We start from the raw sequence: 72,089 nt of genomic DNA on the forward strand, positions 1-72,089 counted from the left end.
TTTAGCTATGTGGTGCAAAATGGACCAGGAGAATACAATAGTATTAATCTGGATAGGCGTATCCTTAGGAAAGAACAATGAAGGGTATTGGAGACAAAGACATAATAATTATAAAATCGAAACTGTGATACATTCTGTTCTTTAAAGCTCCTGAGAGCATACCTGTTCTACTGTCAAAGCTAGGGACCCACCAGTTCAGTAGAATGGCTCAGTCTTGACAGAGATCCCAAAAGAGCATCACGGCCATTAACTAAAAGTTTACAAATGCACTCAATATATGCAGCTTCCCTTAATTATTCATTCTATATCTTACCTCGACATTTATCAAGAGCTTCCTCTTTCCGCCCATATCAACCATTGGAGTAATATGTTATCTTTTCAATATGTACTTAGAAAAGTACATATTTTATTTAATTCTTTCATGGATTAGCTCAAATTATAACAGGGAAAAGACTTTTATCAGTCTGTATTATTCATGATCTCTCTGATTATTCATAATCTCATGATTTCGCCACTGGATTTGAGAATCAATTATACCTACAAGTCCTACAGTTGTAGAAGGAATTTTGGGGAGAAAAGTTGACATTTACCTGTGATGGAGGGAGCAAGCTGGACATTCAGAGAACCCACACAGTATTTAAAGCCAGCTGGTTTTCTGAATGTGTGTAGATTGATGTTATAATTATATTTGCAAGTATGCATAATGCTTGCATATTGGAACATGAATAAATTATTGTAATGACTTAACTTATTATAGCCCCAAACAAAGAACTTATCATAATGATAACAGAGATCAGTTATCATCTTTCCAGAATGAAGAGCCCCCAGTTTAGTCTAATTATACATAGTAGTGCAAATTTTATCTGGCATCCCCCAAAATTGAAATATGACCACAGTTCCTCATTTTTAAGCACCTTTTGTACAAAACATGATATTAACATCATATTAGAGTGAGCACAGTGGCACATACCTATAATACAGCCAAAGCAGGAGGATCACAAGTTCTGGCCAGCCTCAGCAACTTAGCAAGACTTTGTCTCAAAATAAGAAATAATGACTGGGGATGTAGCTCAGTGGTAAGGCATTCCTGAGTTCAATCCCCAGAACCAAAATTTAAAAAAAAGAAAAAATTAGCTATTGGAAAGACACAGAAAAAAGAAGAATGCCCCTGCCCTTAAGAAACTCTTCATCATCAAATATACAGCCTAATGAACAAAGACAGAACCAGAGAAGGTAAGAAAGAGCAGGGGGAGAAACACAAGAAAAAAAGACAAGATTATCCCAACCTCATTGCTCACACTTAAATGGCAATTGAGATAAAACCAAAGAACCCAACATCAAAGAACTTGGAAGGCAGAAAGTCTAGACTTCAGAAATATTTAAATGAAATTCTTAAACCATTTTGTTTCTTAAGTAACAAAAATAATCTACTGACTTAAAAAGTAAAACATTGTGTTGAGTACTCAGTGTGCAAGTAGTATACAAAAACACATGTTCTATTTGGAAAATGCTGTTCAGAGCAACAGTGGCTCTAAAGGGCCACAGCCAATGCCCTTAACAAGCATGCTATCTCCAGAGGCATACAGCCACAGCTGAGAGCAGAAGCCAAGAGCAGGAATCTGAACAGACATAACCTCCCATGGGGCAGAACAGTTTTCTATAATCTTTCTAAAAAATCTTTAGACCAGCTTCTATGGACCCCTGAGGACCAGGACCCTAATAAAGTCTATAGCCTATGAAAGCTATTTATAAAACTTTTCTGAGAAGGTTACACAAATATATTGTCTCAGGCACTGTGTAACTAAAAGTTATAACCTATTCCTTAGGGAATATCTGAGTTTTAGCAGATCTTAAAACTATCTTTATGTAGAGTAGGGTTGTGTAAAGGAAAAGTAATCCAACTGCATTCTTTAAAATAATATATGTGTATATATAATATGTATTTAAATCTGCTGTGAAAATTCTCTATCATTGTAATAATAATCACCACTGTTTATGTTCCAGACACTGGAGTAAGCACTTTATATACACCGTCTCACTTAATTGTCACAAAAACATAAAGACAAGTATTATTCCTATTTTAGAGAAAAAGAATTGAGATTCACACAAGCTAAATCACTTCTCTGCTGCCTTCACAATAACCAAATGGCAAAGTCAGGATTTCCATCTAAGTCCCCTGAAGATTAAAGCAGTGTGTGTTCAACAAACACAATATAGATAGACACACAGAAGATAGAGTCATTGCACTGCCCTCTCCAAGTTACCACTTTTCAAATGGACTGATACGGATACCATAAGAACCTTTAGTAACCAGTGTGGTGCCCCGTGGTTAGCTCTACAAGTACACCAAAAATATGTCAAATATTCTACTTAAAGTTTTTAGTTTATCAAAAGAGATGGAAATTGTTACAGTGTCTGTGTTCACAATTATCAAAGAAAAAAAAAAGGTGTAATAGTTTTTAAGCTCAGATATGCGTTCCCCGCTATTTGTGGAGCCCAGAGTAAATCTCTGATTGCATTATGATTAAACATCCATGGTTTTCATTTATTCAAACTCACACTCAGCTCATTATTTCTGATATAGTAACCCTGCCAGTGATATAAGCTGCCAAATAGTATACTAAATTTCAGGTTCACCTTTGGGTCTCTGGTGAACCCATAAAAGCTATATTTATGTATTTGATAGCCTCAAATTTTAATGGAAAAAGAGTTAGCATATTAATAAAATGTTCTGTTTGGTACACACAAGTCAAATGTATGCCATTATAGAAAGGTTATTTCTCAAAATAGAATTTTAAGAAGCAATTATTACCCAAAGAAGATTATATTCAGACATGAGGAAATTAAAGCTCAAAGGTTAATTAAAATGATATACAGAAATCCATGGTTTAAAGGTAGGGTTCGGAGAAATATTGTCCAAATCAGACTTCTAAAAACACAGAATTTTAAAATGAAGACAAAGGTTGAAATGCAACTCTTCAATTCAAAATAACCCTTTGACTCCCTCATTAAGAAAAGGTAAACATAGGCATTAAAACCCCTTCTATTTAGGTCTTCATTTTCACCTCTTCTTAATTTTTATTTTCCAGGTACTCTTCTAATAGCTGGTTAAACATCCTGAAAAAAGGCTAAGAAAGATTATAAGTTTTCTGCAAATAAGAAATACATACATTTATTCATAGATATACTTTAAACGTATTTCAGAAAAAATATATCCAGTTTGCACATTACAGACCTGTGTTCCTTAGATGCTGCCTTTATAAGAAGAGGTACCAAATTGGATCCTACAAAGGAGCTGAAGTCTTGAAGCCTATGGCTTTACTAGTATATTCTTTTCTCTCCTGCATTGATAGTTGCAGCAAATGCCTACGAGTAGTTTATATTTATATATGTATTTTTATTGACATGAAATCCAGGTTCCTGTTTATTATTAATATCTACTTAGATATCTATGAAAAAAAACAAAGACAAGTGAGTAGTGTTCTTAAAAAAATTACTACTCCATAAAAAAAAAAGATTAAAAATCCTACAACTGTAAAACCAACCTCTTTGTTACACATGCACAGCTTTCTAAATCCCATAAAAATAGCAACATCTGACCCATTTCATTTTTACAGGGAAAGGACTATTACTCTGGAAATATGCGTAAAAATTTGCAGCATTCAGAGGCATTAGACAGTTTCACTTTGCATTTGTTTCCTGTGTACCGTACATAGGAAACACACATTCCTATGTCCACATACAGTAGCACCTGCTGCTACAACTCTGCTCTCCACCAGTTCCCAGTCTTCTCTTTTTTTAAAAAAGGGACTGAGTTGCGCCTCTTTCCTGAACTGCTGAAGTAATGCTGCCATCTCCTGTTCACTGCATAGAAGGTAATGAAATTACCCTCCAAGAAAATGGAAAGAAATTTTTTTTTAAAATTTATACAAAATGATAATGTCATAGTAATTTTTAAATTTAATAATTTTTAAATAGAAGTGGTTTTAGAGAAGTTTTAGAGTCTTAATATAAACACTAAATTGGTAGTTCTGATTTTTTTCTGAATATTGTTCTGCTATTACCTAAATTTCAATTAATGCATTACCTTTTACAATATAAACATAACGACAGTGTTAGCTTGTTTTTCAGGCACTAAAAAGTACTGGTGTATTTATAGCATATTTATAGTTTTCATCCCTGATATTCTTTACTGACATAAACATGAGTTGACAAAACATAAGCCTTCTACAATACAGAATATTATAATCTTCAACAAAATGACAAATCCTATAATCGGTCAGTATGCCCACTTGTTCAAAGACTTTTTGGGGAATGCCCTGAGACTTGGGCACAACCAATAGTGATAACAGAGGCAAGGTAGCTACTGACATTCAGGAAAGTAACTGACCGCAATTACCATTCATGTTTATGTTAGGTGACAATATTAAAGAATACCACTTATGTCATTATAAAGCATACTATTATAGTTTGCTTTAATTGCCTATATTTTAGATCATTTTGCAATAGCTAACTTCAAGAGGTAATTATGATAGGTACTATATATTTTTTTTTTCAAACACCACAAATGGTTAGTCTTTATTTTTTCAAGTACTGAAGATTAAACCCTTGGTGTTCTACTACTGTGCTACACCCCCAGCCCTTTTTATTTTTTATTTTGAGACAGTGTCTCACTTAATTACTGAGGCTGGCCTCAAACTTGCATTCCTCCTGCCTGAGCCCTCTGAGTATCTGGGATTACAGGCATGCACCACTGTGCCCCTATCTGGCACTTAAATGGTTAATTTTAAATGAAGCCCATAGTAACAAAATTCCCTTCTTAGTAAATTTTATTCAACACACTGAAATCAAACATGAAGCAATTTGGGAATTCCTAAGATAGCTAAATAAAATAATTAAAAAGTATCCTTTTTGGCATAACTACTTAACTCTTGTTATCAAGGCATCAAGACAGAAATGAAAGAATCAAGAATTCCAGAATCATTTAACAAGACTAAACTGAGAGTTTCAAAGTTATACCACTCAGTTCTATGGGAGTTTGTTTTTACTTAACGTTATTTCCATGTTAAAAGGATTTTTTCTTGATTGTTTTCCAACTTAGGTAAAGTAACATAAATATTAAACGTACCATCTTTCTTAATGTTTGCATTTCTCATCCAAACTAGCTTTTTAATTGACAAGCAATAATTATGTATGTTTATGAGATACAATGTGAAGTTTTGATCTATGTATACTTTATAGACTTAATCAAACTAATTATACCCATTACCTTACCCATTTCTCTCCATAATTTCCAAATCTGAGTGCCTTACCAGGAGTACAGAGTTAAAATGCACAGGTAGGATAACATATTTTATTCGGCTACCTCAAGAAAAATTTTTAGCACAATAAGTATAAATCTGTGGACTGGCAATTATTATAAGCATTTTTCACTTTGATAAAATGCCACTTAAGAATATCTGTGATCACCACAGAAAACAACTATTAGAGTTCTACTCAAAGCAGTAAAAGTAGAGGTCAGATAATATTTCATGTATTAATGCTTATTTTCAACTGAGTTACGATATCAATAGATGTCAGCATTTATCTTTTAAGAAAATAGAGTTCTGAATTCTGCTTTTATACTTTAATGTCTCATATTATCATTTTCATCGTTTATTTTACAGTACAATTTTCTAGCCTCTACTGACAAAAAATTAGAGCATATTTTTATTGAATGATTTCATTTCAAAATGCAACTTTGGGGGGGAGTAGAAAAGTCTTTAATTTCTTCTTAAACATTATATGAATATTCCCTCCTAAAATAATGGCCAAATGCATCACTTTATGGCTCAAGTGTGGCAAGTACCTCCCAGCAAGACACAACACACACCCATTTAGTAAAACATCTGCTGACCCCCAGAATTCACCAAGTTTATCCAACATCACATCTAAAAGAGAAGACAGGGTTTTACATTTATATCATTTTGTAGGTTAATATTTTATTTTCCCCTCATGGATCTCATATTTATTCATTTTTATGTGCATTTTGTTCCTTTTAATCTGGTGGCAGCACTGTGAAATATCACAGGCCTTTTACTCAGTATTTCTCTAACAAGCCAAGCAGGTACAAACAGGATTTTTATATCCGTTTGTAAATTTTAGTGAGGGGTGATTGAGTTGAGGAGAAGGACAATAAAAAGACAAATACTACAATTTGTGTAATGTTTAATTCACATCACTCGTACAATACTATGCTGTTGGCATATGTCTCAATAAATAGGCTTCAAAAAGGAATTATTGCAGTGTAAAAATAGTTTCCCTGAATTCACGTGCTTTTTACTATTCCCAGGTCTCAAAATGGCTTTTAAAATTATTTTTTCAGACTCTTAGAGTCATGTACCCCATATTGTGATAGGGTATGTTTCTCTGCCCTGCTCCCTAGAGTGGAGTTGCAGAGAAGTTGAGACAGCTTGGCACCATGCTAGTCTGAAAGAGGCCCAACCTAAAAGATTCACTTCTGTTGCCAGAGAAGGAACATGAGAAAATAAAAGGTCAAAAAGAGGCTGAGGAGTCTAAGCCTAAAAAACAAATAAACACGTCAAACATACTCATGTCATCAAAAAGACCAGAGCGCTGGTTCATCCAACACTGTTCTAGGCACTGGTGCTATGGCACAGAACAGAGTACATGCTGCCATGAAGCAACTACATTGAGATCACAACCTCCAAATACTGCTTGCCTTGATAGTACAAATTAGGCCCATTTTCCAGAATATTTCTCTGGAAGCTTTTCTTCGAATAGCACCAGGTATATTCTCAACAGTAAAAGAAAAAATCTTAACAAAAACATACAATCCACTATTACAGATCAAAACCTTTCCCTGTAGGAGTATGTTGTAGAGTTTCGATTTTCAGTTGAATATAAAATAAGTGTAGTAGGGGCTAGGGATGTAATTCAGTGGTACAGCATTTGCCTAGAATTTCCAGGAGGCCCAGTGTTCAATCCCTAGCACTATGAAAAATTTAAATAAATTCAGTAGTGGCACAGGGGGGCCAAGACAGGAGAATCTCAAGTTCATAGCCAGCCTCATGAGCCCTTTTGCATCTTAGCAAGACAGTCTCCCAAAAAAAAAAAAAAAAAAAAAAAAGTGGGGAATGGGAGTGGAATGGGGATGTGGCTCAGTGATCAACTGCCCCTGAGGTCGATTCCCTGGTACCAAAAAAATAATAAAAGAATTAAATCAGTAATCTCAGCTGACAATCTATAAAAGTATATTTAAAAAATGCTACTCTGCACTGACCTCACTGGCTATAAAGTGTATATTCTGTAATAAAGATTTTCGATCTGATTTGAAACCCTGGAATAAGTCTTCAAAACTCATGCTTCTTGCAGACAGAAGTTTAAATAGTCTAAAATGTGATTAAGAAGTACACACTTACAAGGAAAAACATCCATGATACAGTGTTAAATGAAAAATAGCAAGTTACAAGACACTACTGAAATATAATTTCACCCTTTTTTTTTTAAATGGTAAAACTTCATTGACCAAAACTACATACTATTTAGCCAATTAACATTTGCTAATGTTTTAAAATATGAATGTTGATCTTAAAGGATAAAAACTTTTACAAGATTAAATATGCTAGTTCACTGAAGAGATCTCACAATAAGGTCCACTTACTTCTGGCTTATGGTATACATCTATTGAAAATCAACTATTAAATTTCCAATTTCTGATGTGTATTTCATATAGATAATATTGCAAAGTAAAATTGGTGATCTTTGAAGAAAAAAGGTAATATCAGTCAGTGCTTTCTTGAATTCTGATTGCTAATTATTAATAAGAAACATTTTACTTATAAAATGTCTTTAAACTATTTCATATCATAATTAAAATAGACAATGGTGGGCTGGGGTTATGACTCAGTGGTAAAGTGCATACTTCACACATGAGGCACTAGGTTTGATCCTCAGCACCACATAAAATTAAATAAATAACAATAAAGATATTGTGTCCATCTACAACTTAAAATATTTTTTAAAAAAAGAAATAGACAATGCTGTGCAAATTAGGTAATTTCAATTCCTTAAATATTTAAATGTTTAAAATTGAGTCTAAAGGCAAGGCTAAAAGCAAGGCTAATCAGGTTTCTTCTTTTTTTTTTTTTTTTTTGGCAGTGGTGGAAATTGATCCAGAGCCATGTTTGAGTGTGGTAGGCAAGTTACACCACTGAGATACACCCCTAGCCCCTAATAAGGTCTATTTCAAGGTATAATTATTATTTTAGAAGCTTTTTATTCAATTCAAATGATTCCATTTATTAAAAAAAAAAAATGCCACCAAAAATACTAAATGAAAGCTCAACAATGGCCTGTGTTTTCTCATCCTATTGCCAGAATTCTGGAAATCTTCAAAATGAGAGAAGAATCTTCAAGGAAGAACTACTATGATCAGTACTCATTGGTTTTCAATGGTAGGTTCCACACCTGGGACCAGCCTCATACTGCCCTCTGCTGGTTTGGTATGAATTCAGCTTTTAAACTGTTCTGTTTCATACAAGTGCAATTTTATTAACAAGCAGATAAATTGATTCATAAAACATAAAATGTTTTAAAAATTATCATATTAATGGTACTTAAAATTAACCCCAATGACATATTGTACCATTACTTCATTAACTAAAAGTTGTATTACAAAAATCATAGATGTTGATTAGAGCAAAGAAAAATGAGAAAAAAATGAGAAAATGAAAACCCAAAATGCCCCTTTCCAGAAATAACACCTTGATTTATATATATATATATTCTCCCAACTTCTTTATATTCTGGCACTCACCTTTATATTCTTTCATCTCCTCTTTTTCTGTTTCTACAAAATGCTAATCTATTGCATGCCTGAATATTGTTTTAAAATATTCATATTAATAAATGGCCTTTCAGTTTCCAAAATTATAGCACCATAATATCCCAGCAATATTCAACTTCCTAATTCTCCTTCAACCAACAGAAGTATTACTAACAGCTGTGATCAACATGCTTAGAGCTATTCCTATAATTGGTCTAATAAATGTTATCTTAACTGAAGACATGCTGAATTGATACTTTATAATTTCTCTCTGTTTTATCAGCAAAGAATGAAAAGTTAACAGAACCTCATGGATTGGCAAGTCCATAGAAGGACTACAAGGATACTTCACATGTTTTAGCTCAGTTTGGCTAGTTCATAATTAAAAAAAAAAAAAAAAAAAAAAAAAAAAAAAAAAACTTGAAAGAGTATAAAACCACTTGTCTCTTCTCTGGCACATTTCATTTCCAAATTTGAAAAAAAATCAAATTAGAAATGTGATCATGAAGATGGTTACTGAACACGGAATAAAAATAAATAACCCTATAAGGGTATTTCATGCAAAGTAGGAGAGATCTTAGAAAACTGTCCTCTCAGTGGGTAATGAATCCTTAGGATTCATCCTCCTCCCTGCCTTTCTAAGCATTTCCAAGCTTAGAAACTAGATTGTAATGCCTTTTTTATTTTTTGTACTGGAGATTGAACTCAGGAGCACTGTACTACTAGGCTACATCTTCATTCACTTTTCTTAAATTTATTTTGAGACAGGGTCTGCTAAATTGCCCAGACCCCAGTAGCTGGGATTACAGGTGTGCACCATCATACTGTTTGTAATGCAACTTTAACTAACCAAGATTAGGCTATAGCAACAAAGCTGACAGGAACATCTCGTTCTCTTAATTTCATTATGCTAATGCTATTATCTGAACTGCAAGTCACAATGATTAAAAAGGACTTGTGATTTATTTTTACCTGGGGAGCCTCAGTCCCAATCTTCTGAACACTCTTGATGTGATGTGCTTGTACTTTTGAGCCCCAGACTCTAAATACTTACTCACCCTTCCACCTCAAGCACCCCTCCACCCAGAGGCACATGGCACCAGCAGTCAACTTCACCTAAGAAGACCCCTAGAGAAGGATGGGAGAACCTGCTTGCTTCTGTCCTGGGCACCTCCTTAGGTGCCTTAACAATCCAGTTAGACAAATTTGTTTTAAATATACATCACAATTTAGCCTTTTTACAAGTTCTACATGGAAGTCCTGACTCATTTTTAAAAGCATTTAAAGAAGCTCATCAGAAATACATAGAAATTTTAACAAGATCAGAACCAAACATTTAAAAACAAAGAAATGGAATACTAGGCTTGCAGAGCTTTTGTTGGTGATGGTACCAGGGATTGAACTCAGGAGCACCTAACCACTGAGCCAAATCCCAAGCACTTTTTGTTTTTGAGACAGGGTCTGGCTAAATTGTTGTCTCACTAAACTGCTGAGGCTGGAAATCCTCCTGAGCTGCTGGGATTACAGTTGTGCACTACCACACCCAGCTGACTTGGGAGGCCTGGTATAAACAGGGCTGTCCATTTGTGCATAAAAACATTACCAAGTACTTGCTAAGACATCTCACTCAGGGTACACAAGGGACGTCACTCAGCAAGATTGAGCACACACAGCAGTTTCATAAAAACTATTTTTACCTGATAAAAGGCAGACATCTGCTTCTGCCCTAGCACTAAGGCTTCTATGGGCTCCCTGGTGAATTGTTTCATACAGAAAAGTCAAAATTCTGGCTTGTCACATTTGGGCTGCAGTTTGGAGGATTAACAGGAGCTGTCCAGGGGGAAATAAGTACCTTCAGAAAGATAGTCATGAAGACATGGATATGATCACTTTTTAACTACAACTGAGCCTAGTCTGGATGAGTAACTGATGACTTCCAACATGAAAATCATCTGGAACTATTATCTGTAACTCACAGAAGCAGCTGAGGATGCTCCAGGCCTCTGGCTAGGTAATTTGCTTCCAATGACTGATAGAACACTAGGTAGAATGGCACATACTACATAGCTTTTCATTAAACAAAAAGTTTAAAAGGTGACAAAAGTTCACTTCTTTAAAGCACAAAAAATTTGAGGTATACATGGGCATTAATGTGTGGCTGATGCACAAGTCTAAGACTGAGCAGAGGGAAGATTTCAGAATCACAGGAACCTATGGATGTTACAGGCTGCAAAAACTGGGCCTGGTGGTACACACCTGTAATCAACTCAGGAGTCCAAGGCAGAGTAGATCAAAGCTAGCCTCAGCTATTTAGGAAACCATCTCAAACTACAAAAAGGGTTGGGGATTAACTCAGTGGTTAAGCACCCCCAGCTTGTTCCCACAAAAGTGCATCCGCATCTCAAACATTCCTAAGATTGCCAATGCTTGAACATGCATTTTTAGAAAAAAAACATGCCACACCTTAACACTGGTGGATTGGGTTATGCATGTATTATTCTGAAACTGCTCTCATAACATTTGGGACCATGTAACCATGAGTATCACATTCATGGAGGTCAGCGAGCTCTCAGCTACACTGGAGATCATACCAACACACATTCAATATCATCTTTGGCTCAAGTTTAAGGCCTTAAGTCAGACTCTTAATCAGAAATCTCATAAAAGCTTAAATATATTGGTCACCTTCTCTGAGACTAGGTTATGTTGAACCATCTCTTCAGTGATTTTGTAATTGCCCTGATTCTGCCAACCACTGTCCATATAGGATTTTAAACTGATACTACCCACTTTCCTAAATTCAGTCTTTTTCTCCAGGTTTTAAACTGGTCTTGTCTGTGATAAATGCCTACACCCAAGACACATTGTAAAGGATACCTTCTATCAGGCCTATTTCTGTTTAGACTGCTGAAGTTTAAACTTGCTCAAGTTAAACTCTATATCAAAGATTGATTTTTACCTAGGAAAAAAAGTTAAACATCAATTTGTCTTATAGCATGCTTCCAGAATTTGCTGATTTTATAATTAATTTCCCTTCACTAACAAGGATCTTAATTTACTGCCAAATAAAAAGCCAGAGGTGAGGAATATGAATGAAAACTTTTATTTGTTCATTTCTTGCATTTGAAGTACTCTTCGATGACATCCTTGGCCTGAGATTCTTTGCCATAGTCCTTAAAAATAAAAAATAGATCATATGCAATTTCTTATTAACACTTCAGTTTCACCCAAGTTCTAAGCACTAATTACATACTAAAGCCTTAAAAACTGAATGTCTTATGAAAAATGTTCCTCATCACTATTTGTAGCCATTTTCAGGGACCTTAATGACTTCGGTGTCCTTAAGGCTCGTAACATGGCATTATTATTGCCAGCTTTTCCTAAAATTTCTGCAAAAACACATGCAGGTAAGCAGAATCACTAGCTGGCTTTTAGAAAAAAATGTCTTATTTTTCTTTTCAAAAGATGCAAAAATATGTGTCAAAACTTGTTGAGAACCACATTATTTTCCTCTTAAAAGGTCCTCGAATTTATTTCAACACAAGGATATACACAGCACAACCTTCACCCCAGACACTGACTTACCTTAACCACTACACAACTGCAACCAACCACTTTGCGGGGTTTGCCTTCTCGGTCAATTTTACAAAGGCCTACCCATTCTCCTAGTTTCTTGTTATCATCAACCTATTGGGTAATTAGAAAAATGAAACTTTGTTATTAGCAGACATTAATGTTACTATCAGTATATTAAACCCCAAAGGTAGCTGCAGTCAGAAGGGTGACATGGCATTTTCCTCATGGCAATTCAGTAGAGGGAGCCAGTTGTCATCATGCACAGCACCAAGATCACTAATAAGCACTCTATATCATCTTTTCCTATGCCAACATCAAAATTATTTTTGCAGGTGTAAGATGTTTTGAAAATTGGCTTTAAAACATCAGTGTCAGTCCCATGAAATATACACTTGCAAAAAGCAAAATGTACCTGGATTATAAAGACACAGTACAAATAGCATGACAAACCCAATTATCACAGTGCAAATTAACGTACCTTAATAAGGTTGATTTGGTGCTCAGCACAAAGGGCCTCCACCAACTTGACATACATAGGCTCATTACAGTTGGATGCAAGTACACAAAGATGGGCCTGGCGCCTGAAATGCAAAGTGGAAACTAAAATGAAAACAAAACTCCAGGTCTAAATTCACTTCTTTTTGCACTAAGGGTTGTCTTTGCTTTGGCTACACTGGAAAAATATAATCAACACACTACACAGCACATCATATCTGCACAAAATTTGTTCTGACAAAACTTTAGTGCATGTATTTGTAATGTTACCCACAGGAACACTAAATACCAATCCTCAGTAAGTCTTTCCTCCGAATGTTGGGCTTGTAGAGGGGAATTTAAAAACTGGCCAACCAAACCATAACTTTCTCATACAAAACCTACTATGTAAAAATAAAAACTACTGCATAACAAGAATTGTTACTGGAAGAAAGTGATACTTAACAACATTGCCAAAGCGTAATTATTGTGTAAGACTGATACCAGGACTTCCATAAGATTCAACTGGTCAGCTTACTTCAGTGAACTGAGCTGACAATTTTTTCTGGCATGAAGTCCTTACAACACATTTAAGTTCAGCTCAAACAGTTACACAGTCCTAGAATATACACAAATTTACAACTCTAGATTCTGATAAAATTTCATTATACTTACACAATTGCTCTTAAAGACCAAATGCTTCTGCAACAAACATCAACTTCATATTCTACTAATTTAACATAATGCTTGATTAACTAACTCCTACAAATGAAACGAGGCTTAGGATCCTCAAGACAGAGTGACTAAAGCCACAGCGTACAGGTTTGTCAGACTTCTATGTTTCACTCATGAAAGGAGTGAAGGGGTATCCGACAATTTTAAGTCATCATTCAAACACTGTAGTTTTAAGAATCAACTGCTTGCCCCCATTCCAAACAGCAACCCACACATTAGTGGGCTATATAGATCTGAGTTCTGATACCTTTTCCTAGGTTTCCTGTAGAACGGATGCCATTCAGAACTTTTGTGCTAACACCATGAACTTCACGCTTTCTTCCCTCGGCTGCAGTTTTGTTCCGGCTGCAACAACCCACAGTATTGAGACTGATAAACGTACTTGTCTAAGGCTTTGGCAGCTTCGCGAATTCCACGTGCAAGGCCATCGTGGATGAGGGCGGTCTTCAGCACCTCTTGTAAAGCAGTATTGACGTCCATTACACCTCCAGCAGCAATGCTGAAACACGACAAATCAAAAACGTCAGCCAAAATTGGCCAACATTTAACTCCTCGGGACCCTACAAAGACGTAGGTGATATACGTCAGGCGCGCTATGGCGCCTCAGCGGACCCAGTGCGGCGCGGACGGCTCCGGGCCTATACCGTACCCGTACCCCAAACCCGGCCCCTCAGGCTCACCCTTCCTCGGCCATGGCGGTGGGTTACGGGTGAAGCCGAATCTTGAACGGACTGAAAAGCAAAAGCACTGATTAGAGGTTTGTGTTTAAATCGGATACTTATCACCCATCCATGACAAGTCACTGAGCCCCACTAAAACCACCGTCCCTAGACGTAACTCACCCCGAGCCTCCGCCTCCGCGCGACTCCGCGGTGGCAGGGAAAGAGGCCGCACGCGTCCGCATGACGGTATTTAAGGGTTTTGCCGGATTCCTCTGCGCATGTGTATTCCCGCCCACAAAAAAAGGTGGCTCTTGCGGTGCCGTACTTCTGAATTTTCTGTTTCCGGTTTGAGACCGTTGAAACGCAAGAACACAGCGAGATCCCCGTCTTTGCCCAAGTCTTTGCGCGCACAACAGGCACCACACGGGCAGCTTCACGCCGTCCTAACCTGCGGGGGGCGTGGCTTTCGGAGGACCAGAGAGCTCATCCTACGGAGCGCGCGAAGAACCAAACCTTCTTGTCGCGTGGTTCGATCTGGCCCTGGGCGCCTAGGCGCTCTGGGTCCCTGAGAACACCAGTTTTAACCCTTTCCACGCTACGTTGTAATTTCCTGCCGGTTTCACTAGACCTGGCTTTCCTGAGGGTCACGTTTTGCACTTTGGTTATTAAGTCACTCTGAGTATCCATGGATGTGTCATTCTGTGGGCTCGCCTCATCTTTGTTTCCCCTAAACGGGAGCCAACACGTTTTCGCTACGTCTAAGCACTTAGCAAACCCAGGCGGAATGTTAGTTGAGCTGAGCTCGTGGTCGGTTCCGTTTCAGTGTGGTGGGTACAGAGTCTTCTTGACCGCACGGTTGTACGGAGTTCCTCGTCCAAGCAGGGCAGGGCTCCTGTCTTCCCGCCCACTCTGTCATACCCGCGCGGCATCTGGTGCTATGGGAATGAAAAGCGTAGCGTTTGCAAAGTCCAGGACTCGGCGAGTTAGGGATGCAATTCGGCAAACTCGAAACCTCCGAAATTTTTCCCGTAAGAATGATGTTAAATTTTGAAGCGATTGGTCAGTTCCCCAATCCACTTCTAAAGCAAATACACGGAACAGCTGGATAGGATCTTATTTTTCTCGTAACAACTTCTGATAAGTTGGAAAAGCCAGCCAGTAATTTCTGAAGGTTTGTTATGGACCCGACCCGTACGTACAAAGCAACAGGAGGTTCAAGAGTGCTGTGAAGAAAACGAAAATGGTCCATGTGATAAGACTGTGGGAAGAATGCCTAAGGTCGGAGACGTCCTGGGATTTTAGGAAATCGGTGGAGTTCAGTTTTAGCTTTTCAGTTGCTTTGAGTTTCGTTTTAAAAGTGTTGGGTCCGATTCTTCTGTATCTTAAACAAATGTTTGTGAAGCTTTCACTTAAGAAACAAAAAGCCGGGAATGTACCCGCCGCTCCGCATTTTTAAAGTGGGATTAAGATTTGAGCCCAAGATTAGAATGCCTAAATGCCACCGGGGTGGAACAAGGTGGCCTGGGATTAGGGAGTGGGGTGATGTGGAGAAGAGGATTTCCAGTTTGTAGCAGCTTTTGAAAAGAGCTCCAATAAGGGATGGAATTCCAAACAGAAGTGGAGAAGAGAGTATTCTGAATGGAAGAGAGTAAGGGCAAGGCACAGATGCCTTCTTGACTTTTTTGACAGTTACCAGTAAAACATTTTTATATTTGAGAAAGAAGGTGGTTAGTAGTGTTTAAGCACCTTTTTCTTTAAAGTTTATTAATGTGTTAAGACCGAACAAATAAGTGATACAGGGATTGCTCAGCGTGTGAGGTCCTGGATCCCATACCTAGCACTTCAAAAAAAAAGGAAAGTTAATGTAAGAATAAGAAGAAGAAAAGTAAATGTGCTAAGCATATTATATGTCATCCCCCCCCCCCCCAAAAAAAAATCTTACAGAAGAAGCAGGCAATTTGGTAAAGACACAGGAAATGTAAATATGGAAAATAATTTGTCCTCAATGCATTTTCATGAAGGAAAAATAACTAAAGGCCTTTTAGGGTAGTGGCTTTTGTCCTGGGGTTCCCAGTTTAGTATACCGACTAATTCAGATTTGACTTTCCTCTTCTAACAGTTGCTAATCTGTTCTGTTGACTCAAATACATTGGACCTGTGCCCTCATATTTTACCCAATAAATGCCTTTTCTATCAGCCACAAACCTCCCTCCTTAGAACCAAACCCACATTTTTTTAAACATCCTTAGTTATATAACCAGTTCTAACCCTCAAAATAAAGTTAAAGGCCACACTCGCAATTTGAGGATTCTTCAATGTAGGTTCTCCAATTCACTTTTTAAAGTTTACCATCTTCAATTTTAGATATTGGCAAAGGTGAAAGAAAATATATATTGACAAGTTAGTAACTAATCACTCTTATACGAGCAGATTATCACATTTACATAATGTACACAAATATGAGTCTGAAATTGTACTTATAAAAAATAAGTACAGCCAGGCATAGTGGTGCCTGCCTATAATCCCAGGAATTGTGGAGGCCAAGGCAGGAGGCTCAAGCTCATGGCCAGCTCAGCAACTTAGTGAGCCCCTATCTCTAACAAAATATAAAAAAGGGATAGAGGGATGGGGATATGGCCAGTGGTTAAGCACCCCTGGGTTTAATCCCCCATACCAAATAAATAAATAAATAAGACTTGAGGATGTAGCTCAGTGGTAAAACTGGTTCAATCTCCAGTACCACAAAAAAGGAGGTGGGGGCGGGGCTTGGAAACTTGGAGTATAGCTCCATGGTAGAGTGCTAAATTCTTGCTGGGTCTTTTCTCCCTAGATTGTAATAAAGACTTTACGTGCTAATGCCTATATTAGCTCTCCTTAACAAGTAAAGAAACCAAGGCTTAAAGAGTTGTCCAAAGTCAGATAGCTAGTAAATGGAGAAATTGGTGTTCAAGACCATACTCCTAACCATTCAAGCCTTTTGAATGATTGCCCAAGTGTGGGAGGGAGATAACAGAATTCAAGAATGACTGTATCTCACATTCAGTTATGATACAACTGTGCTACAACATCTCACTGCACTAAAAAGTTGCATAGATGGAGAAAGAGAATATTGCAGTCAGAAAGAGCAGTAGAAATTTGTATTTCAGAATCTTCTAAGTTTAGCCATTATATAGTTTATACTTTGCTAGGGCTGTTGTAACTAATTATCATGAACTGCCTTTAAAAAAAAAAAAAAAAAAGAAATTTATCATCCGGCAGTTCTGCAGGATAAAAACCTGATATCAAGATGTTGGCAGGGAGCTATACTTCATCTTGGATATCCCAAGAAAACCACTTTCTATTTGAAAACTTAAAATGTCCCTACCCTTGGGGATAGAAATGATATATGTACAATAGATGGAAATGAATGTTGAGAAAAAACAGAAAAAAGTTATTATGATGCAGCTCAGGAACATAAAGGTTTAACCCTCATTTGTTATAACATGTACTATAGTTTTAAACATACTAAAGAAACATTAGTTGTAGACAAAGATTTGGATGTATTCCCATTGTATCAAAGCAACAAAGGAGAAAAATAAGTTGATAAGAAGGAAAATAATTAAAAAACAAAATGAGAAAGTAAAAGTGGAATAGTTAATACAGGCTATTGGTAGCCCTGTAGCTTATAAAGTTAGTTTGTTAGGTCTTTAATTGCAAAACCCAGTTTATTGAGGAAAACAAATAAATGGTTGTGGAGGGAGAATGAGACTGATTATTATATAGCCAAATATGAAACCTATGACAATAGTTTATATATTTTGAGGGTTTTGTGAAATTTCCATGTACATTTCATAAGACTAACTACTGTTAACCTAAATTAAAAAAAAAAAAAAATCAGAGGGAGACTTTCCCTAAGAAAAATTGACATTTATTTGGGAGTAGCCTTGAAGTGGGAATAACAGAACATTGCAATGTGTGCATCCCATAGTAAACTGTGGGTATGTCCAAGGAGGCTTAGATAAGAAAAGTTTTTTTAAGAAGAAAATGAGAGTATTACATCAGCTAATTCAAAACAATAATCCTTGACTAGAGTGAATGATAACAAGAATGGGTCAGTCTGAGACAAAATGGACAGCTACTGGCCAGATGTCCTGGTAGAAATACTTTTCACATAAGGCTGTGGTGGCCTTTGTGAAAGCTTGTGGTTCGGATAGTGTTTCGTGATAGTTACTGTTGGGCAATCATGCAGAAGAACTTCTCCTTCATAACCTCTCAGCTTTATTTATTTATTTTTGTTAGGATTAACATAAGCAGTTCCATTTTGATATGGCAGCTTCACATGTCATTCACACAAGAATATTTCCTCTTCCACTTATTCCACATGCTACCTAGCACCAGATGTGGTAGATGATCATTTCAGGGCTGAATCAGAGTTCGTGGAAATTAAACATACTATTGAAGGTAGAGCTAATACTTCTGAGTCAGATCACTATGAACCAGCAACATGATAATTTATAACTGAAATGAGCAGTAGTGGTCAATAGCAAACCCTAAATTATTAAATGCTTTCCCTTGAAATATGAGGGCCTGGGTGTGTGGGACTCCAGCCCCCAGTGCTGCTCCCTGTAGAGTAACGCTGCTGTTTTCTGTCTGATGCTTCTTTTTAAAAGTTGGTTTTGGAAAGACTGGAGATTCAAGGATTCTTTGACAGAGATTCTCCTCCTTTCCATTGTCTATGTAGCCTTAGTCAAAGCATTTCCAATCTCTGGGACTCAAGTATGTCGTCAACAAAATGAAATGAGGTATTGAGGAGAGATGCCCAATTTGGACAGTCTGTGTCATTACTTTGAAATAATTTTAACTGATAGAAAATGTTGAACATCTATGCTGTCTGCTATGTCAGATTTCTGATTTGCCTTGTCTTCAGTCACCTGACACAGATATAGCTGATGCCAGCTTTGATCCTCAGTCTCCAGCTTACAGATGATCTCTTTATTTGTAAATGACAGTTTTTGCTTTTTAAATATTAGGACAAGTAAGCATCTTATTGTGGAAAATATAGATAATAATATACCAATTACAGTTCTTTGTAGGCAACAGAATGAGCTCTGACCAACAGAAATGAACAACAAAAAACAGCAAAAAAAAAAAAAACGAAACCAAAACAAAAAAACATTTTTAAGAAAGATACCAGATGACTCAGAAAGGGGTTGCTAAATTGGGGCATAAGGCATAGGATCATTTCAAATTCACTGGAAGGTCTCAGGTGCAGACTTAAGGTGGTAAACCAGTGAACTTTTAGCTAAATCAATCTGAAATCATCCAACTTCAAGAATGGGGAGAGAGAGAGAGAGAGAAAGAGAGAGAGAGAGAAAGGAGAGAGAAAGCAATCGAAAAACAATCGGGCTGCAATGACCTGTGGGATAAATGTAAAAAATCTAAAGGTCTTGAATTTACAGTTGGAATGTATAGATCTAACATGCTGTATATGCTGTTGAAGGGCTAGGAGACAAAAGTACAAGATAGAAGTATTTGAAGAAATAATGTCCAAAAGTTTCTCAAATTTAGTACAAATTTACAGATTCAAGAAGTTCAGTGAATCTTAAGGGGGAAACACACACACACACAGGGACAATAAGTGAGCTGAAACCCAATGGTAAAGAGAAACAGGTACATTACAAATGGGAGATGAATAATACAAAATTTCATAAATTTCCCTCAAGAAATTATAGTAGCCAAATAACAATAGATCCACATCTTGAAAAAGCTAAAGAATAATGTCCTTTTTTGTTGTGCTGGAGATTGAACCCAGGGCCTTGTACATGTGAGGCAAGTACGCTACCAACTGAGCTATATCCCTAGCCCTAAAGAACAATGTTCTTTCCATATTTCTATAGTAAAAAGACCCTTCAAAAATGAAGAAAGAGAAGTGAAAACATCACTAGATGAACAAAAATTAACAGAATCCATCACCAGAGGATCTACACTTGAAGAAATGTTATAGGAAGTTATTCATGTTGAATGAATAGTTCAGATGAAAGGTTCAGATGAAAAGTTCAGATAATCCAGAATGAAACACATTGGAAATGGCAAATGTGATTAAATTTTTGAAAACTTTTTTCCTCTTAATTGGAAAAAAAAAAAAAAAAAGAGCCCGTGGCTGTTTAAAGCAAAAATTATAATATTGTACTATGAGTTTTATATCTTCATAGATACAATGCTTTTACCAACAACCGCATGAAGAATGGATAAGAAGGTGGTGGATCTGTAAAATTGCAAGGTTTTACATGAAGTGTTACAATATTAAGTAGTCCAGAAAGGTTAGGAATGTGTATTATAATCCCTAAGCAACCACTAAAAAATAATTGAAATAGATATGGACAGATAAACTAAAATGGAATTCCAAAAAGGTTTTTTTCAGTTAAACCAAAAGAAGATCAGAATAAAATGAATAAAAAACAGAGAGGATGGTATAAACAAATAAGTGGTAGACTTAAATTCAGTCATGTCAGTACTAACCTTAAATGTAAGGTATCTATCTAACTAAACAAGTTTCAAAATATTTCAAGATTGAAATCTTTCAGACTAGTTCTTTGTCAATAAAGAATTAAATTAGAAATTAACAGAGCTTCGACATTGAAAAAATTAAATGGTATACTAAATTCAAAATTGTAGTTGGAGATTTGAATATCCCTATCTTAGCAACTGATAGAACAATTAGACCAAATGAGTAAGATCACAGAAGTTATGAACCAAACTTCAACTTTGACACAATTGACTTTTGTAGAACACTACACCCAACAATGATATAATATTATTTTCTAGTATATAAGGTACCATTTACAAGGAGAGAATGCATTTTGGGCAATAAAACAGGTTTCAATAACTTAAGATAGAAATCTTCCAGCATAGTTCTTTGACTACAATAGAATTAGATTAGAAATCAATATAAAGATATCTGGAATCTCCAAAGTAATTGGAAATTAGAAACATAGATCTTATTAACTTGTGGCTAAAAGAAGAAAACATAAGGGAAATTAGTAAATATTTCAAACTGAGTGATAATTTATAGGATGTAGTTAAAGCAATATTTATATAGGGAAATATAAAGCTTTACATGTTAGTATTAGAAAAGAGGAGAGGGATAAATCAGCGGTGTAAGGTTCCACCCTAAGAAACTTGAAAAATAAGAATAAAATTAACCAAAGGAGAGTAGAAGGAAGAAAAAATAAAAAATAAGAGCAGAAATCAGTAACATAGAGGTCAAGCAAATAATTCAGAAGACTTAAAAAGGCAAAGTTTGTTTGAAAAAATTATCAAGCCAGGCACAGCGTAATTATACCTGTAATCCTAGTGGCTCTGGAGGTCTGGGCCAGGAGGATTGCAACTTCAAAGCCAGCCTCTGCAACTTAGTGAGGCCCTAAGCAATTAGTGAGATCCTGTCTCTAAATAAAATATAGAAAAAGGGCTGGGGATGTGACTCAGTGGTTAAGCACCCCTGGGTTCAGTCCCTGGTCCCCTCCAAAAAAGAAAAGATCATCAAGATTTATTACCTCTAGCTATTCTGTCCAAGGCAGCTGGACTTCAATAGCAGAATACCATAGACTGGGTGGTTTATTAACAGCAGACATTTATTTCTGATGATTCTGAAGCCTGAAAGTCTGAGGTCAGGGTGTCACTGTGGTCGGGTTTGGGTGAGAGCCCTCTTCTGGGTTATAGACTGCTGGAAGCATTATCTTACAGTGGGAAAAGAGCTAACTAGCTTTCTGGCCTCTTATTATAAGAGTACTGATTCCTTTCATTAAGTGTTTTCCCTCAAAACCTAATTACCTCCCTAAGACCCTACCTCCAATTCTGTCAGATGTTTGCTGGGGAGTGGAACACAGACATTCACTCTATTGCACACACCAATTAAGAACAAGGGAAGAAGGCCCAAACTTAAAAGATCAGGAATAAAGGGGCACTAACTCAACAGAGGTTACAGACATTCAAAAATGAATGAATACAATGAAAACTTTAATGCCAGTAACTTTGCAACCTGATGAAAAGAAAAATTTGACACAAAATAAGTAGAAAATTTGAATATCCATATACTTAGTATATTAATGATTTGTTATCAACAACCTTCCCAGGTCCTGGTAGTTTCATTGAGTTCTATCAGACATTTAGGGAAAAATAACACTAATATTATCCAAACTGATATAGAAAATACAGAAAGAAGATAACTTCTGACTTGTTTTATGAGTGCAGGATTATCATACCAAAACTTGATAAAGAAATTACAAATCAACATTATTTATAAAAATAGACACAAAACTGGCAAAATGTATCACATTAATTCCACTGATATATAAAAAAGAGACCAAGTTGGGTTTATCCAAAAATGCAGTTATACCAATATTAGAAAATTGTTCAGTGTAATTTATCACATTAACAAACAAAAGAAGATAAACCATTTGTAATAAATGCAGAACTTCCTTAACCTGATAACAGGACATAGGTAAAGCTTGCAGCTATCCTCATAGCTCATATTTCATATTTGGGAACAAAGCAGGGATATCCATCTCATCACATTTATTCAACAATTAGAAACAAAAGCACACATTTCTGAAAGAAAGAAAGAAGTAAAAACTCTATTTACAGATGACATCATTTTTACATAGAAAATATAAATCTATAAAGCAACTACTGGAACTAATCAGGGAATTAAGCAGTTTGTAGGATACAACAGTAATACAAAAATTCATTTACATATATATATTATATATAATCAGCAAATGATTGGAAAGTTAAATATAGAACAATTCAATTTTACTAGCTTCTAAAACTAAGATATTTAGGAATAAATTTGACATGAACTATGTTATACTTCTACAATAAAAAAGAGTTATTTCTGGAATGAAGAAGATCTACATAAAGAAAAAGATACACTGTGTTCTTGGGTTAAAAGACCCAATAGTGATTAGATGTTAATGCTCCCCAAACTGATCTATAGAGTCAAAAATATCAAGAAGAATTTCACCAGGTATTTTGGAGAAATTGAGAGCTGATTCTGACATTTCTCTGGAAATTCAAAGGACCTAGATATTCTAACTGCTGTTGAATAAAAGAGTACAAAGTTGTAGACTTTACACTACATGATTTTAGACATATCAGGTCTTGCTATGTGATGGGAGCAAACAAGTGGAAGCAGGCACCACCTAAAATCCCTTTGGGTGAGGGCAGTGGCATACCACAGGGGTAGGGATGGGCTGTCACAGAGTCTCCTGCCTAGCTGTGGTGATGCTGGCAGTGCATGCTGCAGATGTGTCTTGCAGGGCCAAGGCATGTGTAACTGGACCATGTCGGTGATGATTTCAGGCACTTAATCTCTATGGGTGTGCATGATCCTCTGATGGTCCCATGTGCTTCCTATCTTTGATAAATTCACTTTCTGCTGAAATTAGCCAAAGTTGTTTCTTTATTAAGCAACAGGGAAGCCTGATGGACACAAATGCCAGGAAGAAGAGTATGCAAAGGTAAAGGGACAGGTGATTTGCGATGTATATGAATAAGAGTATGAGACTGAATTTCTCTGACAAGGTGGTGTGTGAACAGAAACCATACAATCCTATTTAGCTTGTAAAGAAAAAAATGTTCCATATAAGTATTATGTAAATATACAAAGTTTAGTAGATAATTGTAGTAGTCTGATAATGGCTTCCAAGGATGAGTCCATGTTCTAATTCTAAGCCCTGGAAACTGTAAATGTTCCCATGTTTGGAAAAAAGAGTTTGAGTATATGTGATTAAATTGAGGATCATGAGATGAGGAGATCGTGTTGGATTATTTAGGAGACCCTAAATGCCAGCAAAGTGTCTTTATAAGAGAGCAGCAAAGGAAGATTACACACTCAGAAAGGAAGACAGGAGGTAAAATGACCTCGGACACAGACATTAGAGTTATATTGGCATACACACACACACACACACACACATAGACACACACACACACTCCCAGCAGCTGCTGGAAACTAAGAGGCAAGAAATAGATTCTCCCCCATGCCTACAGAAGGAGTACGATCCTGCTGACAACTGATTTGTGAAACCTCAGTGAAACTGAGGTTGAACATTTGGCCTACAGGGCAGTATTGTATTAATTTTAAAAGTCCTTGATAATTTGTTACAACAGTCACAGAAAACAAGACGATATAGAGATGGTCCCCGATTTACGGTTTGATTTACGGTTAAGGTTTTCAACTAAACATGGTATAAAAGCAATGTTCATTCAGAGAAAATGATACTTTGAGCTTTGAATTTGAACCTTTACCCAGGCTAGCAAGATGCAATATGACACTCTGTTGGGATGCTAGGCAGCAACATAGAGCCAGAGCTCAAAAACAGGGTGCTGTGCTGCTAAACTACCATGCTTAAGAGGTTAGGTATATTAAATGCATTAAATGTGACATGATATTTTCAACTTGTGATTGGTTTATTGGGATGCAACCCCATCATAAGTCCAGTATAGTCTCTATTTAGTTTTAACACTAGTCACCTAGAGGAGGATGGGAGGTAGGAATTAGAAGTGAAGAAAAGGATAAAAAAAGAAAAAGTGTGTGTGTGTGTATGCTTGTGTGTGTGCACATATAACATACAAATATACATATCATAAGATGCTTTATGTAATTAAAAATAGGTGGACAAAAACAAGAATACACATTTTATGAAAATATATACAAGCAAAAAAATTCACATTAAATGTAAAAATGGTTGCTAATGGGGGAGTGAAATAGGAATAGATAGAAAGAGAAATAGAGGTCATGAGAACTGAAAAGTTCAGTTAAAGAATTGTCAAAATAGAGTTGGGAAAACTTCCTATTAAATAGAGAAAAAGATAAAGATGAGAGAATAAAGAAAAACTAAGAAGACCAGTTTGGGTGACTCCATAACTGAAAAAAAGAATAGTCCAGAAAGCTAGCAAATAAAGAAATGTAAATCATCAAAGAAATAATTCGAGAAAATTCCCCTCTTTGCTTTGATATTTAGTTGGAGAGAAGATGTAGAATTAAATGAGACTGGAGAAGCTGGCAGGATAGATCATAAAGACTTGATGAGACCACTTTAAAAACCTTTGCTAGAGCTGTCTTGCATTTACAGTGGTGCTAGAGGCTCTCCCTACTTCTTGCCCACCCTGGAACTGTTATATAACACTTAAGATCAGAGGTAGCATGCCTTTTTCTAGAAGCCAACCAAGACTCAATATGCCAAAGTACACAATCCTTTCAATATGTTTCTGTCGTAAAACCCATTGCATCATAGTAAAGTATAAATTAGTGTTTCACCTGCTAGAAGGAGGGGTGCTTACGTGAGGGTAGAGGTTGGATGGGGACTTTAAAGACCTGAATTCAACTTTAAATTCACAGTACCTGGCACAATGTGATAATTCAATAGTCTTCTTCCCCCTTGGCCCAAATCAAGACTTTCCCACTCTCCAAACAGCCCTTCCCACATAGTAAATAAGATGCAGTTAAATGAAACCAATTTTTTTGTGCCTGTTATTTGTGAATGGGAGACTAAGGTAGCAGCCACATACGTAAACTACTTTTTTTTTTTTTTTTTTTGTACCGGAGATTGAATCCAGAGGTACTTTACCACTGAGCTACCTCTGTAGTTCTTTGTATTTTTTATTTTGAGATGTTTTGTGAAATTGCTGAGGGTCTCACTACATTGCTGAGGCTGGCCTGGAACTTGTGGTCCTCCTGCCTCTGCCTCCCCAGTTGCTGGGATTACAGGAAAGCCTCACAGCGGCCCGCATACGTTTTATTACCAATGCTTACAGCCACCCTACAAGATAAATTTTAGTCTCACTTGCACAAATGGAGAAGCTGACCATGTTGTCCTAAGTCACAAACGGCTTGAGATCTCCCTGGATTGAAACCATATGCCTAGCCACTCTGCCATGCTTCCTCATTCATTATCATTCTTGCAAAAATATTTTTCTCCAAGGGCTTCATATTGTTTAATTCATTTCCGGTTTACTAGTATCTGGTTTCAATGATTCCATGCACTATCTCATTTGCACACTATGAAAAATAAATAACTGAACTCTTTAAAAAGATTCAGGGTAAGTCTAATTTTCTAATTCACTTTGGGTTTTTAAGGTAGAGGTCCAACTATATAAAATATCGATCCACTCGTCTTCCCTTCCCCCACCCTGCACCACCTCCGGCCGAATGAAAAAGGACAGCATAAATTAGAGCAGCAGAAGCTGTGGATTAAGATAATAGAGGGAGAGGACCCGCCCCGCCCCGCCCCCGCCCCGCCCCCTGGGCTCGAACTCTCCTTGAAGGTTTTGCTGAGCTCGGGGCAGGTCGCTGCCAACAGGGAATCGGAGATGCCAGGGCCGGGCTGAGCTTTGGCGACCAGCCGGACGGATTGTGGGAGGTTGAGTCTGAGGGCAGCGGCTTGGACCTGGGGGAAACGGCGGTGTCCACGCGCCGCGCATGGACGCGTCGGGGCCCCTGACTCCTGGCGGGCCAAGAGGTGACCGGGAGAGCAGGGCCGGGAGCGCCGCGGTGGCTTCGGGCCTGTCTCTTTAGCCGCGATCCAATTGGCCTTAGTGTGGTTTGTTTCCGAGAGATTCGAAAGGCTGGGGCCTGACATGGGGTTCAGGCCAGCGTTTCTTTTTCTGTAAGGAGTAAAGTTTGAGGCCTGGCTATGATATTGTACCTAGTGACTTTTTTCCCATAGCTCTGCTTTGAAGTTTTGTGTGTTTAAGAATGCATTCAATAAGTATACCATTATACAAATGTTAAACATTATCTTTTAGTATTCACTGTTATTCCCCTTTCTTTTTAACTTTCTCTCATTTCCCTTCTTCATCTACTCCAAAATTTTTTACAAAGATTCCCAAGACTTCCCCATGTTGCACAGATTTGTTTTCTTCTGGACTACAGTGGCAACCTCTGGGAACAAATAGAGCAAATTGAATATATTTTTCTTTTCTTTTTTCCTCTGAGAATCATTTAATTTAAAAAGGGTAAATGGATTTGCTGAGATGTTTGAAATTGAGTAGTTAATTGACGGTGTCTAAGTTAAATGACAATTTAGCCCTGGAAGCCAGTGTTAAATGAAGTGATGCAATAGACCAGTAAGTAGTTTAAAAAAATGGATTGAGTTAACAGATTTGTGGGACTTGACTTTTCAGAAGTATATTGTATTATTAATTCACCATTTGAATGTTTTTGGCTTACATGTCACTTGACTTCAATACTGCCCTAGAATTCCTAATAAACAGCTCACATTCTATGCTTAAAACATTATTGTGTCCATATAACTTCTGAAGCTAGTAACTTGAGAAAATAAGGAATGTTAATTATACTTTATAGAGTGATACCCTTTGGAGATCCCCCTGCTGCTCATCCTTTTTCAAGGGATTTATTAAAGACAGGGAAATACTTTATAGTGAAGGCAAAACAGACGCCTGGTAATATATACATTTAGATTCTAACAGATGGTAGTGTATGAATGAAAGTGATATGTTTTCAATATTGTAGTGATGTCCTCCAGGATTGTTCTCTATTTGGTCACATGTGTTGTATTTAAAATAGCCCTTGAAGTCACTAAATACAAGTGTCTTCAGAGTACATTGTTTGCCCAGAAATGACACTTCTGTATTTCCATCCATAGTCCCAATTTCATGACTATAAATGCAGTGTGTTTGCATTCAAGGCGATGGCCCTTCAGAAAGTTCAAGAGAGACACCCAGACATCTTTCAAGAGAACAACTGTTTGTACTGATATCTGCAGCTTCCATGAACTTAGGTTCCATGATGGCCTATTCTATCCTTGGGCCCTTTTTCCCCAAGGAGGTAAGACCATTTTGTATTCTTATGAACTCTAATTTTTAAAAAAGCCTTTTGAATTATTTTATAGCATGTAAAATATAAAAATCTGCTAATACAGGTAATATATAGAATTTCAATCAACTGAATATTTCTTTTAGAATGTTTAATATCAGGGGAAAAATAAAAAAGGAAACAAGTCTAGAAAGAGCATTCTTTTGGAAGGTAGTTCACTTAAATATAAATGACCTTTTGAGCATTACTTTGTTTACCATGTAGTATGATTAATCTTTATTTGGGTTTGCAACTACAAAAAAAAAAAAAAAATGAGGTGCTTTGAATAGTTGAGATTTAAATGTTGTACAACAGGTCTCTATTAAAAAAGGAACATAAGACAGTGATGTGTCCACTTACTGGTGTTCTGATTTACTAATATTTTAGAATTAGGATATTATGTTCCAGTGAATTCCCTTTTCTGATTTGAATTTCTTGTAGACTGTAGCCGTGTGAAGAAAGAATTCTGATTATTGCCTAGTTCTCTCTAATCATAGCCTTTTCTATGTGTTAGGATCTATAGAAAAATGTCACAAAATAATCCCTGGAGTCAGGGGTTCAATATGGGATGAAGGAAACCCAACTTGGGCAAGTGGAAACAGTATGTCCATGTGTTTTATTTTGTTCTCTTTGCCAAAGCCTAGCAGTTTCTCAGCCCTCTATCTGCCTCGATGACATGTAGTCCTTCATTCTGTATGCTATAGAAGAGAATAAAGTGGCTTCTCTGCTGAAAGAACAATGGGGCTCTGTACCCATACAGCCCTCTCTGGTTTTCACTGCATGTTCCCACCCACTTACCCATTTGGTGCCTACCACAACCGCAGAAGGAGGGTAGAATAGCAAGAATCTCATCATGCTACAAATGAAGAAACAGTCTCAGCAGTTAAGTGACTCTCCCAGTTCAGTCCTATTCACTGAAAATTTAGTAAGTTCCTACTTTTAAGTGTGACAGGTTAGAGAAAAAATAATCAAGAAAATGGTCCTCTAATCTTATCTGTTCATTGGGAGTGAAGACATATGACAAGAAAGGTTTCACACTATTTGAATAGGCTTTAAAAAGAGGATGCCCAGAATGTTATGGAACTCAAGAAAGAGGATGGTTGATTCTGCCATGGGCAGAGTAGCTGCCAGGTGAAGTGAAGGTGTGGTATTAAAAGGGACTTAACGAGATAAATCTAAGAAGGGTCTGAAGAGGTGGTGGTGTCTAAGGTGAACACAGCGGTAAGGGCATTCCAGGTAAGTAGAGTCAGGAGAAGAACAGAGTGAATGGCGTGTTCCTAGGGGAGGGCAGACAACTCAGTGTGACTCGAGCCTAGGGGGGAGTGACAGCTGACAGTAGGCAGAGGATCTGAGGGGCACACAGCAACTAGAAGGCCAGGGTGCGTGGATGCATGCCAAGGGCCCCGTCACTGGGAAGTCATCAAAGGTATCTGAGCACAGTGGTCTGACCAGACTTGGGTTTTGTAAAATAATGATGGGAGCCTCTGAGGATATTGAAGGAAAATCCAACCCAAACTGTTTCTCTTACTAAGTACTCACAACACAGATCACTTCTGTGGCCTCAAAATGGGTGGGGATTTCTCTCCTCCAGCCAGGGAGCAATTCTGCAGCCACGAACACTACCTAGTTGTCCTCTAATGTCAGATAATGTTCTGACATTATCTATTTGGTTGTAGCATCAGATCCCATAGTTTGAGAGCAAGGTACTCAATATTGCCACCTGCCTTCTTATGCCAGTCATTAACCTTAGGTTGTTTTGCTTCTGGTTAGCTGACTATAAATTTGGGATTCCATAACCTCCTCCTTGGATTCCATTAATTTACTTGAATAGCCATAGAATTCAGGAAAACTCTTATTATTATTAAGGATATAGGTGAAGAGATGCCCTGGGTGAGGCACGGGAGAAGGGGCATGGAGCTTCCGTGTCCTCTGTGGACACATCACCCTTTAGGAACCTCCATGTGTTCAGCTGTCCAGAGGTTCTCTAGACCCTGTCCCTTGGGTTTTTATGGAGACTTCATTGCATAGGCCTGAGTGCTTATAGATTGGGTGGAGAAACCCAAAAAACCTGTACATTCTGTTTCTTTTTGGCCTTCCTGTGCAGCATTCCTACTCCAGGGGATGGGACAGGACTCTCTGGAATGAGGAGACTTTTGTGACCTACTATCAGACAATATAGGTCAGAGTTATAAGCCAGGAACCATGAATGAAAACCGAAATATATGTATCATAATATCACAGAACCTGTTGAATTAAGATGGAGATAAACTGGAGTAAGTGGATCAACCAGTTAGAAGGGAATTTCCTGGCCCAGTTGAAACTACTGAGTGAGCACAAGTAATGTCAGTTTTCTCTAAGTGGAACAGGAGCAAAGGAAACCCAGATTGTGAGTATGTGTTTTTAAGTTTTTTATTGAGCTTATTTGCCTATAGGCGAAAAGTCTGAAGGAAAGAGGACACAGGAGAGAGAACATTCTAGCTTTAAAAACTGTAGCTATGAAGATCGGCTCTTCCTTTTCACTCCTTATTAAAAGAGTGTGTTCACAAATGCATTGGTAAAATCTTACCCTTCCTTCTGCATCTTCTGTCACCCTGTTAGTCAAAGCTAACTGAGCAGAAAGAAACAGGTCACTCTCTTTAGTTCAGGTATAAGATTCTTACTTCTAGTCATCATTTTTCTGGCTATCCTCGTCCTTTGTCAGATGATTACATGTGAATTAGAAATTGCTTTCAAAAGCTGTCATTGCGTCTTCTTTTAGAGCAGGATCCATGTTCCAGAAGTGGTGTTCCTGTTGTGGCATGTGGCTCTCAGACATCCTGTGTAACTGTTCCATTTCCAGTGTGGATGTGGGAACATACACATGATGAAAACTATGGTGGTTTGAAAACTGTGTAATCTTTGCAGGTCCATGTCCTCATCCATAAATGGGGTCAGCTAAATATATGTCACTCATTTATTTGTTAAATACATGTAAAACAACATTTAGTGGTGATTCTGGCTCATGGTAAAGGTCCAATAAATACTAGTTGCTATAACCATTATTCTATGTTTTCTGCTAGGTTCTAAAATTAAATACTTATCAGATCTATTAAGCAATGAGTTTGACCAATGAATGTTCTTAATGACTCCTTTGATAATATTTTTCCCTTTGCAGAACTGACCCTTGTATAGTAGAAATGTAGACTTCAAGTTCCAATCTATGTATAGGATGATCTTTTGCTAAGATACCATTAAAAGTATCTTAATAATGAGATCTTTCTTGCCTCCACAACAGTATCTTATGTGGTTAGTAGAACATGGAAAGGGAATGGCCAATTATGAAGCCCATAGAATATTAGATTCACATTCTACCTAAACAGTTACTTCAGTGCTGTGGGCCTATCCTCTACCCTCACTGGCCACCAGATGGCCACAAACCACATTTGTGGCTGTCTTCCTAAAAGAATGATGTAGGCCTTTCTAAAGTTTAGCTTACAACAGTCAGTTCACCTATCCTGTTTCGTGGTATGACACTATGAGAAATATAGGGCTTATTTAAAGATGTTTATACTGACATGAAAAGAACATCCTTGAACAAGACAGGATTAAATGACAATGATATCTTATGTGGGAAGGGATGGAGAGATTTTTATCTTAAAATTGTAGTTCAAAAAGGTAAAGAGATGCAGTGTTGACTGTTGTAGGCAATGGATTTTGAAGGGTGTGCAAGTGTACGCTAGCTTTCTATATTAAAATTATTTGAAGCACTTGTGAAAGGATGAATCCAAATCGAGCTCTTCTGAACATTAAGTGTTTGCTGCTGGCATGATGCCTAACACATGGAAGATGCTCGATCGGAGACTGCTGATTGAGAGGACAGAGGTGTGTCATTCAGGCGTTGAGCATCATAATATGCTGAGTTGCCACTCTTATCTTAAAAACATTAAAATCGTATTTTAACTTCTTATATTGCTGGAGCCAGAGCTTGATATGATTTGCCACATTTCCAGGGTTTCAAACACTTAAAAAATCTTTTTTGTATTTTTATGTATGAATTTAGTTATGCATTACAATAAGAGCATTTCAAGTTCAAGAGTAGATTCAGGATAAGTCCTGCATCATCTGTAACCAATTTCAGATCTTCTTGATGGAATAGGTTTTACACATTAATAATTCTAACTTATGGATGGTAAACTACCCTACATGTTTCAGGAGAATGTAGAGTGTCAGGGGACTTTTTTTTTTTTTTTTTTCATCTGTGTTGTGGATGTCAGAAAGGAAAACAGTCTTCTCAATCTGTCAGGCACTTGGTAAGAACAGCAGAAGCAGGGTCAAGACTGAATGGACTTTGGTATGACCCACATCCCAAATAATGGAATTTCCTATCCTTGATTTTTTTATGGACAAGTGTTTTTGGATTTTTTTTTTTTTTTTTTTTTGGTGGAGTACAATCCTGTAACTAAAAAGGCTACTAAAAAGGAAGTGTGTCTAAATCAGCTTTTTCAGCAGTCCTATGACTATGAAGTAGAGCCCAAATTTCCTCATCCAAGGTATTTTGAGTTGTTTATGTTCTTTAGTTCTGACTTTTGCTAACTAAAGGGAACAATTCTTTATAGACATGGTGAAGTGAATTATTTTCATGTCAGAGACTAGTTTTTATTATCTAAAACTTCCCTTTTAAAAATAATAATTTTTGAAATTACTCTTTAGATAAAAGTCACGAGAAGATGATGTTCTGATTGCGTATTCTTATTTTCCTATACTGATGATATTTTGTCTTTTAAACTTTGTTCCCATTTCTGTTTGTTCAAAGGCTGAAAAGAAGGGAGCTAGCAATACCATGATTGGTATGATCTTTGGATGTTATGCTTTATTTGACTTGCTGGCATCCTTGGTATTTGGAAAATATGTAAGTATTAAAGTTCATACACACATTTTAATTTTTAAAAATTGTCAAATGAGCCAGGTGTGGTGGTGCATGCCTGTAATACTAGTGACTTGAGAGGCTGAGGCAGGAGGATCATCAGTTCAAAGCCAGCCTCAGCAACTTAGTGAGATACTAGGTAAATTAGGGATATCCTATCTCTAAATAAAATATAAAAAAAGGACTGGGGATGTGGCTCAGTGTTTAAGGGTCCCTAGGTTCTATCCCTGGTACAAAAAAAAAAAAAAAAAAAAAAGACAAATGAAATGTTCTAATTTACTAGTCTAGAATTACTATGGATATAGAAATAAGCACCATTATAGTTTTTTAAAATTCTACTACCTGTGACAGTTCCATCCTCAGGGCTGATTGGTTTTAACTCCTTCCATATCTGCATATTACCATCCATTCTTTTAAAGAGTTATTTTAATATCTTATTAACTATACATGCCTTCCCCAATTTTAAATTTTCTGATACAGTGGATTTGTTTATATTAATATGAACTTGTAGAAGTAATCCATGTATCACTCTTGTTTGACATTTATTATAGCTTGTCCATATTGGAGCGAAATTTATGTTTATAGCAGGAATGTTCGTCTCAGGAGGAGTTACAATTCTTTTTGGGTAAGTCGCTTTCTCTTATGTTTGGTGAAAGTTTGAACACAGTTCATAATCTCTCTTCAGTTTAAAATGTTAATGGCTTACTGAACTGATCAGTACTCTTACTATCTATTGAATGACAGCATGCAACTAAAGGTGGGAGGTGTTGGGCGAGCAGAGAACAGGGATCCAAGAAATCATCATTAAACTGGCTACTGAATGTAGGACCCCTGTGACTATGAACGACAGAAACTTAACTTACTTTTTGAGTCACAAATATGTTCTGGCTTAAGCAAAAAAAGTGAAATTTCTCTTACCCAAAAGAATCTGTTCAAGTTGGGTACAGTGGTGAACTTGTGATTCCAGCTGATTGGAAGCCTGAGGCAGGAGGATCGCAAGTTTGAAGCCAGCATGGACAACTTAAGCAGACCCTGTCTCAGAAAATAGAATGGAATGACGGGGGATGTAGTTCAGTGATAGAGTGCTCCTGTGTTCCATCCTCACTACAACAAAACCATGTCATCAGAAGTCTTTCTTAGCTTTCGGGCTTTGCTTTCTCTTCTTGGATAAAGTCTCCTTTTTCAGTTGCAAGATGAACAGTCCAGTAAAAAGTGCCCTGTTTCTAATAGCTTCTGTTAGAGTCACAGACAGGAGTCCCACTGTCGCCATCTTTGTTCATGGCCCATCCCGCATGGTGGCCATTGTAGCCCAGGGGAAAGAATATTCTGCGTAGCCAGACCTGGTAACATACTCACTTTAGAGCATAAAGTAGAATGTTTCTTCCCCTTACTGTTTTAGGGAAATGGGAAAATGAGTGCCAGAGGCAAAACAACTGTAAAATTCTCAAGCTTAGAATCCTTAAAGGAGCAACATAGTGGCAAAATCTAGGAAAGAGCTGTATACATACTTGGGAAACATAATGGAATGATAATAACATGAAGAGATAAACTCAGAAAACCATTACATTAAATGAAGTCGATTTTTCTTTTTTCTTTTTCTATTTTTGGTGGGGGTCTTCTATTTTCTAGATTCTTTCTTTTTTGAAGGTGTAAGTCCCATCATGAGAGAAACCTGCTAATAAGAAGTCTTTTCTGTGATGTAGGTCTTGTCAGCATGCTTCTATACACGGTCCACCCTCCATATCTGCAGGTTCAGCAGCTGTGAATTCAGCCAACTGCAGAGGGCAAACACTTGAGAAAAAAAGTCTGTATTAAATATGTGCAGATTTCTTGTCATTATTCCCCAAATAGTAAAGCATAATAACTATTTACATGGTGTTTACATTATATTAGGTATTATAAATAATCTAGGGATGGCTTAACATATATAGGAGAATGTGTACAGGTTATATGCAAATACTGTACAATTTTTTTTTGGGGGGGCGGTGCTGGGGATTGAACCCAGGGCCTTAAGCTTACAAGGCAAGCACTCTACCAACTGAGCTATCTCCCCAGCCCCATACAATTTTATATAAGGGATTTGATTATCCTTCAGGGCCAGGGATCCTAGAATCCATCTCCCATGGATACCTAGGGACAACTGTATTCCAAAAAGGCCTATTTGGTACTATCATTCAAGAGAACAATTGTGTCGGCAGTAAAGGGCAACAAAACTGTCATCTTGACTCAAACCATAACAACAACAACAACAAAAAAAACCCAAAAAACAAAAAACAAAAATCAGGTGGGAGGTGTTCTACTGAAAGTATAACAAAACAACTTTATGAACAACTCCTGTTCTAAAGAGGTTTATTCTAATAATTATGGATAATATGCTACTTTTTACAGTAAAATTAAAATTATAATTGTCCTATTCCTTTTTAGCCTCTTAGACCAAGTTCCAGATGGACCCATATTTATTGCTATGTGTTTTCTAGTGAGAATAATAGATGCGTTAAGCTTTGGTGCAGCAATAACTGCATCATCTTCGATCCTCGCAAAAGCTTTTCCAAATAATGTGGCTACAGTTATGGTATGTAGTTTATACATTTTTCTTACTTTCCTTTGAGTGTGGCCCAAAATATTTTTGGGCCTTTCATGTTAAAGCTGGCATCCATCCTTCTAGACCTTCTTTTCTCCACTCTTATGTTTTTGTTAAAATTTACTCTGATTTTTACTCTTGGCAGTAAGGGTATCAAAAGAGTGTACTGTTAGTGGTACTTAAGTGCCCTTCCTGGTCTTAGAATTCCTTGAATGGGTCTTTTGACAGGTAAATGTGGCTCAGACTAACCATTCTCTTTGCCACTTTTGTTAAAATCGCCTGAGTCATGTCTTACTGTCTCCCTGTGACCAAGATGGTGGGAGAGATGCCTGGGGCACTCCCTGCTGTAGGAGTGATTTTCCTAGTGGCAAAACACTTAATTCATACTAGAGTCTTTCCTCTACTTTTGCTAGATGAAAGAGGTTTTAGGCATATCTTGAAGTCCTTACATGCTTCTGGGCTGTCCAAGGAATGCCCTCTTATTTGACACAAATCCAGAACCTGGTGGCCTTGTATTGACATCCATTCTTGTGTATCATCTAGAAGAGTACAGACATGGTATTAGAAGCATACCAGATTCCTGTCCTGGCTCTGGGAAGCTGCCTTTCTGAACCCACAAGATTTTCCCATGGCTCCGTCTCTGTGCCCACACATCCCTGCAGGAGACCCATGGTCTACATATTGGACCAAATGCTACCTTCATATAATTGTTTTCTAGAGTTCAGACTCTAATCAGCTTAGTACCAAGGATTCCTCATTTACTCATTTAATACTGTCATATGAAAATTTTTACTGTCAAACTCTTTTTTGCATGAATGATTTTTTACTTAAGCACCTATATTCCTAGCTGTATAGGTTCATTTTAGATTTTATAGCCATTTGATCTGCTATAGTGGCCATGGTGACAGTCATACCATTTACATTTCCTAGAAATATATTTTTCAGAAAGGATTCATAAGAACACTAGTTTGTCAACCTGCCCTGTAAAACAAAATTTGGTGGGTAACAAGTTTGAAGTGTGCTGTGTGCTGTCCTCGAACTTAGAGATGTCCAGTTCACATTAGTGTTTTAAGGCTTTGAGAAATCCTGTAGTAAAGATACGTTATCAAATGCTCTACAACTTAATTTGTCCGTGGAACCACTTTTTCTCAATAAAACGAGTTTGCAGCCAGTCTGGGACACACAGTGAGTTTCTCTCTCAAAAAGAAAAGAAAAGAAAAAGAAAAAAGAAAAGAAATTTTTAAAATTTCCATAATCAATTTTTTATGTTCTAAATATTTAGACTCAATTGAATTTGTATGTATGTATAAATTGTGAAGTACAGAGTTGTTTTTTCAAATAGTAACTTGTTAATTTTTCAAATGATATATATTAACTCATTTTTTCCCCATTTTTAGGGAGGTCTCGAGGTATTTACTGGACTGGGACTAGTAATAGGTCCTCCTTTAGGTGGCTTTTTGTATCAATCCTTTGGCTATGAGGTGCCTTTCATTTTTCTGGGATGCATAATTCTGCTGATGATACCACTCAACATATATATTTTACCTAGTTATGGTAAGTCCACATCCTATTACTCATTTTAATAATCTTGAATTAATTTTATATCTTTGTAGGATACCAGTTTATCAGATATTCATTTTTGTTTCATGTAATTGCTAATAACTCTTTAGGGCACCCTAAAAGAACTGATTCTCTTTACATAAATGTTGTAGGCAATTAGTTTATAAGAATTACTGCATATAACCAATTCCTTCCCCAACCTTTAGTGCAAGCAAATATTTAATTGCTGTTCATAACCCATCACCATATGCAATGCCTACCACAAGTTTTCTTGGTCCGAACTAAATATTCACATCAAGAACATCGAGAAGTTACTGTGGAGCTGGGTATGGTGGCAAACGCCTGTAATGCCTCAGGAGGCTGAGGCAGGAGGATGGATGTTTCAAAGCCAGCCTCAGCAAAAGCGAGGTGCTAAGCAACTCAGTGAGACCCTGAATCTGTTAAATACAAAATGGGGCTGGAAATGTGGCTTAGTGGCTGAGTGTCCCTGAGTTAAATTGCCTATACCAAAAAAAGAAAAAAAAGTTATTGTTGGTCACTTGCTGCCCCATCATTTCTAGGAGGCTGTAAGAGAGGAGGGCAAGGCCATTTCTTCATTTCCAGCAGGTTTTGAAGCTGTCTGTGTGGCATAGCACAGTCCACATCAGGCAGTAATGGTTTCATTACTCATGCTGGTTTCAAAGCTCTGTGCCCCATAGGAATCTCCCTGCCTTGTGATAAGTGCATGGTATTGCTTCCAGGTGTCCATGAGGGACATGAGGATTACAAGTTAGCATGCTCAGGGAGGCACAAAATAAGGTGTCCTTATCAGGTACTTACAGTTTATCTGTAGTTTCTTTTGTCCAGATGAAATTTATGAGGTCAGGGTTATTTATTTATTTAGGTACTGCAGGGGAACTCAGGGATGCTTTACTACTGAGCTGCACCCCTAGTTTTTTTTTTTTTTTTTTTTTTTTTTTTTTTGAGACAGGTCTCACTAAGTTGCCCGCGCTGGCCTTGAACTGGTGATCCTCCTGCCTCAACCTCCCAAGTCATTGGGATTACAGGCATGTGTCACTATGCCCAGAGAGTCATGGCTATTTTTGTTATACTCAGCAGCAGAGAACAGAGCGAGAGTCACATTGCTATACTGAGCTACAGAGTGGTGTTTGTCTTTCAAAGTGAATGACACTCTTGGTTCTGTAGTTGAGCATCCTGGGCTGCGCTCAGGTTTGCTTGTTGGCTACTTGACTAATAATTAAGAAATTGACACCAATTAGATTCTCATGCATCCGGAGAAAAAAATTTTGATAACTCCTCATCATACCAGATAATGAAAAAGACTTTGCTAAGACCCCAATCCATGGCAGAACTAGGTATTAGTTAGGACTTCTGTGATTAGGTGCTAGGCTGGTCTCAACATCTGTTGCTCCTGGAGGTCTGGCTTGCTCTCCTCATCACCTTCCCTACCCCTCCCCATTTGCTATATTTTTCAGCCTTGTCTATTCACCAACCTAGTTACTTCATACTTTTCCATTTTCTTTTTCTATTATTTCTCAATTAAACTTTCCCTTTAACTGAACTTAAATTCCTGATAGCTATATTTTTATGACCCCCCGACAAGAGTTTGACAGATTTTCTCTTTATCAAGAAGGCTCCTTTATTTAAATTGAATGGGAGAAAAAAAAAACACTAAAAAAATGTCCCTAGGGTTGATAGTATTAAAATTTGTAAATGCAGATTTAGGTGTTCCCATGTAGGAGTATTTTAAAAAATTGTTATTTAGGAGAGTTTTTGCACAAAGTTTGCAAATTAAACTCATTTTCTTCTGATATTGACAGAATTTGGTATTCTACAAGTTCTACCCACTTATTCTAGACCTGTGGACAATGTGACTTTAGCTTTGGGTGCTAAGCATCCCGTTCCAATTCTTTAGACCTGCTCACAGTTTCCTCCCTGTAGAGTCTAAAGAACTTATCTAAAACAGAGTCGTGGATATGACAGTCTGTACAACTTGGTGGGTTCTTGTGCTCCCCCCACCCTCAGAAGAGTCAGATAAAGATACAGCTGTGATGGGAAGGAGCTTCTTTTTTGGGGACTTCTTGCTTGAGCAGAAGGGAGACAGCATTGAGCCAGAGAGTGTGAGTCAGGCTCTCTGGACAAAGGAGAGAGCCAGTTTCATTCATATGAAAGGACCATTTGCAGGGGCGGGCTAGAGTCTAGGAATTTTAATCGATTTGGGGCACATGTTCTGAGGTGTTTTCTTTGTGGGTCCTGGGCAAGCACTTTAACCTTAAGAGAGGTGTGGTTAGCCTGAGGCCAGAAATTACATCTTTGTAATTACATCTTTGCCTTGTGATAAGGATGAGTTGCTATAGTTGTTAAGGTATGTGTTGAGGAGAAAACACATCACTTGAGTAACAAGTTAAGAGTCTGGGAATTTGCTGTTTGAGTGACTCCTCAGGAGTTTTATCCTTTGTGAGAATTGAGGCAAGAGGGTGCCCCTGACTTTAATGATGCACCTGGTTTCTGAGACTAATTGGTGGTTGAGAGTGACTGAGAAGACAAGGAAAGACACATGTCATTCTTTCTTTTTTTTTTTTTTTTTTTTTTTTTTTTTTTAGAGCCTTATAGTTGTACATAGCAGTGGATTCATCTTGACAATCTCATGCATGTATGGAAATTGATTTCCGTTCACAGTTCCCCTATCCGCTCCCCCTTTTTCCTCCCACCCTACCTCCCCTCTCCTATTCTCCTTCCTCTACTAGACCTCCTTTCACTTTATGTTTGATTGCATACCATACTTTTAGTAGCTAATAAGCCATGAGTTAAGGTCTTGGGAGTTCATTTGCTCTTTTCCAGGGGTGGGAGGATTTGACTGTCTCATTCTTTCCTCAGAGTTTTTACTCCCTTAATCTTAAGGAGTGCTGCTCTTCACGGGGATTTCTGACTTGTTTCAAATCCTCTTATTAAAATCCTTAAATCCAATAAGTTCAAGAGACCAATTGTACATCATGAAGACTACAGTTAATAAGTATATTTTGTATACAGTGGTCCCCCCTTCTCCATGGGTCATATGTTCCAAGTCCACCACTGAATGTCTGAAACCATGGATGGTACCAACCCCTATACACACTCTGTTCTTCTTACACATACATACCTATGATAAAGTTCAATTTGTACATTAGGTATAGTAAGAGATTTAACAGTAATAAAATAAAACAATGATAACTATACTATAACAAAACATTTAAAACTTATACATTATTTCTGGAATTTTCCATTTAATGTTTTCAGAACACAGTTGACCATGAAGAACTGAAATCTCAGAAAGCAAAACTGCAGATAAGGGGGGACTACTGTACTTGAAAATTGCTAAGAGAGTAGATTTTTAATGTTCTCACCACAAGAAAATAAGTATTTTACCCATATCTTAAATAACTTGATTTAGCCATTCCACAATGTATACATGTTTCAAAATATGTACTTCAAAAGTATACACAATTTCACTCCTTAGTTTAAAAAGAAGTCAAAAAAATTCAGAAGTGCAAACTTTATCCTAAAAGCCACTAGGAGCTGTTAGATTTAGGTACAAGAGTCACATGCTGTAGAATCTCTGCCTCCCACACTTCCCAACGATTCCTTATACTGTAAGACTTAGTTTGTATCACCTCTTCTGGGGAGTTTTTCTAAATGTTCTTGATCACTGGACTAGATGTTGAGAAAGTAGCGCTGCAGTGCTTAGATATTTGTCTTGCCCTCCAACACCTGAGGACTCCCCCACCTCCCCATCTCTACCTGAAGCTTCAGGACAGGCATTGCCAATCAGGGAGACACTTCTCTCCAAGAAGGATATATCAGAATTTGGAGGAAACAGAGGGAGTATCCAGGTAGCTTTGAAACACTTCTCAGGTGGTTCTACTGAGTGTTCCTTGAAGTTTTTATTACTCGGTCAACTTCAATTGATGAACTAATTTTGTGTTCCTTTCCATAGAAAGGGTACCATTTATGTCATAATGGTTTGCTTGTGTTATACCATAACCTATACTACTTTCTGCATGTACAATAAAGGAATCTTTAGTAATTCATATCTTAAAGATGAATAATTAGTATACTTAATATGTAATTCAATATCCACATCCAAGTCTCCTAGCTAGCAATACCTTACAGAGCCACATGGTGGTGCTTGTTCTCTTTCTAAATTGAACTGCATGCTGTTTCTGAAATGAAACTTGGTGACTATGCTGAGATTCGCTTCCCTGTTAAATTGAGAAACTAGCATGAGGTTTAACATTATCTGCTGTATCCTGAAAAAGTCTTAAGCATAGCACTTAAAATAGTTGAACTGCACCATGAATTTTTTTGTACTTTGTCCTGTACTTAGTCATTGTTCAACAAGTATTTTTAGAGTAATGAGCTGTGCTGAGTGCTGCTGGAGAAATGTAGATATATGAGGGCTGATCCTGGTCCTCAGAGAGCTTCCATGTTCAAATCCAGCAAGGTCTCTGGATAGGATCACTGTGGCCACCTCTGACTAGCCCCTCCGCAGGGCCACAGAGTGATCTCCCTGAATCACACGTCTCATTCTCATTTCCTTCCTGAAATCCCCAGTGTTTCTCAGGCTTCTTGACCTGGATCCCAAGGTGCTCCATAATCTATCACTGCATCTTTCTGCAGTGTGATCCTGCCCACTACCTTGGTGTCCTCTGTCTAATCTTGATCTTCCAAGTGTACTTTTCCTCTTTCATTTTCTCACACACAAAATAGTCCTCCCTTACTTCTAAGTCTTTAAATAACATGCCTGGAATATTGTTTTTCCCTTCTTTACTTGCTCATCTCAAGCATATTCTTCTTTTTTTTTTTAAATTTTTTTGTAGTTGTAGATGGGCAGCATGTTCATTTATTTTTATGTGGTGCTGAGGGTTGAACTCAGTACCCCACACATGTGAGGTAAGCGCTCCACCACAGAGATACAGCCCAAGCACATTCTTGAGGATCCAGCTTAGACATTACTACTTTAAAAATCTTTCTTGTGTAGCCCTCCTAGGCATTATAAGAGAATTCTCTCATATGCTCATGCCCCACCCAGATCTCATGCTAGCTGTCTTTACCCATTATTGTAACTTTTCTGCAATGACAGTCTCTGGATCTATCTTATTTATCCTTGTGTCTTATTTGTCTTTGTGCACCCAATATTTTGCATGACTCCTGGTTCAGTAAAAATTTTGCTTAGTAAGTTAAATGGGATAGGAAAGTTATTGGAACAATAGTAAACACAAATGGAAATATGATTTCAGTGTTAAATTTTGTAGTATTGGTTGGAAGTGCAGTAGGAAACCAGCGGAAGGTAAAATTGGTAAGTTAGGGCTAGAGCTAGATCATATAGCATGAATAGAATTTGAAAAATTAGCGAAGAGATAAGAAATGAGCCATGCAATATTAGTGGAGGCTAGGATAAAACCATGCCTGATGCTTGAAACAGTGAAGAAGTTGGAGTTATTATTGGGAGAATGATAGGAAATGAGATGGTAGCTCATTTGAATTCATACCTTGAATGTGAAAAGTAATTCACATACGATTCAGTAGCACCCGTTTCAATCTAGTGTTTGCTTTACCAATAGAAAAAAAAAATGTTATATCCTCTTATTTTTTTAATTAATGCAGGTTGCTCCTTAAGCACTCATGTATTCCTCCTTGGTAAGGCATTGGTGATGCTTTTCCCTGCATCAAATCAAACTTTGGACATTCTCTTACATCAAGTGGAGGCCTTATTTCTAGGTTGTAATCTAAAACCTGAGACCCCCTTCTTCCACTCATTCTCTGATTCCAGTTGACTCTTTTGGGGTTTGGAAAACTAATCACTGAGCCATATATCAAGCCCTTTTTTTTTTTTTTTTTTAAATTTTGAGACAGGATCTTGTTATGTTGCTTAGGGCCTTGCTAAGTTGCTGAGGCCGGCCTTGAACTTGTGATCCTCCTGCCTCAGAAGTTCCTGGGATTACAGGCATGCCCACTATACCTGGTGGGAAACATTATTCATAAAACTGAATGTGGCCTCCAGATGAACAAAGGTAGATGACCTTAGATGAACTCGAGGTACAACAGTTATTTTGATTATCATATAAAGATGGCCTGACCAGTCTTACTTTTTAAACTTTAAGTTAAAAGATAAAGAGATGTGAGTGCTATGATTTATTCCTTTTTCCATTTTTACTTCAGAGTCTGATCCAGGTGAACACTCATTCTGGAAACTTGTCACTTTACCCAAGGTTGGCCTGATAGCCTTTGTCATCATCTCTCTCAGTTCCTGCTTTGGCTTCCTTGATCCGATTCTGTCTCTCTTTGTTTTGGAGAAGGTAAGTAGCCTGAGAGTCAAAGAGCTCTCCTTTGTGACAGGTGGATATAATTGCATGCTCCTGGGCCTTCCTAGGCAAAGACCTTAGTGGCCCTGAGAAGGAGGCAGACGGGGAGCTGTACACCAAGGTAACCTGTGCCTTCCCTCTGTGATGTGAGCTAGGGATCTGATCCTTTCACTAGTGCCCAAAATACTGGTCTTTCCAAGACCTTATTCATGTCACTATAGGTCCGACTTGGGCATCGTCCATGCTGCTTAACAAGGACCAGTTTGTTTGAGTTCCAGGGAGGCATTAAGTGATTCATTAACTCATTTGATGTGAGGTGTACTCCTCCAGAAGTCTCCCCTGGACCCCCTTACTTTTTAGTTTATTTGATGTAATTAAGATAATGATGACTATGAACCGTGTCAGTCTGGGATGGCAGGAAGGAACTAAGATTCTCCAGTACTACAGAATAACTGTCGAGTTCAAAAGTGCGTTGGCCTAGAAATGTGTTCTTATTTTGTTTTCTCTCTTTTGTGTGTGTGGTGTTAGGGACCAAACGCAGGGCCTTGTACCTACTAGGCAAGCCCTCTACCACTGAGCTACATCCTCAGCCCCTGCTGTTGGATATTTATGAAGAAAAAAAAACAATGCAGCCAAATTCACTACCAAGTCTAGTAGTTAAATTTAGAGGCAAAAATACATTAACTTTAGCCCACACTGTCCTTACTTAAGGCATTAAATAGCACAATTACCGGACATGTAAGTTTCAATGAAGTTTCTAATATGGTCATTTCACATGCTTACTGATCATTGACCTATTACATAATGTATGGATTAAAATTAGATTTTCTTATAATTGCACACTACCCCTTGAAGTCACTAAAGACAGTTTTGAGTATTTCACAGATGAACTTGGGAGACCTTGTGCTGTCCCAAGAGAATAATATGAAATGACCCTTGACCCATGAGCATTCATGAAGTCCATAATGAACATAATGAAAATATTGTGTGTTTATGATTTCATAATTCATCCACATCTTCAGCAGCATACCCCTTTGTGTCATTTTTCTGTGCTCTTAAAAAGTTGTGTCTACGCACACACACATCTGTAACATCTCTGAGAAACTCAAGTTGTTTGCATCTTAGAAGAAATTTTTTAAGAGATTGTGTCGCTCAAGAAAATATAGTGTATTCAAAAGGGAAGAAGAAGAGAGGAGGTTTCGCCAAAGATAACCATAGTTGACTCATTTGTGGCATATTAGGCTGGGGAGGCCCTGCTTGTTCCTGGTCAATTGGCATCAGATCCATCTTGGCCTCAGGGTTGTTGGTGGGCATGTTAATACTCTTTTTCCTTCAAGCAAGTGCTGTTGTCCCATCCTGCTAGCCAATTCCAACCTAAGAAATCTTTAGACATTTATTTTCCTGTTTTTTCAATCAACATTTTAAAAATGGTTTTTCTTCTGATATTTTTTTTAAATGTCAGTTTACTGTAGAATCACTGGTTGACTAGCCTCCCAGATTAGGATGGCTCTACTCTTTATCCTTCTAGTCATAAAATAAGAAGAGGAAAATTTCAGGCTCTTATATCCTGTTACTTTCTAAAGGATTAATATCTTAACATGGGCTAATATTTGTCATACAACCTCACAAGTATATTGATTATATCTTGGCTCATTATTTAAGGAAAGCAAAAACAACTTAGATACCTCTCTCAAAGATAGCTGTATCAGGTTGGTAATATTATTAGAGTTCTATGAGAGTTTACTATTTGAAAATTCTTTTAAAATGGCTCATGTCATATACTTTTAAATCAGATATTAATATTCTTTTGAGAAGGACAAAGTAGATAGTATCATCAGTGTTTTTCATACCATGGACTTCAAAGTGCAATCTGTGGATTATGAGTATCACCAGGTGCTTGTTAGAAATGCAGATCCTCAGACCAGAGACCCTGCAGATTATAGAAGAAAAAGTAGGTCCAAATCTTCACCTTGTTGGTCTAGGATCAGACTTCCTTAACAGGACTCCCATAGCACAAGAAATAAAAGCTAGAATCAACCACTGGGATAGATTCAAACTAAAAAGCTTTCTCTCAGCAAAGGAAACTATCAGCAATGTGAAGAAAGAGCCTACAGAATGGGAGAATATCTTTGCCAATCATACTTCAGATAGAGCACTAATCTCCAGAATCTATAAAGAACTCAAAAAACTTTATTCCAAGAATTCAAATAATCCAGTCGACAAATGGGCTAAGGAAATGAATAGACACTTCACAGAAGAAGATCTACAAGCAATCAACAAACATATGGAAAAATGTTCAACATCTCTAGTAAAAAGAGAAATGCAAATCCAAACCACCCTAAGATTCCATCTCACCCCAATTAGAATGGCGATTATCAAGAATACGAGCAACAACAGGTGTTGGCGAGGATGTGGGGAGAAAGGTACACTCATACATTGCTGGTGGGGCTGCAAATTAGTGCAGCCACTCTGGAAAGCAGTGTGGAGATTCCTTAGAAAACTTGGAATGGACCCTCCATTTGACCCAGCTATCCCACTCCTTGGCCTATACCCAAAGGACTTAAAATCAGCATACTACAGAGATACAGCCACATCAATGTTCATAGCTGCTCAATTCACAATAGCCAGACTGTGGAACCAACCTAGATGCCCTTCAATTGATGAGTGGATAAAGAAGCTGTGGTATATATATACAATGGAATATTACTCAGCCATAAAGAATGATAAAATTATGGCATTTGCAGGCAAATGGTTGAAATTGGAGAATATCATGCTAAGTGAGATAAGCCAATCTCAAAAAGCCAAAGGATGAATGATATCGCTAATAAGTGGAGGATGACACATAATGGGGGGGAGGGAAGGGTTAGTGTTAGGGTTAGAGTTAGGGTTAGGGAGGGGGGCAAGTATGGAGGAAGGAAATACTGTATAGAGGGTAAAGAGGGGTGGGAGGGGTGGGGGGAAGGGAAAAAATAACAGAATGAATCAAACAACATTACTCTATGTAAATTTATGATTACACAAATGGTATGCCTTTACGCCATGTACAAACAGAGAAACAACATGTATCCCATTTGTTTACAATAAAAAAAAAAAACATGAAAAAAAAAAAAAAAAAAAGAAATGCAGATCCTCAGGTCCCATTTCTAAAACTTTCAAATCACAAACCCTAAGGCTAAGATCCAAGAACCTGTTTGAATAAGCTCTCCAGATAATTTTTATGTACACAAAAACTTGGGAAACACTGGATTATACAATGAAATGCTATAATCCATACAAACTAAATTATTTTTTCCATATTTTTATTGGTGCATTATAATTATACATAATGGTGGAATTCATTGTTACATATTCATTTAACTTATATGTTTAATGTCAGAAGTTACAAAGCAAAACATCTAAGTCTTCTGATCTTTGGTTAGGACCCACCTCCTCTCCCTGCCCCGGAGAAAAAGTAATCCATGTTCAAAAAGTAAGACAAAAGTTAGGAAGAATTCTGTGTGTTTATTAGTAGGATCGTGGTAATACTTAGAGTTGAAGAAATGGCAAGCAAGAAAGGTGGCTGATTGTTCTTGAAAATTACTTAATCATATAACTTCAATGTCAGGTTTCTTTTTCAGTTTAATTTACCAGCTGGATATGTGGGACTGGTCTTCCTGGGCTTGGCACTTTCATATGCCATTTCTTCACCACTGTTTGGCCTGCTGAGTGATAAAATGCCAGTATGTACACCTCATTTATATCCAGGTTGCCTGTGCATGTTTAATCAGTGATCTTCCAACTATTCCTCTATAACTCTAATGGACCATTGACTAAAAGTGACACACTCAGTTGGACTGATAAATTCCAGTGTCTTCTGCCCTGAGGAGATTCACTTTTAATTGCTTAATCTGGGAAAAGAGAAATCTTATGTTAAAAGGATTATATTTTCTAAAGGAAAACCTTCTTGGGTGCAAAACAAAACAAAGGTAATGATGTCTGTCTCATTTCCACCATTATTCATACCCCCACCCCCTCTTTCCTCTCATTTCCTTCTACGTAATCTAAAGTTCCTACATTCTTCTCTCACTCCCCACCCCCATTATATATCATCATCCACTTATCAGGGAAAACATTCAGCCTTTGGTTTTTTGGGATTGGTTTATTTCACTTAGCATGACATTCTCCAATTTCATCCATTTATCTGCAAAAGCCATAATATTATTATTCTTTATGGCTGAGTGGTATTCTATTGTTTATATATACCACAGTTTATTTATCCATTCATCTGTTGGAGGGCACCTAGGTTGGTTCCATAGCTTAGCTATTATTAATCGGGCTCCTGTAAACATTGATGTGGCTGTGTTACTGTAGTGTGCTAATTTTAAGTCCTTTGGATATAAACCGAGGAATGGGATAACTGGGTCAGAGGTTGGATCCATTCCAAGTTTTCTGAGGAATCTCCACACTTCTTTCCAGAGTGGCTGCACCAATTTGTAACTCCACCAGCAATGTAAAAGTGTGCCTTTTCTCCTACATCCACGCCAACATCTATTTTTGAGACAGACATCATTACCCTATGCACATGTATTATTACACGAATGGTATGAATCTACATCGTGCACGACCATAGAAACAAAAAGGTGTACCCCATTTGTGTACAATGAATCAAAATGCAGTCTGTAAGAACAAAAAAAAAAAAAGAAAAAAAGAAAAAAAAAACTCCAGAATATATATAGGTGATTCTCACCATTTGTTAAAATTATGGTCTATAAAGTTAAAATTATGGTCTACAAACACAGAATTAGAAAATACTCAAGTATTGCTTCTAAGGGAATCTATTGATCAATTAAAAAAAACAGATTGATTGAAGTCCTGGAGGTTTTGATGGGATTTGATCAGTTGAGAGTTTCTCCTTTAGGAGGAGTAATTTAGGCAGTAATTAGTAATTTGGGGAATGAAAGGATTAGTATGTAAATGTGCATTGATTATCCCATATCCCATAGTCACCTTAACAGAAAATTCTGTTTTTTGGTCTTTCAACTAGACTAACCTATTAAATTCAGGTAACTAGTATACAGAACTAGTACCACTAGTCAAATCTCACATTTCTGTGGCTTCTTCTCTGGCTTTAGTACATATGCATTTTCCCTTCTATGGCTTAGTACTTTTTTTTTTTTTTTTTTTTTTTTGCTTTTTCTCTCTTGCGTTTTTCTAGATATTTTCATTTTTTTCCTTTCATTTTCTTGTTATTGGTACTGGGAATTGAACACAGAGCCTTACACATACATGCTCAGCAAGTACTCTATCAGTGCACTACACCCCAGGCCATTTTTTTTTTTTTAATTTTGTGACACGGTTTTGCTGATTTGCTGAGACTGGCCTCAAACTTAGGTTCCTCCTGCCTCAGCCCTCCTGAGTAGCTAGGATTACAGGCATGCACCACCATGCCCTGCTCTCCCTCTTCATTAGCTGTGCATATGTACTTACGAAGACCTACATTATGTGAGGATTACTTAGTAACCAAAGTGACAAGAAGCTAGTGTCTTAAACAGTGTTTGGAGCTTGGTTTGAAGACATAGTCTTATATAACTGTACAGGTATTATAATCCTATAACTTTCAGCCTGCTTCAAACAATGTATAAGGAGTAATTTTATTGGATACCATCTTAGGCTGCTCAGACTGCCATAACAAAATATCATAAACCAGAGGGCTAATAGAAAATAGAAGTTTATTTCTCACAGGTCTGGAGGCTGGGAGGTTCCAGATTCAGGTGCTGGCAGATTGGTATCTGGTGAGGACTTGTTTTCGGATACCTGATGTCTTTTCCCTGTCACTTCACATGGAAGAAGAGGCGAAGGAGCTCCCTGGGGCCTCTTTTGTAAAGATACTATGACCAAATCACTCCCAAAGTCTCACCTCCTTCTATGATGGCATTGGGCCTTGGGGTTTAGTGTGAATGGGGGCGGGGCATGCATATTCATTCACTCTGTAGCAGGTACTTTTTCAGGAAGAGTCTAGGTATTGTAGTTAATTGCGGAGTTCCTTACAGTGGCTGCTTTATAAATTGCTCTATATTCAAAGTAGTTCATGATGTGCAAAAATCTGCACTCTAGTCCTTCCTAAGGAATCCTTGTCCTTTGCTTGATTTCCTATCCTGTGTTCTATTGTCCTTACTTTTGATTTTGTCATCTGCTTATTTTCTCTTAAATGTAAAGTTACATTATCTTCAGTGCATTTGGATTTTTGAATATCATGACTTGTGTACTTTAATGATTTTTTATAATGTTTAATGAAGGAGAGTCTTTAAGAGTTTCTTTGGATTCTTTCTCTTTACCAGCATCTAAGGAAATGGCTTCTGGTTTTTGGAAACTTAATCACAGCAGTATGCTACATGCTCTTAGGACCCATCCCTTTCTTGCATATTAAAAGGTAAGTTTTTTTGTTCTATTTTAGACAAAATAGCATTAGAAATTATTTTTAAAAGATTTTATGCAATGCTAATATGGTTTAGTATTTAAAGCCTTAGTATTTAAATAATCGCTTTGATTTAGACCTATATTGAATCATTTGTTATACTGACAGTATTTTATTTTCCTAGAAGCTAGCATAGGTTCAAGCAAACAGAAACGCCTCAAATCTTTACCAAATGAGGAAAACACTTATTTTCCCTCCTTGTTTCAATCTCACACTTGTTTGCGCTCACTTTGAAAACAGGATTTTTCCTTTGGTTGATAATTTTTAGAATGTATTTTTGTTTTTTCTATTCTTCTTCCTCACTTTGGAGGCAGGGAACAAATCTTTTTTGTTTTTGTGTCCCCTTAACATGTATTCGATGCTCATTAAAGTTCGTGTATATAATTTATTTGCTAAAGTAAGATGAGTTTCTCAGACATTTTTAGACAACTTCCACTTTAAAACATGGCATCATAGAAAGAGGGATTTCAATGTCTTTCAGACTGGGTTTGAATTTTGGTTCTGCCTCTTAACTGGTACCATGAACTGGGGCAAACACAATTTCCAAGAGCCTCACTTTTCTAATTGTATCAAAAGGAGCCAACAGTTACAGTAACATCACAAGGATTAAATGAGATACTGCTCATTAAATAACTGGCATAGTGCCTGATGTGGAACTGTCTTTCCTTTACCCCTTTCCTTCTTTGACTTTGTTTGGGGTTAATTAAATTTCCAAGCCAAGTGATTAAATGAACAGAGTTAGTATTGATGTTTTAACCACTTTTGAAAGGATTTTGTATGTTGGGAAGGCAGGTTAGCCTCAGACCTGTGATATATGTGACCAAAGAGACTGAGACATCAGATGGTGAACAGTTTATTTTCCCCCACAAATATAAGGGACTGAAGGGTGATCCAACAGAACAAAACTGGGTCAGAGGGGAATGAGAAGGAGGCCAGTCACATCATCTGTGAAACGAACTTCTCTGGGATCCTGCCTGTCTTAGCATTAAGTTTTGTATCTCTTAAAAATGCTAATGTTTTTTGTTTTTGTTTTTTTTCCAAAACTCTTTTGTAGTCAGCTGTGGCTGCTGGTGTTGATATTAGTTATAAATGGTATCTCTGCTGGAATGAGTATAATTCCGACTTTCCCGGAGATTCTCAGTTGCGCATAGTAAGTCACTCTCCTCGCTTGAAGAGCTGCGCTATGAATAGCAGTGAGCACCACAGGCTTTCTTGAATTTTTCAGTTTTATAGGATATAGGATTTTTTTCCCTAATAATAAATCTTTACGCCATAGAATGCATATATATGCATATAAATCGTGTAAATAATTATAAAATCATGTCAATGGTAATAGACAGTATTATTAATACACATAAGGAAAGCAGGTTGAAGGCAGATGCTTGGCCTGGTTTTTGACTTAGCATATATGTAATTCAGATAAGCCGTTGTAAAATGGAAAGGCCTCTGCACTGTGCCCTTTTCATGGAGGGGAACCATACAGGTGCGTAGGGTGACCAGGCTTCTGTCACCTGGCCATCATTCCTTGGTTTAATGGGCACATGGTTGAAGAACCCTATGTACTATGGCTATGCTGGGTCAGTTCAGCAGTTGTAGAAATAAGGAGCTGCCTATGTTTTCTTAAAGCTGCCCATTATTCCCCTTACACTTTCACTTAATTTTTTTTTTTTTTAAGAGCTTGCACCATTTTTAATTAATTTTTTTTTACTAGTTGACATCCCTAGCTTAACTACACAAATAAGAGTGAATGTCATGAATAAATACAGAAACTTACTCTACCTAAATGTCCCATTAGATAAACATTTCCATTTCCAAATATGCATGTTTTGTCTACTTTAAAAACTGCCAAGTATTCTTTTTTTATTAGGTTATTTTTTAAAAATTTTGATCCATTGTACACAAATGGGATACGACTTTCATTTCTCTGGTTGTACACGAAGTAGAGAGTCACACCATTTGTGTAAACATGCATGGACATAGGGTGATGATGCTTGTCTCATTCTCTTTCCTTTCTCCCCTCCCCTCATTTCCCTCTATACAATTCATCTTCCTCCATTCTTGCCTCACCCTCTGTCCCATTATGTATCATCATCCACTTATCAGAGAAATCATTCAGCCCTTTTTTTGGGGGGGGGGCGGGATTGGCTTATTTCACTTAGCATGATATTCTCCAACTCCATCCATTTACCTGCAAATGTCATAATTTTATTCTTCTTTATGTCTGAATAATATTTCATTGTGTATATATACCACAGTTTCTTTAGCCATTCATCTATTGAAGTCCATCTAGATTGGTTCTACAATCTAGCTATTGTGAATTGAGCTGCTATTAAAATTGATGTAGCTACATCACTGTGGTATGCTATGAATTTCTATTTTTATATAATAGAAATAACTTATTGTAACTTTTGCTATATTTCTTTGTAAAATTTTTTGGTGGTTGTTCTATGGATTTTAATATACATTCTTTCCACTATCAATTTAGGATAAATATTTTACCACTTTATTTTTTATCTCTTTCCACATTTTTTTTTTTTTTTTTGGATCAAACCCAGGGCCTTGTGCATGCAAGACAAGCACTCTACCAACTGAGCTATCTCCCCAGCCCCATCTTTCCACATTTTTTATTGGCGTACTATAGTTGTACACCAACAGTGATAGTGATGGTGTTTGTTGTTACATATTTATCCATGCACACACTATAGCCATATAATTTGGCCCATAGCACTCCCAGCACTTCCCTCTCCTTCCTCTCTTCCCACCTCCTGATCCTTTTTCTTTATGATCTTCCTTTAATTTCCATGAAATCTTCACCACCCACCTTTAGCTTTTTTATTTTATGAATTTCTTAGTTAATTATATATTTTATAAGCATTTGATGTGATGAAAATTCCTTCAAGTTAGATTTTTTTTAAAAAAATTTCCAGATCTGGGGATTGAACCCAGGCCTTGTGCATGCTCAGCCCATGCCTTGCCACTGAGCTGCATTATTTTACAAGTGGAGTGTTCTTGCTCTTGCCCAGATTATCTGTGGTTTACTTAATGCTCCTATCATACAATTTTTTTCTTTTATGCAGGTTTTCCTTTTAATAATGGATGCCCTCATGTCTCTCTTTGCAGTGAAAATGGATTTGAAGAGGGATTAAGCACGCTGGGACTCGTATCAGGTCTCATCGGTGCCATGTGGTCAGTTGGGTGAGTCACTGAATTTCATCCACACCTGCAAGATGGAAAATACCACCTCTACTGAAACTGAGACACCACGAAGTCAGATGAGCTTTTTAAAGAAAAATTGTTGGTTTACGGTAGAGCCAGAGGTCTACACTACTCCTTCAGGCTCCCAAATCTGATTATACAGGGACCATGAAACCAAAACAAAATGGTCTCACATGCTTTGTCTTATTTTAGTGATATTTGTAAGTTCCCTAACTGAAACGATGCTTCAGATTTTTAAAATCTTTTTTTTTTTTTTTTTAATTAGAGCTTTATGGTTATACATAGCAGTTGGGTTCAACCCAACAAAATCATGCATGAAAGTCGATTTCAGTTCATGATCCTCTCCCTCCTCCCTCTTCTTCCTCTACACTACCAGACTTCCTCTTGCTTATCTATTAATTTGTATTTGATAGGCCCTTTATGTACTCTTATCCTCCCCACTCCCTTTCCTTTATTTTACTCTATCTTCTGCATATGAGAGAAAACATTTGACTTTTGAGATTCTGAGTTTGTCTATTTTCACTTAGCATGATATTCTCTATTTCCATCCATTTACTGGCAAAGGCCATAATATAATTCTTTTTAATGGATGAATAGAACTCCATTGTGTGTGTGTACACACACACACACACACACACACATATACACATACACACACACACACACACACACACACACATATATATATATAAAACAATTTCTTAATCCATTCATCTATTGACAGGCATCTGGGTGATTTCATAATTTTGTTACTGTGAATTGTGCTACTATAAACATTGATGTGGCTGTGTCACTGTAGTATGCCACTTTTAGATCTTTAGGGGAAATATGCAAGAGCAGTATCATATGGTGGATCCATCCCTGAATCTTATTTCTTTACTCATTCTTGTGTTTATTTTTTACTTTCTACTATGTCAGAAGGATAACTACATGGTAGCAATATTTATATGGTCAAGAATAAGTATTGAATTGCATCATATTAGATGCAAATACTGAGAATAGAAAAATACAAAGGTTCTTTCAAATGGATCATCTTTTTCAAAATTTTTGAACATCATTATCAGGTAGCTTTTTGTTCTTTTGTTCTGTGGCATGATGCTGGGACGTCACACCTGCCAGGCAAGCACTCTACCACTGAGCTACACTCCCTGCTCTACAATTATTTTCTTATACCCAATGCTACGCCCCCCAAATTGACCTTTTTATTTAGCACTTATATTCCTAATTTAAGGAAGACCTGGGACTGAGGAATCTTGCTAGCAATTATTTTTTGCACTGTTTAATAATTCTTCTTTCCATTGTCAGTGCTTTTGTGGGACCAATGCTGGGTGGATTTCTGTATGAGAAAATTGGTTTTGAGTGGGCAGCAGCTATACAAGGCCTGTGGACTCTGATAAGTGTGAGTACCCATCTTTTCCCCTCCACCCCCATTTTCTTTAGATTTTGGAGAAAGTTGTCTTGGTGGATCTACATTAACCAGTACCTTTCCTTGTGTTAAAGGGGTTAGCGATGGGCTTATTTTACCTCCTGGAGCACTCAAGGAGAAGAAGGTATGGTCAACTTTGAGAGTATTTTTTTTTTTTCTCCTTTTAAAAGTCAGCTTATGGGAGTGGACAGGAAATACCATTTTATATCCATTCTTCTCATTAGCAGACTTCTGGAAACCCTGAGTCTCATCGCTTGGTAGACCTGTTTGCCATGTTTAAGGGGATAGTTGGGTAGAGATGTAGACAATGTTGTTTTTTGTTTTTTGTTTTTTATTTTTTTTAGGTGAGAAATACTGAGATTCTCTTCTTTTCCTCCTCGATGTAGATCTAAGTCTCAAAACATCCTTGGCACAGAGGAGGAACGAGCTGCTCTCTTGCCTAATGAAATCTAGCCTTCTGAGTCCTGGATCAGTGCAGAGTTGGGAGACAGATGCTGGTGGCTCTGCACATCACTGTTGGGAGCATCTTCGCAGTTTTGTACACAGAGCTCCATGGGGCCCCCACCACTCCCTGAAAGTGTCCACGTGCTTTTGGATGATCCTGTGTTGGGCTGTGCTTGAAGTGGCCCTGAAAGACTGACCAACTGAGCCAGCCATATTTGAAACATTAATTATGAGAAAGGTAGTTGGAAACCAGCAAAAGATTGTGTTTTTATATGACCAAACTTGTCCTTGAAGATGCTGTTATGGACTATTTAGCCTTCTTATTTCCTCTGTTTACTTTTTATTCTGAGTGCACTGATTCTGTGAATGGAATGTACCTTTTTTTTATTAACAAGGAAATGATTTGATTTGATATATGCTGAATATATCAAGATGACACAAAATACCTAGAATAATTACTATGAAATCAGGTCTTAAAACATATATTTTCTGTGTCTTGAGATTTTTGTTTTTGTTAAAAAAAAAAAAAAAAAAATTCCTGCCTGCCAGGCAAAAATTCTGTAGCATCTTCTGGGCCTCAGTTTTTCTCAGTATTTCATATGTGTGAGAGGTGCTTGGTGTAACATTACTCATTTCCCTTAATGTATCTGTATTTTAGTTCTACTTTTTTTTTTTTTTTTTCTTTTTTCAGTACTAGGAAATGAACCCAGGTCAGACAGATGTTCCCATACTTTTTAGATCTTATTTTGAGACAGAGTCTTGCTAAATTGCTCAGACTGGCCTCCAACTGGAGATCCTGCTGCCATAGCCTCTGAGTAGTAGCTGAGATTACAGGCATGTACCACCATGCCTAGCTGTGTCCTGTTGCTCTTGGTAGATTTCATCCCTAGAGCAGGTCAGTACCCCATCCCTATCCATGAATGTATGTTGTACGTTAGGAACACACTCCCATTGACATGTAAAATCCATGCTATTATTTGAAGTGAAACAATGTCAACTCTCATACCTCCTGATCCATTTTCATGGTGTAATAGCACATTAACTTTCTTTTTTTAGAATAAATAATTTTATCTATTTATTCAAAAATAAATTTTGATCACCACTTCCGGACTGATACCACGTGCTAGGAATTCAGCTGTGATTACCATAAACATAACCTCTGTCTTTATGTGACTTTTAACCAGTATAAGGGACAAACAGTAAATAAAAACCAGAATTTCTAATTATCTTACAAAAATGCTCTGAAGGAAAAAACACAATATGGTACAGCAACTGGCTGGTGTTGATTGGGTGTGGGGCCTCATTTGAACAAAACGTTTCCATGGAGTTGAGACTTTTGAGCTGAGAGCTTAAGAATAAGAATGAGTCTGCCATTCATTCAGGAGAACAGTCCTTAGCATGTGCAGAGGACTTGGTGTGGTGAAAGACGACGGCACTGAACATTTTCTGGAGTCCAGTAAATAGAGTTAGGGAAGTGGAGACTGCCCAGTCTTGAAATGAGAGCATGCAGGAGTCTACTTTAAATTTCAGGAAGTTCATTGGGTTTGCATGTGGACAGCCAGTAGAGTTGCTGATAAGCAGGAATTGAGATGCAGGGAGAACTTTGGAGCTCTAAGAGAGACAATAATAGGTTCAACTAGAGAGGTGGAGGGGTGAAGAGAAAAGGATATATTCAGAAGTGGAACTGACAAAATTGTTGCTGTGGAGGGGGAAGGACGGAGGAATCAAGGATGATTCCTAGGTTTTAGCTGGAGGATGTAGGTGGATACTAGTGCTTCTAAATCACATGGAGAAGAAAAGCCAAACAGATCCTGAAGGGACAAATAATCAAAACCATGATGGGATGATATTTCATACCACCAAAAACAATGTAAATGGATACCCAGGCTTGAAGATGACTGCTTTCGGAAGGCTGTCTGGCACTGTCAAGGTTGGATATACAAGAGTCTTACCAACTCTTCCCTGTTCTCTCAACCCCCTTCATCCTTGGAGGGTGGTCAGTGCAGGAGGAGCACCAATGGCCTGTATTTCCCCTTCACTAACCAGCATCAGGACAGAGTATGACCGTGTCCCCCTGAACCAATGTGGAGGGCAGAGCAGGGACCGGCCTGGCTCTCCCTGGTTAAATATTCCTGACACACACTTGTGTTTCTTTTCTCTAAGCCCACTGGCGCAGGGACGCCCCTTCCGTCCAGTGGCAAAGAATGCAACTCAAAGCCTGCAGTTCCTCATGCTGCCTCAAGGCGGCGCTATTAAAGAAGGCAGGCCCCAGCAACTGCCTGTGCAGCCCCAACCTGGCCTGTGGTCTCTGCCCAGTTTCTCCAGCCCATTTTCCTTACCAGAGTAGTTGAATGGTGGAGAATTCAATGTCAACGCAAAGATTCTAGATTTTTTTCTTTTTTGGTAAGAGCTTTTCTTATTCTAATTTTCAACATGCTGCTCTCAGTAAATGCCTTGGATACAGGTGTTAATAAGATGATTTCTATAAAAACAACTTTATCCCTTCCTCATTATATGATTTTGCAAGTACTAAGATATATGACAAAAAAAAGTTTTAAAATGTGAGAAAGGATAAAGGAAAGAATGCTTGAGAGTATGAAAACCAACAGGTAGATCAAAATCATCAGAGAATATCACTACGTATATGTTTGCATTTTTACACATTTATATTTTAAGTGTACTAAAGATCCCCAACTTAAATGAACTCTTTAAAAATGAGAATTAATATTTTATGTAGCTGAATGTAGAATGCATTATAATAAATAAATAAATAAGGGTATTTTTGTGTTAAGATAATATTTTATTCCATGTTGGGATAATACACAAATCAAAGGAAAAACAAGGGTAAATACAGATAGTTTTTTTATCATTTAAATTTTAGGGTTTTGAGATAATTGTCGGTTCACATGCAGATGTGAGAAAAAACACAGCGATCCTGTCTCTCCTTTCCCTGGTTTTCCCTAATAGTAACGTCTTGCAAAACTGTGGTACACTGTCATTACCAGGATACAGAACATTGCTGTCGCCACATCCCTCATGTTGTCCTTTACAACTACTCTCAATTCCCTTCCACCTTTACTAATCTCTATTTCTGTCATCTAGTCATTTCAAGAAAATGGAATCAGTATGTGATTTTAAAATGGAATCAGTATGTGATTTTATTTGGGGACTGGCTTTTTTGACTCAGTATAATGTCCTTGAGATACATCCATGTTCATTCATTTATACTGCTGAGTAACAGTTCATGGTATGGAACTCTTGTTTATCTACCTGATTGTCTCTAGTTCATAATTAATACAAATAAAGCTGCTATGAATGTTTACAAACAGATTTTTGTGCAAATATAAACCTTCATTTCTCTGAGACATATACCTGCTGGGATGTATCATGGTTGCATGATTAGTTTGCTTTACTTTTCCCCCAAATAACCCATTTATATTAGGTAGGAAACTTGATTTTGGCAATAAATATTGAGGATCACACATTAATGAAATGTCATTCTATTGGTTTACTTTTTAAATTATCAAGACTTAATAGGTTAAATATACTCTCTCAAATCTAGCTAGCAAAAGAGGTGGTTAATAAATACAGTTCCAGATTATGGTGTTTCGATTTAGAAATTTTCAACTTTCTGATGGTTGTTCTTAGAAACCATATTACAACTAATAATAAGAGGCAAAGAGGCAGATACATTTCTATATAATCATATTGAAAGGGAATGATCCAAATATTAGTACCATGGTATCATCTTTTCCTTTGATAATCACTGGCATATGTCCTCATTTTATGAAATAAACACATAGAAGAATAAGCCCAGAAATAGTATATTTAGAAAAAATAAAATGTCTAGAAAATTAACTAAGGAAACTATAACCTCAGTTTTCAGGTTACATGAAATGAGCCTTCATTAAGAACCACTCGTGATTCTTAAATATTTGCACTAATTTCTTTCAGAAATTCACAGCTTCCCTTTTCATGACAGCCTGCTTGTGGTCGAGGGTTAGGGGGCCCAATCCAGGGAAACCTGACATTCAGTAATAACCTCTGACTTGTAGTATACTGCAATTTCATCAGCAGTACTAAATGAAGAACTCAAAAGTGTGTTTATACCCAAAGGACTTAAAATCAGCATACCACAGTAACACAGCCACGTCAATATGTTTATAGCAGCTCAGTTCACAATAGCTAGACTGTGGAACCAACCTAGATGTCCTTCAACAGATGAATGAATAAAGAAACTGTGGTATATATACACAATGGAATATTATTCAGCCATAAAGATGAAGAAGAATATGGCATTTGCAAATAAATGGATGGAATTGGAGAATATCATGCTAAGTGAAATAAACCAATCCCAAAAAAAACCGAAGGCTGAATGTTTTCCCAGATAAGTGGAGAATGATATATAATGGGGGTGTGGGGTGCGGGGAGTGAAAGAAGAATGGAGGAACTTTGGATTATGTAGAAGGAAATGAGAGGGAGGGGGGTATTAATGGTGGAATGAGACAGACATCATCACCCTATATACATGTATGATTACATGAATGATATGAATCTACATTGTGCACAACCATAGAAGTGAAATGATGTACCCCATTTGTGTACAATGAATCAAAATGCAGTCTGTAAAAAGTTAAAAAGCAAATAAATAAATAATGTTTTTTGTTGAAAATGGGTCAATGATACCATGAAAAATACAAATACATTCAAATCAAGGCTGGTGTGGTGTTGCACACCTGTAAGCCCTTATACTCAGAGGCAGAGGCAGGAGGATTGCAGGTTTGAGGCCAGTCTGGGCAATGAATGAAATCCTGTCTCAAAAAAACAAAATAAAATGGATTAGGGATATAGTTCAGTGGCAGAGCACTTGTCTAGTTCTAGTGTGTATCAGGTCCTGAGTTTGATCCCCTGTAGTGGGGAAAAAAAAAAAAAAGAAAGAAAAGTCTTACAAATCCAAACAAAAATTGAAATCCAAATCAATGAAGTCCCAGTTTACATGTTCAGATTTGATAGCCATGTAATCAGTTGTTGAATAAATACAGGTAGAGTTCTTTTTCCTTTTAAATAATTAAAATCAGTGTAGATAAATCTTCTGCATGCAGTACTAATACCTTATTTTCTTCACATGTTTTCAGAACTTTTGTCTATTTTCAATTTTATTATTATTATTATTATTATTATTATTATAATATTCTGTTCACCTATCACCATTACAGGTTTGCTTTTGCCTCTTCTGTTCTGTATCTGATGAAGAGCCAAGTCACTTGGTTGTGGTGAGCTGAGTTCAGCCTCCTGGGCTGGAAAATGACTTGGTAAGGAAGACGGGGGCACGCTAGGCACGTTAGGCAATGGGACAGTCATCTCAACTAGCAAGGAAGCCACAGCACTTGGAATGTATGCTTGAGCCTGCACCTTCCTGAGGTCAGGCAGCCTTGGTAGGGGGAGGAACCGCATGGGAAGGGGAGATCTGCCCACAACTTAACACAGCGCTCAGCCTGGGCGGAGTTGATCTAGAATAATGAGAACTCCCAAATGGATATTGCAGATTAATTGATCTTCCATTTAAATGAATGGACTTATGGCCTGAGAGCACACTCCAGGCATTCAAAGCAGCAACTGCAAGACTTCAGCTTTTCTTCTGTCTCGCATGTGGTCACTCTGCTTAGTGGCATAACCTGCAACCGAAGGAATAGCTCCTGTGGCGTTTCTTCCACACTGGGCCTCTAAATCCCCACACCACCACCACCAAAGCCATCCTGTCAGAGTCCTCCAGAGGAGAAGATGAAGAGGAGGAAGGAGTGCTCCAATCTCATCTGGAGGCCAAGACCACCTGCCTCCAGGGAATAGTTCCTCCCTGCAGGGAGCTGGGCAGTACTCCTGGGCAGCTCCTTTCCTGCCTGTTTGGGCAGACATGAAGAGGCACCCCTGGAAGCCTTCTTCCCACCTTTTGGCCCACCTTTTGGTCACTCATTATATAGCAAGATAAGGGGAGAAGGAAGGCATGAGAACAAAGGAACTCTAAAATGTATAAAAGGGGACAGGACACCTCCCTTCCTTGGGGACACAGCTCTGGGCCCCCCTCTCTGCCAAGAAGTCTCTTTCTGTTCTAACCCTTTTTAAAACAATTTTTAGATGTTGATGGCCCTTATTTTTATTCATTTATTTATATGTGGTGCTGAGAATCAAACCCAGTGCCTTACACATGCTAGGCAAGTGCTCTACCACTGAGCCACAACCCAAGCCCTGTTACAGCCTTTAAATAAAACTTGCCTCGGCATTTCTTGGGTGTTCAATCTTATCATCTGGGGAAACGGGACTCGGCCCTAATTGATTCTCATCACCAGCATCAATATCATGCCCTGCTTTTCTGAGGCCTTAGCAGAGGTTGTATTTATTTATTTTAAAGAAATTGCCAAGCTGTTTTACAGAGTAAAAAAGTACCAACAGCATTGTACAAGTAACATAGTTTCTCTGCAATTTTTGTGCATGTGAGTTTTTAAAAATGCATAATAGCCCAGGCATGGTGGTGCATGTAATCCTAGTGGCTGGAGGCTTGAGGCAGGAGGATTGCAATTTCAAGGCCAGCCTTAGCAACTTTAGTGAGACCCTGTCTCAAAATAAAAAATAAAAAGGGCTGGGGTGTAGCTCAGTGGTAAAGCACCCCTGGGATTCAATCCCAGTATGAAAGAAAGAAAGAAAGAAAGAAAGAAAGAAAGAAAGAAAGAAAGAAAGAAAGAAAGAAAGAAAGAAAGAAAGAAAGAAAGAGAGAAAGAAAGAAAGAAAGAGAGAAAGAGAGAAAGAGAGAAAGAGAGAAAGAGAGAAAGAGAGAAAGAGAGAAAGAAAGAAAGAAAGAAAGAAAGAAAGAAAGAAAGAAAGAAAGAAAGAAAAGAAAGAAAGAAAAGAAAGAAAGAAAAATATAATAAGTATAATATTGGCAGAGTGATAAAGGGAGAATCTGTGGTGCAGTTGTAGAGGAAGTCATCAAAACTAGCTAGTAGAAATGGAATTTAAATTAATTTTAGGAAAAAACCATTCAAATACTGTTGACTTGGAAGACAGGAGCCATGAAAGACTTTGTGAAGAGAGACAAAAATAAGAATAGAGAACACGGATTTATTGACATTCTCTTAACAAGACAGGTGGGGATCTGACCAGGGACCTGGGTCAAAGCTGCAGGAAGCACTGCCTTCCCAGTAGGGGCTCCCTTTTGCACAAATGAAGCAATAATAATAATGACAGTAAAAGTTTTCAGCACATATTCATCGTTTGGCAGACGTGGGAAACAGGCTCTGAGAGGACACATACCTTGTTCACAGTTACACAGCCAGGAAGTGGTTCAAACCCAGGCATTCTGGCCTCGTGGCTGTGTTAGCCATTGTCAGATACCACCGTGACAATCACAACTACAGTAAAGGAACGTCACACCATCACACCACGTAATTCAGCCACAACTAGACATAGGACCATAGGTCATGTGGCTCTCTCCATATCTAGGGGAGAATATGGAGATATAAAGAAAGAATGTGATCTGGATATGAGTCAACTCGGGTTTTTCAAGAGAATCTCCAGCTTCTATTGCTCTGGGCTTTTACTGACTTGGGTTCCTGTTCAGCAGAAATTTCACCATTCCACCTGGTCTGAGTTCCTGCTCAGATGCTGCTGGAGAAGACAGAAACCAGACTTATCAGGATAGGGTAAAGCAGACTCCCTCTTGGTACCTAATTGCTGTCACTCTTGAGATTAGGGCCCGCCTGGAGAGTGAAACCGAAATAGAAAGTCACCAGGGGGTGACTGTACCAACAAAGACCACAGAAAGAAGAAAACAGGCAACAGAAGGAACCAGAGGAACACAGGGCCTCACCTAGTCTGAGCTATTGTCATAGGCCATAAACAAATTTTGTCTTGTCCTTGCTCATTAAGAACAAACAAGTTGGATTACTGATGAATTGCTTTAATGTCCTTATCTTATTTGATAAAAAAAAATAAATGCACCATAGATTGATACTTTTCAATATCTAGCTTGGCATGATATGATCATGGAGTTGGTAACAGTTTTCCTATTACCCCTAAATCACCCCCCAGAAGTTCTCCAGTACCTGAAATAGATGAGAAATGTTTACTTGAACAAAAGTACTTCTGTGAGTCTAACAAGAAAATAATATTAACTAGCCAGGATCATTATATTACAGTCACCCATTTTTATTACTTCTTGTCATTCCCACTGTAAATTACAGAACACTTCCATGCATCTTCAACTCAGAAAAATCTTCAACGTGTGAAGAAGATAGAGCAGGTATAATTGACCTGAACTTTAAGAAAAGAAATAGTCAGGTGCAGTGATCACACCTGTGATCTCACCAGCTTGGGAGGTTGAGACAGGAGGATTGCAAGCAGCCTCAGCAATTTAGCAAGGCCCTAAGTAACTCAATGAGACCCTATCTCTCAATAAAATATAAAAAAGGACTGGGGATGTGGCTCAGTAGTTAAGGACTCCTGGGTTAAATCCCTGGGACCCCCCAAAAAAAACAGAAAAGAAAAAGAAACAGAGGTTCAAAGTGGAATACATGAAACTTGAGAATACACCTCTATTTTTTGGTTTTTAAAAAGTGGAAAAGTAAGATTGCATAAATTACAGTTAATTGAATACCTTTCTATGAGATGATCAGGTTCACAGAAACAAGCATTTGAACATGACTATTTTGTATAGTGATTCCAAATTATTTTAAATCAATTATTTTAATCAACTCTTCACCCTTTTAATTAAAGTCTATTAATCACAAAATGATAAATTTGGGAGTAGGCTCTTTTAGCAGTGAATTATAATTAATCAAAATTCCCCTGTGGCTAAGTAACCTTACCTTATTTTATAACTCAATTCAATTAATGAAATTAAGCCTTGCTTGACCAATCATCTTTCTGAGCACAAAAATTTCAATTCTTAAAGTGCTATCTCCTGAATTTGATATTTTATATCATATATGAATATACCAAAATGAGTCCTACTTATACAAATGTAATTCAAATAATAACAATAACAATAGTAAAAATAAAAATAATTAGAAAAGGGAGATGAATAGAGTATAGGAAAAGGTCTGGGGGAGGGAGGAGGCGACGGAAAGGGAAGGTACTGGGGAATGAAATTGATCCAGTTGTGTTGTGTGCAATATAAATATGGCATAATGGATCCCAATATTATGTATAATTTTAATGCACCAATACATTTTCTTAAAAAATAGACTAAAAAGACACAAGTGTTCATGTGCTTGGATTCAGTTATTAATACAGATTCCAGAAACATGCATGATGTCTTGGGTATAAGAGATTCTAAAACTGGGCATAGTGGTGCATACCTATAATCCCAAAGACTTGGGAGGCTGAGGCAGGAGGAGCGCAAGTTTGAGGCTAGCCTCAGCCATTTACAGAAGCCCTAAGCAACTTACCAAGATTCTGTCTCATAAGACTGGGGATGTAGATCAGTGGTAAAGTGCCCCTGGGTTTAGTCCCCAGTATTAAGCGGGTGGGATGGGGATATTCAGAAATCAGGTTGGAAAGAGGCACACCTTGCTCTAAGTCCCTCTGCCTCTCTCTGTCACACATTCCTGTCACATGATGTGCAAGTGTTAGGCTCTCTGATCTCTAAACTCTAAAGTCACTTCACAATCTATTACTTACCAATAATTGATACTAATTATTTGTACTGTTATAGTATAATTATACACTAACTATACAACTAAATAGTTAAAATTATACCAGCAATCACTAACAATCAGTACTATACAATCTGCTAAAAATTCATAAAAATAACTGCCCCTCACACTTTCTCCTAAAGGACTTGACCATTTTTCTAGATATTATTTTCAGTTTTCTTTTCTGTATAGGTTAAAAAAAGTTATTCCTTTAATAGAAACCTCTATTCAAAGTAGAAGTAGGAACAGATCTTATTCCTCACCCTTAGACCTTACCCTTAACAAGAATTCTATCTCAGTATAAGGAAAGCATGGAATGCATTTTATTTACTTGTCTTTACTCTTCTATGCTGTTCGAGAGTATTTAAGGGACTTTCATTTAGAGGCCCTTGTAAAATAAATAAAGCCCTTACATTGTGTTGAGCTGAGGAAGGGAGACTACAGATGTTCTAAGAAGGCATCAGAGGTCACATAATGAAATGTGTGTGTGTGTGTGTGTGTGTGTGTGTAATTTCATTAACGTATGTGGTTATTTGCCTATAACAAAAATGGGAGTTGCGCATTAGCTGAGTTGTAACAGAGATGATGATCTTTACTGTCACCAATCCTAGAACGCTTCTCTTTCCCTGATATCTACCTTCCACAACAGAAAGAAGAAAAGAATTAAGGAAGGGGGTGGGGGAGGAAGGAAGGAAGGAAGGAAGGAAGGAAAAGGACTTGTCTCTGAGTCCAGTCTTGATTTCTCCCCTGAAACAACCCTAGCTAGGCAGAGGCATCTGGGAGTCAGTGTGTTAGACCCTAGTGATGTAGCAGTGCACACACTAGACAACTCTTCTTTATGAGACACACATTTCTCAGTCTTTAGTAGGAATGAGTAAGTTAGAGTGTTGATTTGGGCTAAATTTTTTTCTCAATACTGTTGTACATTTTCCCAGTAGTAAATATTTAAAAATTTTTCTCCTTTCCTAAAACTAAATGTGATGTTAAGTCAATCAACAGAACAAAAATTGCTGCCAATTTTTAAAAAAAATTTTTAGTTGTAGATTAACACAGTACATTTATTTTATTTATTCATTTTTATGTGATGCTGAGGATGGAACCCAGGGCCTCACATGTGCCAGTCGAGTGCTCTACCTCTGAGCCACACCCCCTGTCTGTGCTGACAGTTTTTAAGGTTAGTAAATGAAATGTTTGTTGTGCTACAGTTTTTAACATAGGAGTTAATTTAGTTATCATTTCCTGTTAACAAAAGGGTAACTGTACTATATTTGAATTTTTAAAAACATGGCACTAAATGTTTATCAATAGTATATGTTGTTTATGCTTCAAAATACTTTCTGATTGTATTCATTTAACTGCAACAGTTTATCCTCCAAAGTGTCAGGTCAGTGTGTTCATAAAATTATAAAATAAAAGCCCAGCAGCTGGCAGTCATGTTACCTAAATGTTCTTCCTTCTATAAATACCACTTGAACATTAGTTTCACTTTCAGAAACAACCAAACCTTGGCCATGACCACTTCTTCTTTTCCAATTACTGCCATAGTTTTTGCCCTGATCACCCTGCCTTTCTGTGCTCCGGACACCTTCAAAGCTGCAGTGTATGAACATGCAGTCATATTGCCAAGTGAAACAGAAATACCTGTTTCTCAGGATGATGCCTTGATCCTCATGAACAAGAATATAGACATTCTGGAGAGAGCAATTAAGCAAGCAGTTGGTCAGGTATTCTTTTATTTCTGCTAATCACAATTTTGGGGAGGAACAAGGGAATTGGTTAGGAGACTGGTGTGTTGAACCACAAATTTTGTACATAGAAAAACAATTTTGATTTGATTGCTTCTGAACAGGGGGCTCAAATCATTGTGACTCCAGAAGATGCACTTTATGGATGGAAATTTACCAGGGAAACCATTTTTCCTTATCTGGAGGATATCCCAGACCCTAAGGTGAACTGGATTCCATGTCAGGACCCCCAGAGGTATTCAGCTATCCTAGCTGTCTATATTAAAGTGCTGTAAATTCTAAAGTATACATGTTCATTAGACGAAAATTGTTTTTATCATATTGTGGTGTATGTTATATGTGGACATTTGTCAGATTTTTAAAAATTGCGCCTAGAGGAAAATATTCCAAGCTCTCTGTTGAAGGGACCACATTTCACTGTCATAGAGTCTATTTCTCCTAGAGTCTGTCTCCTAGGCAGGAAACCTTACCTTGGGCTTTACCTTCTGCTTTGAAATTGCATTTCCCTGTACTCTTGGAGCTAATCTCTCTGGGAAGAGGTTACTTAGAAACCTTCTAATGTAAAATATTTTATATATATGTATTGAATATACAAATCCTTCTGTCTAGTATGACAGGAATATGATTGATTTAGACACATTGCACATACATTCATTCTTTGCTCCTTTACCTCTCATTCCCCCCTCCTCTCTCTCTCTCTCTCTCTCTCTCTCTGTACCAGGGATTGAACCCAGGGGCACTAAACCATTGAGCCACATCCCCAGCCCTTTTTATATTTTATTTTGAGTCAGAATCTTGCTAAGTTGCTTAGGGCCTTGCTAAATCACTGAGGCTGGCTTTGAACTTGTGATCCTCATGCCTCAGCCTCTGGAGCTGCTGGGTTTACAGGGGTGTGCCTCCTCGATTAGCTCCTCTCTCTCTCACTTTTTACTTCCTTCTACCTTTAGTTAAGTTTATTAACACTGCTTTGTCATGATCTTGATGGAGAATCTCAGATACCACATTTTTCTGGGTACTTCAGATAATTCTGAATTTTGTCAGAACAAGGGTGTGGATGAAATGACTTTTCTAAACTTTAGAGAAATAAACTGCAATAAGAGAAAACTATCAGTCTCTGTATGCTTGCTATTTCCTTCCTCTTCTAAGCTGATGCCTTTTGTGGGGTTTGTTTTTAAAAAAAAAAAAAAAAACCCTCTCTTCTGTGAAGGAAGAGAGGTCTATAGCTGACTTCTAGATTTCTTGTTAAAAACAACACATGTTGAAAAGTTTGCGGAAGAATCAAAGAGCACAGTGGTCACAGGAAGTAGTGAAGGTTGGGGAAGAGCTTCTTCCATAAGGTTAGTAAACAGCTCTTTCATAGTCCCTAATAGAAGGAACAAACTTTGACTGAAATGAAAAAGTGGGGTGGACGGTGGCTTACATCATCACCCAAAACAATGAAACAATACAGTTACAGTTATTTCCACTGTAGGACTGAGATCACCCTCACAGACATAGGAAGCACTCAAAGAACAGCAGGTCTGGGGAGGCAGACCAAGAATTCAATTTTCTACATCTTACGTTTGTGCCGCCCCTTAGTCACCCAGGTGGAGATGTCCTCCTGGCAGTTGAATATTTACCTCTGGCCTGAGGGAATAGATGGAAGTCTGGAGATAGAAAATCAGAAGTCCACATACAGATGGTTTTTAGCTCCCGAAGGAGTCCACAGGTGGAGTGACCTAGAGGAAAGAACAGGTAAAAGGCTTGAGCACTACAAAGTTCCAGTGTTGACATGTAGAGGAGATGAGGAGGAACCAGTGAAGGACACAGGGAAGAGCAGGAGAATGACAGGGTACTGCAGGGAGACAGACATGTTTCTAGGAGGACAGTGGAGATCTGTCATCTGTTGTAGATAAGCAAGATTTGAGCTCAGGTTACGATTTGGAGTCATTGTTGGCGTTATTAAGAGTTAAGATGATAGAAATGAGAGTTTATCTGGAGTGTTTCCAAATGAGAATGGGCCAGGAGAAACTGCTGACTCTAAGAGGGACAGCTTTCTCAAGGAATTGTGCTATAAGGGGGAGCTGAGGACAGAAGCCATGTCAGGAAGTGCACAGAGGGGCAAGAGAGTTTTTATTCTAATTTGGAAGGTACTAGAGCATATTGTATACTGTTGGGAATGATCTAGTAGAGAGGAGACAATTAATGATGCAGAGGAGTGAATAGTGAATTGCTGGAGCAATAGATGTGATGAAAGAAGTATTCATCAGATTAAGTATAATTACTGTGTGTGTTTTTTTAAGTCTGACCTTCTCTATGAGTGGTTTTATATTGACATCAATTATCCATAGAATCTTACTATTGTTACTGTCTCTGTATGAAGTGACTTAAATACAATGAAAAATGGAAATGAGGTAATTAACATTTGATTTAGATTTGGTCACACTCCAGTGCAAGCAAGACTCAGCTGCCTGGCCAAGAACAACACCATCTATGTCGTGGCAAATGTTGGAGACAAAAAGCTATGTAATCACCGTGACTCAAAGTGTCCGTCAAATGGCTATTATCAATATAATACTAATGTGGTGTACAATTCAGAGGGAAAGCTGGTGGCACGCTACCACAAGGTAAGAGAGGGGTGAATGTGGAAAGCAGAGCCAGATTTGAGAATGGGGAATACTATGTTTAGGAGTTTGAGCTTTATTCTTTATGTGATAAATACCATTAGAGATTTTTTTTTTTTTTTTTTTTTTTTTGGTGAAAATGAGTAATAAAGAAAGTGGAATTCTAGGGAAAAAAAAATCTAGAAAAAAATGGAGACAGAGACCTGTTAGAAGAGTGTCATAATGGTTCAGGTTTGAGATAAGATTGTTGTGTTTATAGAACAAATACTTTTAATATTGATGGAAAAGATACAAAGCTGATTGTAATGTGGGTTGTAAGAATCAGTTTTGAGTAAATTAAATTTTTATCAAATTACAAAATTATTTCATTTTCTATACCAGTGAACTTAATTACCTTTTTGTAGATTTAAGTTCAAACCATAACATTTTTACTTTAATCTTTGAATTAAAAAACAAAGAAAAATAACCCTTAAGTTGCAGTCTTGTGCTCTACTGAGTAGAGAGAGGCTGGCCTTTTTAAAATGACTTCATATTTTTCTAAGCATCTTAAATTGTAGCCTAGGAATCTTTTCAGTGGAGGATTTATCTCCTGGAATTCCCAATTAAAACATAAATATCAGCCAGGCATGGCGGCGAATGCCTATAATCCCAACAGCTCAGGAGGCTGAGGCAGGAGGATCAGAAGTTCAAAGCCAGTCTCAGCAAATTAACGAGGCCCTAAGCAACTTAGTGACACCCTGTCTCATAATAAAAAGGGCTGGGGATGTGACTCAGTGGTTCAATTCCTGGTATCAAACTAAACAAACCAACCAAACAGACAAAACCCCCCACAAATATTTATCAAAAGGAGTGATATTAAACCAGTAGTCAAACCGTTTTGATCTTGTACATCTACTGAAAAAAATTGTAACGTGGTTCCTAGATACATGAATATTTATTTGTATATTATTAATAAAATACAAAAATATCAAGAACTTTTAAAATATTGTTTCGGTTTTGACCACTTCCTTTCATATATTGTTAAACTTTCATTTTTTTCTCAAATTGTGTCTCATACTAGGAATAAAAATGTAAACTCTTCCATTTTCTTATTTGGGAGACTAATTTGCATTATTAGTGACATCTTTTTACTAGTAGTACTATTATCTTTTAAACAAGAATTATTTTAAACAATCTACCCATTCTGCAAATGTTGATTTAGTCAATAATGGTTGCATAATTGGGCAACCCACTTACTCAGGTCATGTGACCAGCAGGAAGGCATAGTGCACTGAATATGGAAAAGCTTGTGAACCTACAGACCTTCTAAGTTGAGAGACACTCACTCTGCTCTCAGGGTACCCTGGGGAACATTCATGAGCCTTGACCTCTGACATCATTGATCCATTCTTAAAATGCTTGTGAAGTTCAGTTGCTTAATGTTTTTAGTAGACAGTAAATTTAGAAAGGTCTTTAATGTCTCTTTCTCAACATTTAGCTTTCATTTCCTGTATGGCAGACCATTTTATTAATTTTTGACCCTGATTATCATATTAGATGAGGTTAGTCTTTTAAATTTATTGTTAAAGAATTGGAGAGAATTAAACAGAACATTACTTTTGAGAAGTAATTTTAAAAGCTGATAAGAGTCCTTGAGATGACTTCAGATAGAACAATATAAAGAGAAAGGTAACATCCTTCATGTGACTCACAGGTATTTTCTTGCATCTGTTATGTTTCTAGTTATCAGGGGTGTGAGGAAGAATAATGCCTTTGGGGTTCCTAGGGAGATATTTGGCTCTTGAGAGAGAGAACAGAGTTGTTCTGGACACATGTTGCTTATTCCTCTACATTGGCCTTGGAAATTCACATCTGATGATTGTCAGATTCATTTACTTTCTAGATGTCCTGTTGCCCATCCTCACCAAATCTTTAACTGATTTTGGAGGGATTTTATAAGTCATCTCTTCTGGAAACAAGACTTTACTAGTCTTAGCTGGTATACTAAATACTATGTATTTATTATAGTACCATCTCTACTCGGAGCCTCAGTTTGATGCCCCTGACAAGCCAGAGTTGGTGACTTTCAAGACCACATTTGGAACATTTGGCATTTTCACATGCTTTGACATACTCTTCCACGATCCTGCAATTTCTTTGGTGAAAGATCATCAAGTGGATACCATACTGTTTCCCACAGCGTGGATGAATGTTTTGCCCTTTTTGACAGCCATTGAATTCCACTCGGCTTGGGCAATGGGAATGAGAGTTAATCTTCTTGCAGCCAACACACATAAGGTCGGCCAAAACATGACAGGTAATTTGAAATCAGGTGTGGTATGTATCTTATACTTCTACTTGTGTAGAAACCAATGCCTCAGAGATCAGTCTTATTTTTTTGCTCTTCGGTTGAAATGTCTCACTATGTCTGTCCTCCATTTACAATAACAAAAGAAAAGCTAGGGCTGGTTTGTAAGTTATGGTTATGCTAAAACTTTATGTGTACTATTTCATGTTATCATTATATCTCTGTATGATGGATATTAACTTCTGAATATTAGAAACTGAGACACAGCACAAATAACTTGCCAAAGTCTCCCCAGCTAGCAAGTGGCCAAACAGGGAACTGAACAAAGATGTGTTCTAAACTAGCAAAGTCAGAGGATTATATTATTTTTAGGCTGCCATGTAATAAGTCACCTTAAAAGTTAAAAATAAATGTGACTTAAAACAACAACCATGTATTATGTCATACCATTCTGTTCATCAGGAATTTGGCAGGGGCTTAGCTGGGTGGCTCCAGATCAGCCTTATCTCAGGTTGCATCAAGCAGTTGGCTGGTTAGCAAGTCAACTGAAGGTGGGTCTGTGACCAGGATGGCTGGTTCACATGACCCTTGCTAGGAACTCTCAGTTCCTTAGTTGCTATTGGCAAGAGGCCCTCATTTCTTGCCACATGCCTGTCCATAGGACTTTGTAATAAATGTATCCTCTTGATATGGAAATGTGCTTCCTACAGAGCA

At 37.5% G+C, this 72,089-nt stretch overlaps 3 protein-coding genes across 4 annotated transcripts in view; 2 read left to right on the plus strand and 1 right to left on the minus strand.

The window, feature by feature from the left end:
* Window positions 1-11,907: 11,907 nt before the first annotated feature.
* Window positions 11,908-14,560, minus strand: RPS12 (ribosomal protein S12). The gene is made up of 6 exons (XM_079148417.1): window positions 14,455-14,560; window positions 14,293-14,343; window positions 13,995-14,111; window positions 12,882-12,984; window positions 12,413-12,514; window positions 11,908-12,000 (listed from the first exon to the last, which is right to left on the minus strand). Exons 2-6 carry the CDS (start codon window positions 14,304-14,306, stop codon window positions 11,938-11,940), a joined length of 399 nt encoding a protein of 132 aa, XP_079004543.1. The 5' UTR covers window positions 14,307-14,343; window positions 14,455-14,560; the 3' UTR covers window positions 11,908-11,937.
* Window positions 14,561-26,558: 11,998 nt separating this feature from the next.
* On the plus strand, window positions 26,559-55,644 carry SLC18B1 (solute carrier family 18 member B1). Of its 2 annotated transcripts, none has more exons than XM_079148997.1 (14): window positions 26,559-26,774; window positions 27,963-28,102; window positions 32,922-33,017; window positions 33,584-33,657; window positions 35,457-35,604; window positions 37,011-37,167; window positions 43,372-43,508; window positions 47,132-47,233; window positions 49,832-49,923; window positions 51,023-51,118; window positions 53,089-53,163; window positions 54,490-54,583; window positions 54,685-54,734; window positions 54,997-55,644. In XM_079148997.1, the coding sequence occupies exons 1-14, from the start codon at window positions 26,735-26,737 to the stop codon at window positions 55,061-55,063; spliced, it is 1,368 nt and encodes a 455-aa protein (XP_079005123.1). In that variant the 5' UTR covers window positions 26,559-26,734; the 3' UTR covers window positions 55,064-55,644. The 2 variants fall into 2 exon arrangements, with proteins under 2 accessions (XP_079005123.1, XP_079005124.1); XM_079148998.1 differs by lacking the exon at window positions 26,559-26,774 and adding an exon at window positions 30,234-30,515 and having other exon boundaries at window positions 27,966-28,102.
* A 10,599-nt stretch (window positions 55,645-66,243) lies between these two features.
* The window catches only part of VNN2 (vanin 2), a 14,042-nt gene continuing 8,196 nt past the window's right edge, over window positions 66,244-72,089 (plus strand). Inside the window, exons 1-4 of the mRNA XM_079146244.1 lie at window positions 66,244-66,464; window positions 66,590-66,720; window positions 68,899-69,091; window positions 71,096-71,384. Of these exons, the coding sequence (XP_079002370.1) occupies window positions 66,252-66,464; window positions 66,590-66,720; window positions 68,899-69,091; window positions 71,096-71,384 (826 nt within the window). The 5' untranslated portion in view covers window positions 66,244-66,251. The remainder of the gene's footprint in view (window positions 66,465-66,589; window positions 66,721-68,898; window positions 69,092-71,095; window positions 71,385-72,089) is intronic.

The sequence above is a fragment of the Sciurus vulgaris genome (assembly GCF_902686455.1).
Source record: "Sciurus vulgaris genome assembly, chromosome: 7".
NCBI classification, from domain to species: domain Eukaryota; kingdom Metazoa; phylum Chordata; class Mammalia; order Rodentia; family Sciuridae; genus Sciurus; species Sciurus vulgaris.

Bases quoted from the DNA above. Each gene is read 5' to 3' on its own strand.
- RPS12 (XM_079148417.1), bottom strand. The intron at 12,515-12,881 runs GTACGTTAATTT...ATTACCCAATAG, and splicing joins ACCAAATCAACCTTATTAAG to GTTGATGATAACAAGAAACT. The intron at 12,001-12,412 runs GTAAGTCAGTGT...TTTATTTTTAAG, and splicing joins GCAGTTGTGTAGTGGTTAAG to GACTATGGCAAAGAATCTCA.
- SLC18B1 (XM_079148997.1), top strand. From the start codon at position 26,735: ATGGACGCGTCGGGGCCCCTGACTCCTGGCGGGCCAAGAG. The intron at 28,103-32,921 runs GTAAGACCATTT...GTTTGTTCAAAG, and splicing joins GGCCCTTTTTCCCCAAGGAG to GCTGAAAAGAAGGGAGCTAG. The intron at 53,164-54,489 runs GTGAGTCACTGA...TTCCATTGTCAG, and splicing joins GGTGCCATGTGGTCAGTTGG to TGCTTTTGTGGGACCAATGC.